This window comes from Mercurialis annua, linkage group LG5, assembly GCF_937616625.2.
Source record: "Mercurialis annua linkage group LG5, ddMerAnnu1.2, whole genome shotgun sequence".
Classification (NCBI taxonomy): Eukaryota; Viridiplantae; Streptophyta; class Magnoliopsida; order Malpighiales; family Euphorbiaceae; genus Mercurialis; species Mercurialis annua.
In genome coordinates, this window is record NC_065574.1 from 12,008,501 (window position 1) to 12,071,509 (window position 63,009).

The 63,009-nt window shown below is 32.3% G+C and overlaps 7 protein-coding genes and 1 long non-coding RNA gene across 12 annotated transcripts; 1 reads left to right on the forward strand and 7 right to left on the reverse strand.

The window, feature by feature from the left end:
- Positions 1–13,031: 13,031 nt before the first annotated feature.
- Positions 13,032–14,501, forward strand: LOC126682800 (probable aquaporin PIP2-8). Its single transcript, XM_050378566.2, has 4 exons — positions 13,032–13,397; positions 13,498–13,793; positions 13,905–14,045; positions 14,189–14,501. The coding sequence occupies exons 1-4, from the start codon at positions 13,112–13,114 to the stop codon at positions 14,306–14,308; spliced, it is 843 nt and encodes a 280-aa protein (XP_050234523.1). The 5' UTR covers positions 13,032–13,111; the 3' UTR covers positions 14,309–14,501.
- A 17,446-nt stretch (positions 14,502–31,947) lies between these two features.
- On the reverse strand, positions 31,948–35,306 carry LOC126683155 (uncharacterized). 2 transcript variants are annotated; one of them, XM_050378989.2, is made up of 6 exons: positions 35,196–35,306; positions 34,912–35,047; positions 34,570–34,784; positions 34,203–34,443; positions 32,631–32,767; positions 31,948–32,541 (listed from the first exon to the last, which is right to left on the reverse strand). In XM_050378989.2, exons 2-6 carry the CDS (start codon positions 35,036–35,038, stop codon positions 32,314–32,316), a joined length of 948 nt encoding a protein of 315 aa, XP_050234946.1. In that variant the 5' UTR covers positions 35,039–35,047; positions 35,196–35,306; the 3' UTR covers positions 31,948–32,313. The 2 variants fall into 2 exon arrangements, with proteins under 2 accessions (XP_050234946.1, XP_050234947.1); XM_050378990.2 differs by lacking the exon at positions 35,196–35,306 and adding an exon at positions 35,154–35,171.
- A 4,106-nt stretch (positions 35,307–39,412) lies between these two features.
- Positions 39,413–40,515, reverse strand: LOC126682953 (serine/threonine/tyrosine-protein kinase HT1-like). The gene has a single exon (XM_050378745.2). The coding sequence runs from the start codon at positions 40,445–40,447 to the stop codon at positions 39,530–39,532; it is 918 nt and encodes a 305-aa protein (XP_050234702.1). The 5' UTR covers positions 40,448–40,515; the 3' UTR covers positions 39,413–39,529.
- Positions 40,516–41,521: 1,006 nt separating this feature from the next.
- LOC130015457 (uncharacterized) lies at positions 41,522–42,374 on the reverse strand. The gene is made up of 2 exons (XM_056105668.1): positions 42,285–42,374; positions 41,522–42,208 (listed from the first exon to the last, which is right to left on the reverse strand). The coding sequence occupies exons 1-2, from the start codon at positions 42,360–42,362 to the stop codon at positions 41,603–41,605; spliced, it is 684 nt and encodes a 227-aa protein (XP_055961643.1). The 5' UTR covers positions 42,363–42,374; the 3' UTR covers positions 41,522–41,602.
- A 61-nt stretch (positions 42,375–42,435) lies between these two features.
- LOC126680157 (uncharacterized) lies at positions 42,436–43,593 on the reverse strand. Its single transcript, XM_050375214.2, has 4 exons — positions 43,583–43,593; positions 43,110–43,505; positions 42,638–43,024; positions 42,436–42,556 (listed from the first exon to the last, which is right to left on the reverse strand). The coding sequence occupies exons 2-4, from the start codon at positions 43,266–43,268 to the stop codon at positions 42,452–42,454; spliced, it is 651 nt and encodes a 216-aa protein (XP_050231171.2). The 5' UTR covers positions 43,269–43,505; positions 43,583–43,593; the 3' UTR covers positions 42,436–42,451.
- Positions 43,594–43,614: 21 nt separating this feature from the next.
- Positions 43,615–45,329, reverse strand: LOC126680158 (uncharacterized). Its single transcript, XR_007641066.2, has 3 exons — positions 45,224–45,329; positions 44,594–44,692; positions 43,615–44,003 (listed from the first exon to the last, which is right to left on the reverse strand). It is a non-coding gene; the product is annotated as an uncharacterized LOC126680158 (long non-coding RNA).
- Positions 45,330–46,267: 938 nt separating this feature from the next.
- LOC126681477 (uncharacterized) lies at positions 46,268–48,338 on the reverse strand. Its single transcript, XM_050377014.1, has 4 exons — positions 47,945–48,338; positions 47,463–47,747; positions 46,870–47,323; positions 46,268–46,766 (listed from the first exon to the last, which is right to left on the reverse strand). Exons 1-4 carry the CDS (start codon positions 48,336–48,338, stop codon positions 46,268–46,270), a joined length of 1,632 nt encoding a protein of 543 aa, XP_050232971.1.
- Positions 48,339–50,031: 1,693 nt separating this feature from the next.
- Positions 50,032–54,321, reverse strand: LOC126682766 (uncharacterized). Of its 4 annotated transcripts, none has more exons than XM_050378522.2 (5): positions 54,193–54,321; positions 53,221–53,371; positions 51,983–52,147; positions 51,175–51,467; positions 50,032–51,085 (listed from the first exon to the last, which is right to left on the reverse strand). In XM_050378522.2, the coding sequence occupies exons 2-5, from the start codon at positions 53,342–53,344 to the stop codon at positions 50,273–50,275; spliced, it is 1,395 nt and encodes a 464-aa protein (XP_050234479.1). In that variant the 5' UTR covers positions 53,345–53,371; positions 54,193–54,321; the 3' UTR covers positions 50,032–50,272. The 4 variants fall into 4 exon arrangements, with proteins under 4 accessions (XP_050234479.1, XP_050234480.1, XP_050234481.1 ...); XM_050378523.2 differs by having other exon boundaries at positions 53,221–53,365; positions 54,193–54,312; XM_050378524.2 differs by lacking the exon at positions 54,193–54,321 and adding an exon at positions 54,075–54,144.
- Positions 54,322–63,009: the final 8,688 nt, after the last annotated feature.

The following is a 63,009-nucleotide window of genomic DNA, read 5'->3' on the forward strand; positions in this document are numbered from 1 at the left end:
TATTTTCTTTTTTTTTTTCGTTTGATTTTCAGTTTGTCTCCTCCGGTTATTTTTATGTTCATCTTTTCCGTTCGCTTTTCCGTTCGCGCTTCCATTCGTCTACTTCCGATGAATTTCTCGTCGTTTTCCGTTCGCGCTAGTCAGTTCGTCTCTTAAGTTCGTGCTATGGATTTCTCGACTCGTTTTTAGATTTGTGTAATTTTTTAGATTTTTTGTAATGATTTAAACATTTTGTAAATAAATTATTGTAGATCTATAATTTTTTGTTTATAAAATTCTTCTATTATTCATATAATTATTTATTTTATCTTTCTTTTAATTATAGATTTGTTTATTGCTACTGATTTTGTAAAGAACAAATTGATTTATGATGCATTTGTAGCAATTATATAATATATTTACGTTTTAGTGTATTTTTGGTGTATTTATAGTATATTTCTGGTGTTTTTGGGGATATCTATATTTTTTGGTGTATTTATGCCGTTTTTAGAATATATATGGTGCATTTACAGTGTTAATGGTGTATTTGCAGTGTTTTCATGTTATAGCTATAAAAACACTATAAAATGCCATAAATACACTATAAATACATTATATATACACTATATATACACTATATACACACTATATATACACTAACCTTACACTATAAAAATACCATAAAACACTCTATATAAATTATTGTTACGCTAAAAAAATAAATAAAAAATTCAAGAAAAAGATCTATAAAAAAAAGAACAAATTATTAAAAACTGAAAAGTAGGGCTGTGCAATCAGTTTGTTCGGTTGGTTCGGTCCGAACCGAAAAACCAAAAACCGCGGAAACCAAAAAAGGTATTTATGAAATTAAAAAAAAATATTTTTCGTAAATAAAAAAAGTCAAAAAAGAAAAATTAAAGCTAGACAGGTAAAAGTGTAAATAAGTTACCGAAACATATAAGGAAATTACCACAACAAAAAATTTGTATTATTAAATATATTTATAAAATAAAATTATTAAATAAAAATTATTATAATAATGAGTTAGAATATAAACTAAAATAAATTATTTATAATATTATGTTAATTTTTTTTAGAGTACTAAATCAAAATAGACCTTTTTTAATAATATTATGAAATAAAATGAAAATATACTACTTCAAATTTTTAATTATTATTTAATCTGAAATTCTGACTAAGATAAATTACTTCTACTTAATTAATATTTTAATTTCTTGATATTTTTTATTTATATTCTCTACAAAAAAAAACTATTCCTAGTAACTACTAACTAAATTATAATATGGTGTTTTATACTTAAATAAAATTTATAATTATAAAATTATTGATTAAATATAACTATAACTACTGTATCATAATTCATTGTATAGTAATTATTATTTGACAACTCAGGTTACGAACCACGTGTGTAACACGTAAACCGAGACTATTTTATTAAAAATTCAAATTTATAATTTTTACATTTAAATAACACATCTCCATTTTTAGATTTAAGTATGATGAAAACTTTATTTAGAATATACCTTAAAGTTTCACGAATGAATTAAATATTTCAACAGATAAAAAGAAATTAAATATTCTAAGTATTCAGTACCGCAGAGCATTATCCATAATCCTGAGTTGCTGACTACTGACAACTATTTTCCAGTACGATGCTTTGCTGTATTACCTTATGATTCTAAATGATTAATTGGCCCACTTCCTTTGTTTTGTCAAATAATTATAATTAGATTGAGTTATTAATCATGTTTAATTTTTGAAAGACAACAATAATCAATGTAGATATATTTTCTATGAAAAAAATAGAGGTTTAATATATAATGCTCCCTATTTACTAGGTTCCGCTCTTTTAAATTACCTCTAGCCCTTTTAGCAAATATATATAATTATTTGACAACGACTAATCAAGTCATTATAAACTAATATATACTTTTACCATCGATTTAATTTGTGTTATTTTTAAATATAATTATTTCACAACGACAAATAATTTCGTTACTAAAAGAAAGAGAAAAGCACATTAAAAAAATGAAATGAAGATGTTGGAATTTCATTATAAAACAAAACCACCTTATACTATGAAATATTTTTTTTGTAGTATATCAATAGAGATAGTAAAATCATTATATTTCAATAAAATTTATATTTTAAATTATAAAAATAAAAATAATATATGTAAAATTTATGTGATATATTAAAAATTATATTATGTTTTGACAACGACTTTTTATGGTTATTAATGTCTTTTCATAATCAATTTTATATTTTTTTATAAAACATATAGTAACGACTAATATTTAAAAAAAATTATTAAAAAGATTATATTACGCCAACACATAAAATTACGTTTATCGTTGTTAAAAACTTTTAACAATCATATTTTAAGTTTTCATAATGACAATTAACGTGACCAAAAATCAATTTTTTGTAGTGATAATCTTTTTTTTTTTGGAAAAAACAAAAATTGGTTACCAATATTTTAATACATTACTATTTGTGGCGGAACCAGTAGTTTTATTTAATGGGCAATTCTTTTGTCGAACAATGTGTTATGTGGTTATTTTTCAGACCAAATGACATTATTATTTGAGTTTTTTTAACTTTTTCATACCAAACGGTCCTCGTTTAAATAATCTGTCACTGTATACTATATGTAAAATAACATATTATCTGCAGTAGAAAAATAAGAAAATGTAGGCTAGTGAGTTAATATGAGGTAGCTGAAATTTGAAGACATGATAACAAAGAAACATAAACCTGATTCACAGCAAATATTTGTTGTATTGTCTGGTAGATGACTGTTGAATTATACTTTGTTTTTAAACCATTCTCTATCACATCTTTCTGGTTGATTAAGGGACCATCTTATAATCCAACCTTGCAAATCAAGGTCTTTATAATATAAATATGTTCTTGATGCTAATTTGATAGGTATGGTTGTTTTTATATAGAGCCCACATGATTGGGATTTCTATTTTCTATAAATTATTTAATCTAATCTAATAGTGTTTATTCTAAATTTTGCGGGATGGAAGAAAGCGACGATCGGAAAAAGAAAAAAAGGAAAAAAAATTTGATAGGAAGAGAAATAGAAAAAAAGAGAAAATTTGTATGAAGAGAAGGATATTTTTTTATATTATATTTTAAACAAGAAAAGAGAATGAAATTTAAAAAATAGGCTGAAAAAGATATAAATATGATTTAAAAGCAGCAGTTAGCTGTGTTGTTTTGTTTTAGTTGTAATGAGTTCTATCTTAATGTAATTCTCTCTTTTGGTTGATTGCTAAAAAAAAGTTTTAAAAATGAAATTTTAAAAAGTAAACTAAAAAAGATGAAAATATATTTTAAAAGCAGCGGTTAGCTGTTTTGTTTTGGTTGTAAGGAGTTTAACCTTAATATATATTTTTTTTGGTTTATTGACACAAAAAATATTATAAAATAAAATATTTTAAAAATAATTTTTAAAGATAGATACAGTCGACCTTTTAATAATTAATATTTTATAAATTAATAATTCTAATAATTAATAGAAAATTGAGAGAACCAACTTCGTTCCACGTTGGATAATTAATAATTCTATTATTTAATAATTAATAAAATTTAAAATATATTCTACATGAATATTAATTACTAGAGAGATTTTTTAAAGAAATATATAACAATTGATGATTTATTTAAGGCAGTACTAACCTTAATTCATAAAGTGGAAGTTAAAATACCATCAAATTATGATTTTCTTATTCTTTTGAGAAATTTTAAAAGAAGTTATTAGATAAAAAAATTAAAGTAAGTAAAATATCTCTAATATAAAAAATAATAAAAAATATTTTATTTTATGAATATAACTTCTTAGTAATTATTTATTAGTTTAATATCAATTGATATTTCTTAAATTGAATATAAAATTATTTCTTTTAAATTGAGTGATTGTAAAGTGTATTAGTTAGTTTTTTTATAATATAATATTAATATTAGGTCTATTAATATAGATGCTTTAACATATTTTTTATAATTATTTTTTATATAAATCAATAAATTAATAATTTTAATAATTAATAAATTTTTGATACACCATGTGTATTAATTATCAGAGGGTCGACTGTATAGTAAATTCTAGGCTTAATCGCCAAAAAACCTCCACCTTTTAGCCCCTTTTTCAGTTGCACCCTGACGTTACAATTTTGTCAGCTGCACCCTAATTCGCACCTTTGGGTTTCAATTCCACCCTCAAAATCAAATTGGACTCTTTTTCACTCGAAAAAAATTCATAAAAACACTTATAAAGTACTCGTTTGAACTCTTTTCCACACACCAAGTTAAAAATGGATGGCCTATTTTAACTTTTTTTAAATGGATAAAAGATCAATTTTATACATAAGAATGTAATTAAAAATCAAAAATGTGAATTAGGATGCAGCTGATAAAATTACAATATCAAGATACATTTAAAAAGAGATTAAAAGGTGAGGTTTTTTTTTTATTGATTAAGCTTAAATTCTACTAATAACTGAGCAGTTTTAAAGGATACAATTACTAGAGGGTTCCTATCTCCAGTTATTCTGTATAATGAAGGGTCACTTTCAGTCTGGCCATAACATTGAGAAAAAAAAGTGACCGTTGGAAATGGCCCTTTTCTCGTTTTTTGTTTTCCAATTCCAAATTCTCTAACGGCTAGAAGCCTCTCCAATCATCTGCCTCATTTCTTCAAAGACAAAAGTTTCATGACACGCGTCTTCTTTTACAGCTCTAAACCTCCATTCAAATAAATTCTCAGCTGTAATAAAAATCTAGACTAATTTTTTGAAAAGTTCTTTACTATTTATCCTTTTTTTTATTACACCATGATGTTTTAAAATTACCGATTTCACCAAAATTTACATTTTTGTTTCCAACTCCATCTTTAAACATCAAAATTCATACATTTTGGTTTCAGTTGTATCTTCAAGCATCAAATTAACATTTTTTTCAATAATTCATATTTTACACAGTTCTCAAGATTATTATTAAAATAAAAAAACTCTCCTTCCCTAAATTTTTTAGAACTTATATTAGAAAAATTCATCCCGCTTTATTGGTACCTCGCCGCCTTTACTCCATAAGATTAATTTAAAATCAATTTAATTAAATTTAGATAAAAAGAATTAATATATCATTAATTTAATTTTTTTTTTGGCAAAAGCACCAAAAAGAGCAAATCTTGCTATAAACCCCAAAAAACAGTTCAGCAACGCTGATACAGGCAACAAAAACAGAGCTGACTACCGCAGCAAAAAAACACTAACTCAGGAAAAGGCCAAAAGCTGAGATCAAAAGAACAGGACTCTAATAAATACAATCAAGGATTTTTCTAGTGCAATCCTCAGCTCTTGTTCTTTTTGAGTTGAATATCAAATCATTCCTTGCCCTCCAAATGAAGTAGATAGTTGCTGTAAAAGCTGTTCTCCTTTTTCTAGCTTCATTAGATCTACCAGTAGCCCTCCTGGAGAAGAAGCTGACCTCTCTATTCCAATGCATAATTCCTCTGTTAATACCCAGGCTATCCAGAACTTTTCTCCATATACCATTAGAAAAACTGCAATCGAAGAATAAATGGTTCCTATTTTCAACATCTGAGTTGCACAGGTTACATGTATCATCATTAATAACATTCCAATTCTTCAGTTTGTCTTTAGTAATCATTCTGCCAATCAGAGCCATCCAAGTTATAAATGAATACCTGGGAATGTTTCCTGAAGCCCAAATAAACTTTCCCCAGCTTACTCTATCACCTTCTGGATCCAGACTCTGCCAGAAACTTTTAATGCTGAATTTCCCATTTTTTTTGCTTTGCTGCTAACTTGATCTTCAAAGTTATTTCTCACTCTGATGTTATCCCTTATATATTCCCAGGCATTATTAGTGATGTCATCTACTGGATCAGGTAAGACCCATCTATCATTCCTCCATAAACTGGACACTTTAACAGATTTCTTTATCTCAGACTCTTTGATGTTAATACCAGGAAATCTCTCAGTAATAGACTTCCCATTCACCCAAGGATCCCCCCAGAAGAAAAACTTGTTGCCATTACCCAGCTTATACTCAAATAAAGAGGCTATCAGGGGTCTTATCTTTAGCAGGTTTCTCCAGCTCCATGAACTGTCTAGGGGTTTAGCTATCCCCCAGAAACTGGACAGCCTTAGCTTGTTAGTGATGACCCAATTAGCCCATAGAGAGGGCTTAAAGGAGACTACACTCCAGATATTTTTTGACACAGCAGCTACATTCCACAAATACACTGACTTAATCCCCAGCCCCCCACTCCTCTTACTGGTGCAAACTGTTTCCCATCTCACAGGACTACCTTTTTTTACATTATTCCCATGCCACAGAAACTTCCTGCATTTTTCTTCCACTCCCTTGATCACAGATTTAGGCAGCATAAACACAGCACACCAGTAAACATGCATGCTAAGGAGAACAGCCTTTATCAGTTGAAGTCTACCCGCATAAGATAGACACTTGGAAGCCCAGGAACTAATTCTGCTAGCAATTCTATCAATCAGCTCCTTACACATATCTTTAGAAAGCTTAGATGACATTAAAGGCAAGCCAAGGTATTTAACAGGCAGAGAGCCCTCTTTGAACCCCAAAATATTCAAAATACTATCCTTAATATTCCCATTACTGCCACTGAAATAAACAAAACTTTTATTCAGATTAGGGAACAAACCTGAGACTTTAGAGAATTCACTAAGAGTGTTTTTCAGAATAGAGACTGAGTGGACATCCCCATTGCTAAACAGGAAAAGGTCGTCTGCAAAAGCAAGGTGACATAGACTATCTTTACTGCAGCTTTTATGGTACTTAAACCCTGATCCCATCTCTGTCTTCATATTCAGGCTTCTAGATAGATAATCCATGCACAAGACAAAAACAAGGGGGGATATTGGATCCCCCTGTCTAAGCCCTCTGGAACTCTTAAAGTATCCACAACTATCTCCATTGATTTGAATGGAGAACATGGCATTTCTGATGCAAATCATGATCCATTTTATAAATCTGTTATCAAAGTTCATGCCCAGCAACACTTCTTCTATAAAATCCCATTCCACTGTGTCATAGGCCTTCTGCAAGTCCACTTTCATAGCACAAGACTCACCTTTCTGTCTATGGTAGTTTCTCACCAGCTCATGGGCCAGAAGGATATTGTCTGCTATGCTTCTCCCAGGGACAAAAGCAGACTGACAGTTTGAAACTACTCTATCCAATATGCTACTCATTCTTTTAGCAATAATTTTGGAGATTACCTTATAAGTGACATTGCAACAAGCAATGGGCCTGTAGTCACTCATAGATTCAGGAATAGCCACTTTAGGAATCAAAGAAATGCTGGTAGAATTAGCCTGTTTTAACATTTTTCCATTAAGGAAGAAGTCTTTCACAGCTTTGACAATGTCTCCTCCAACTACACTCCATGCTTTCTTGAAGAATGCACTGCCAAACCCATCAGGCCCTGGGGCTTTGTCAGAATCAATACTAAATAAAGCACTCTTAATTTCATTCTCAGACACATCTCTAGTAAGCATCTCATTTTCATCATGGCTCACTTTATTTCCATACTCAAAGACAGCAGGGTTGGAATTACCTCTGTTCTTCATTGTATCACCAAAGAAAGTCTTGTAGTGTCTCAGAACTTCCTCTTTAATCTGATCAGGATCCTCAACAACTATTCCATCCACTTTAATTCTCACTATCCTTTTTCTGTTTAATCTTTGTTTAATGCATCTATGGAAGAACTTGGTGTTTTTATCTCCCAAGGCAATCCATTTCATTCTAGATTTCTGTCTAAGAATGCTTTCCTCCCATTTTATCAAATTGCAGAAGTACTTATGAACAACCCTTTCTTCATCAATCAGCTCATTACAATTAGGGCTTGCCTGGAGATCATTCTGTAACTTTTTAAGAAGCTCTCTAGTTTTGGTAACTCTAATGGAGATGCCACTAAAGTCCAATTTACTGAGATTCTTAAGCTCATTTTTGGTATTCTTCAGCTTCTGATACACTTTATACATGTTAGCACCATTAATACTGATGTCCCAACCTCTTTTAACATAATCCATAAACTCCAGGTGATCACACCAAGCATTGTAGAACTTAAAACCACCTCTTTTTCTAACAACATTATTCTGCACCTTGATGACCAGAGGGCTATGATCAGACACACCAGGAGCTTGAACTTCACAGTAAGCATCCCCCATCTCAGCCATCCATATATCATTGACAAAGCACCAGTCAATAGTTCTCCAAATTCTGTCAGTACCACTCTGATTATTAGTCCAAGTGTACTTACATCCCACTTTTTTGATCTCACTCACATTGGCCTCATTAATCCAGTTTTTAAATTGTTCAGCAGCATCCTCATCAATATCAATTCCACCTGCTCTATCATTATTACTCAAAACTGAGTTAAAGTCTCCCAGAATTATCCATTTATCCTGCATACTCCTGCTCAGATCAGCTAGATTACTCCATAACTCCATTCTATCTACAACAATGTATGATCCATAAACAAAGGTACACCAACAATTAAATTCATCCCTCTCCATTCTACAATGAATGAATTGGTTGTGAACCCTAACATCTTTCACATTAACTTTATTACTGTCAAAAATAACCCAAATTCTACCCATACTCGAGCAAGAATAATTGTTGATCAACTCCCAACCATTCAACTTCTTACTCATACTACTCCAAATCAACCCCCATTTATTGAAGTTCACTCTAGTTTCTACAATACCCATAATACTCAGATTATTATTTAAAATAAAAGCAACCATTTCAGATTGCTTGGATGGATTGTTAATCCCCCTAATATTCCACATGCCAATCATCTGTCAATATCTAGCATCCTGGAGTTCAGCCTTGCCTTACTCCCTCCCCTACCAGTTTTTATACTCCAATTCATATCACTCCCTTTCATACTTATATTCCCCCCTGGATCCCCAAGTTTCCCAGATTGAGAAATAGAGTTCTTACCATCCTTAGTCAAAATGGCTTGGCCATGCTTCACAGGGCTGGTTCTATCTGTTGGATTCATCACTTGACTGGTCTTTACTTCTTTCTCATTACTTTTATCCACTTTTGTCCCCACTATCATATCCCCATTATCCTCAGTTGATATCTCATCCTGATTATCATTAGAGTTTTCTACTCCCATTTCACCATTGATTACCTCTTTCACACTTCCATCCTCCATACTCTCCACTGGTTCCACCTTTTCTAAAGCTTTTCTGGTATCTTGATTGACTCTACAGGTACCTTTTGAGTGTCCCATTCTACAACATTTCTCACAAATTAGAGGCCTCCATTCATACACCACTTTTTGGACAAAACACATACCATTCTCATCACATAAAGTTACAGTCTCTGGAAAGGGCCCTGTAGCATCCATTTCAACAAGCACTCTAGCAAAACTCAGCTTAGCTCTATTAGTAGTGCATTGATCACTGAAAAGAGGCTTACCACAAATGCTCCCTATCTTGCTTAGGATTTCAGGAGACCAGAACTCCCAAGGCAGCCCTGGCAATTGCATCCAAACAGGAACTGTTCTGATAGAATTTTGATCCATTGACATCCTCGGTTGCCACTTCTTCAGTAATAGAGGTTTCTGATCAAACGTATATGGTCCAGACCCTAGGACCTTACTGCAATCTTCCTCTGATTGAAATTCAAACAAGAACATCGAAGAGTTAATCCTGATCACATTCAGCAGACCAAATTTTGCCCATCTGTTCCTCACAAACGCGTTAATTCTTTCATATTTGGGGAAAGAGCCATACACACATCCAACTATAGCATTTCTCCACCTGTGTTCTTCTTTCAAGGTTTCCGTCGAGCTAAAACTCACAAATCTATTCCCATCCTTAATCGATGGCGGAATATACTTCAACATGCTTGATTCACTTCTCTGACGGTTATCAAACAGATTAACCCATTTTTTTGGGGGTTTTTCTACCTCCTCTTCCTTATTCGTCTCTACAGCATTAACAATTTCACCATTTCCCTCAATCTTATCAGATTCATTCATCTCCAAAGCAATCACAGATTCACCTTTTCCTTCCATCTTCTCAGATTCACTCATCTTCATCTCTGGGCTTTGTTCAGTAGATCCAATCATTTGTTCACTAGATCCAATCATTGATATTGGAACTTCAAACAATTCTTCAGATCTCTGTTCATGATTATCTTTCAGTTCTTCAGTAGGTTCTTTAGTGGTCGGAGTAGCAGTCATCTTCCCGGTTCGTTTTCTAGCCATACCGGCAAACAGCGAAGCGTAGGGAGACCTAGCTCAGGGCGCTGAGAGAGAAACGATGAGATTTAGTCGTCTATCCAACTAAAAGCCGAATCAGATTTAGTCGTCTTCCATTGACCGGCTCGTCTTCCTCTCATGGTTGACGAGCACGTCATCTCCCATGAGAGGAAGACGATGGTTCAAAATTGTTTGGCCAAGAATTCTATTCCTACATAAAATTTTATCATGTGGTTAGCCATCAAAAGGAGACTTAAAACTAAGAACAAGCTGAAAAATGAGAATCACTTTTAATGATCTCTATAAAATGTGTAGTGGACATATGAATCTATCGACCATTGTTTGTTTGAATGTGATTTTAAAAGAAAGGTGCAGGATAAATTGAGACTTATTTGCAGAATTTCTTACAGCATTACAACATGGAGAAAAATGATTATATAGCATCCTTGCAAACTTCATAAGAGTAAATCTTGCTACAACTACATACTTCCTATAAAATTGCTAGAAATAGAAAAATGTTCTTAAAGAAATCTACAAGTTCTAGCAATGTAATTAAGAAAGTTAGTAATATTTTGATTGATAAGTTCAATGTGTGTAGCTTTAGCAATGCATTAGCTAGTATTATTAGATAATCTACAAATTTTGTAACTTGTTTATGTCCTGTTCTGAGTTGGTTCTTTATACAATTTAAAATGTCTAAATTCAGTATTTTGTATGATTTAAATTTTAGATGTTCTTAGATTATGAAATTCAGGTTTTAAAAGGATATATTAAGGTTTTTTTTTAATAATTGGGAAAAAAATATATGAATGCCATGTCATATATTGAGATGGTACAATATTTTTTTTAAATAATTTATATATTCTTTAATAATACTGAGATGGTACAATTTTGGTTTTGGAGAAATTTTATTCTTGAATCCTTGCATTTCGCCATGTAGAATTATAAATCATCTATTTAACATGTGACACGTGTCAATGATAAATGTGATAACCGATCATTATTTGCTTCCAGTTTTTATATAAAAAATATAGCGGTCTATGTTTTTACATTTGACATTTAAATAATTGGGAAAAAACGAAATATGTTTTTACTTCTCAACCTATATATATATATATATATATAAATAAAATTAAAATGACATGCACAATACTTGAATTAATAAATATTTTTTTGATATTTTATAGATTTCACTTATTCATATAATTAATTTTAGATTTTTAACATTTAAATTTTTTAAGTTACTCCTTAAAACTTTAATTTTTCAACTCAAAGTCTAATTATTTTTAAAAATCAGTTTTAATATTATCCTATAAGACCATCCATTATATATATTTGTTAAATTCCATTACCACTACTTGAAATCAATTTCATATATACAATTCATAATTTTCAGAAGTTTTCACTAAATAAACCCAATATATTTAGTGAAAACTTCTGAAAATTATGCAGATTTATACACATATAATACAAATACAAGTGCAAGTAAAATACAAGGCAACAGTACCACACAAGTAAAAATTGCATAATTAGTCCAAAAGTAGTATTAAATGGACAATAAGGCCCAAAAAAGTAGCCAAAATGAAAGAAAAGTTAGGGAAGCAAAATGACAAAATATAACCGTTGTGGGTGCGGCTTTTTGGGTTGGATGACAGCCTGACGCTTCATCCCTACCTTCTCTCTCTCTTCCATTTTCATGATTATCTTCACATGCGATCCTCTCTGCATTTTGGTCCCACTTCTTTTTCATTCACCAACAACAAAAAACCTTAAATATATTGCATTACATTTTATTCTTTTTTCAATATTACTGAAATTAACTGTCTAAGTATAAATAGCAGTGTATTGATGATAATAATCAGCTATGAATATCTCAAATAATATAAAACGTTAAACGATTGAATTAATATAAAAAAAAATCACAAACTTTACACGTTTTTTCATTTTAATCATATAGTTTAAATTTTCTCACTTTTTCTCAAATTCATGCATGGTGCTGAGGTGGCACTCATTTATTGGCGTAAAATGACCTCCACCTCAATGAATTACACCAATGGAGCCGTGACACCTCAACACCGTATATGAATTTGAGAAAAAGTGGTAGTTCGTGTATGAAAATGAAAAAAATTTAAACTACGTGATTAAAATGAGAAAACGTGTAAAGTTGGTAAATTTTTATGACATTAACCCTAAACAATTTTTTATTAAATTGTGATTTTTTTTAAATATTCCTTCTTTTAAATGATAAGAAAATAGTGAATTGATGACATCCAACTAAACTTTAAATATATTATTCCATTTATTTCATAAATTTATTATTATTAAATTACTTATTTTTATTTTTATTAATTTTATTTTAATATTTAATTATTTTCAATGTTATTAATTGTATACTAAACAAATTTAAAATTAATTCTTTAAAAGTTAACTGTATTTATTTATTTTTCATTAAATTATATAATAATTAAAAAAATATTTTAAAATCAATGAAAGACAAAATTAAATTCACTAATTCAACTCGAAAGTTAAAATAGTTTTAGAGGTTAACCAGAAAATTAGAAATTTTCATATTAGGTCAATTTCAAATTAAATCCCAGAAAACCCTAAAGTATCCGCTGGATCATACTGTATATACACACACTTTTCATCAACAATATTTAATTCCAAAAATGCCCTTAACTTATCCACTCTGCCCATCTCTCTACTCTTAAAAAGGACTGTGTCCTGAACATCACCACTCCATAACACACACAGAACCTCAAAATTTTGCTTTCTTTCGAGAGAAAAAATAAAAAACTCTTTAAGTTTTTTTAGGTTGAAATGGCGAAGGATGTGAGTGAAGAAACACAACCCAGCCATGCAAAAGACTACGTGGATCCACCACCAGCTCCATTTCTTGACATGGGCGAGATCAAGCTCTGGTCTTTTTACCGGGCTCTTATAGCCGAGTTCATAGCTACTCTTCTGTTCCTCTACGTCACTGTCGCCACTGTCATTGGCCACAAGAATCAAACCGACCCGTGTGGTGGAGTTGGCCTCTTGGGTATTGCATGGGCCTTCGGTGGCATGATTTTCATCCTCGTTTACTGCACCGCCGGTATCTCTGGTAAGCTCTCAAATTATTTACCCATTTCTTGTGAAAACACTGCGTACCCATTTGTTTTTAAGCGTTTTTGGTTAACGGGTCGGTGTTATTTTGGTTTCAGGTGGTCATATTAACCCGGCGGTTACTTTTGGGCTGCTTTTGGCGAGGAAGGTATCGCTGATTAGAGCTGTGGCTTACATGGTGGCTCAGTGTTTGGGTGCTATCTGTGGAGTTGGGTTGGTTAAGGCCTTCATGAAGAACCCTTACAACCATCTAGGAGGCGGTGCTAACACGGTGGCTGATGGGTACAGCAATGGCACTGCTTTGGGTGCTGAAATTATTGGAACTTTTGTTCTTGTTTACACTGTTTTTTCTGCTACTGATCCTAAGAGAAGTGCACGTGACTCTCACGTTCCTGTATGTTCACTTGCTCCAACTCTAGTTCTTTTACTTCAGTTTAGTTTTTGTTTAGATTATAATGTAGTTAAACAAGTAAACTAATTAAAATTGTATACTAATAATATCCAGGTTTTGGCCCCACTCCCTATTGGATTTGCTGTGTTCATGGTCCATTTGGCTACAATTCCAATTACTGGTACTGGTATCAACCCAGCTAGAAGCTTTGGTGCTGCTGTTATCTACAACAATGAAAAAGCTTGGGATGACCATGTATGCTCTAAACTTTTCGAGTCTTACATTTCGGCATTTCGTTTCGTTTTTTAAAAACTTGTCGAGTTTTACATTTTGGCATCTCGTTTTCATTTCCGCGAAATATAGTTTGATTTTAATTTTGTTGTGTCAAATATGGGCAGTGGATCTTCTGGGTTGGACCGATGGTTGGAGCAATAGCAGCAGCTGCATATCATCAGTACATTCTGAGAGCAGCAGCCATCAAGGCCTTGGGATCATTCCGCAGCAATCCTACCAACTAAACAGACTTATCGGATTGCATCGACCAGAGCAAGAAAATACAAAAAAAAAAGATTGTTTCCACTCTTTTAATCTCCATTTATTTTGTTTGTTTGTGTGTATGGACCATTTTTAATATTTTTTCCTTGTTAATTTAATTTATTTAGTTTGGCTATGTACGAATTTTTATTGTAGTAGAATTATTGTCTTGTACAATGGTTTGTCAGTAGGTACATGAAAAAAAAATCCTTTTCTTGCAATTGTTATTCAAATTTAAGGGATGTTTGAGCCTACAATTAAATGAAATTTTAAAATTCACCTCATTAAGCTATTTTATTTTATCACATTATTTAAAGGTCTAATGCCTTAAAAAACCCCGACCTTTTAGTCCCTTTTCAATTATACCCTGACGTTGAAAATTTGTCAATTTTACCCTATTTTGCATTTTTGTGTTTCAATTGTACCCTGAAAAATTAAATTAACGTCTTTTTCGTTTGGAAATTTGTTTAAAACATTCTCCATGTCTAGCATATATTACTTGTACATTTTTAAAATTTATTTAAATTTAGTTAAATTAATTAAGAATTTAAGTTAGTGTTAATATGATTATGGGTTTTAGTTAGTTTTTAAAAATAAATGACTTATTTGTACTTTTTTGAATAAAAAAGAATTTAATTTCATGTTTAAACTTAGTTAATTAAATGATTTCATCATTTAAGTTAAAAAAAATAACAAAAATTTAAAAATTGGGGTACAATTGAAAACGGAAAATTCAAAAGTGGATAAAATTGACAAATTTTCAACGTCAGGGTGGAATTGAAAAAAACATTAAAGGTGAGGGTTTTTTGAGTGATTAGGCCTTATTTAAATGTTATATTGGTCCCTTATTTTATAAAGTTTGATTAATTAATATCAAAATTAAGTATTTTAAATAATCGATGTAAAATTAGTTCCTTTATTGAACTAGTCATAATAAATTACTCTTTATGTAAATTTATAAACATAGATTATGAGGATAAATTGAAGATTAGTTTTATTACTGGCAATAATTTTACAAATTCTTCATTAACCTTTTTCATCCGAAAAAAGGGTTAAAAATTTGGCGTTTCAAATATGAAATTCTATCTTTAATATGAAAAACATTACAATAACACTGGTTTTCCATATTCATATTTAATTTTCATCTTAAAAAAGTGTTAAAAATTTAGCGTTTCAAATATGAAATTCTATTTTTAATATGAAAGACCTTGCAATAACACTGTTTTCGACCTTATCCATATTTAAGTGTTTTATTCTCTTGTATCCATGTCCGTGATCACTTGTGTAAGTGTGTTATTAAATTGAAAATTGACAAAAATGCAGTAAAAATTTGTAAAATGTAGGTGAATTTTTGCTAACGAATCACATTTTGCCACGTAAGAAAAAGGAGAGAAAATAGGAAAGAGAACCAAAGATGCTTTCTCTAGGCAAATGGGTTCAACTCAACCAATCCCAAACCCTTTTATTTTTTTTATTTTTGCACCTTTCTGGAAAGTGGAAAGGTCTCATCTGGCAAAGTGACCTGCTTTTGGACTAAGACTCTATCCAGAGTTGCATCTGCCACGTGTCCTCATGCTCTAGGCAGCACATGGGTTGTTGCTGCCTTGTGGGTATTCGTAGGTCCTCTCTTTTTCTTTCTTTTTATCCATCACCAATAATTTCACAACTACAAACAATTACCCTACCAAAACTCAAAACAACAAGAAAAAAAAAGTAAAAAAACAACCCCAATGTAAAAATTAAACTGATTCAATTAGTTGAACTATAAGTCACAAGCTTCTTTTAAAAAATAAAAAAAATGGTTTAACTGATTTGAAAATTATTTTTACTGGGATAACTTTTTTTTCTTTTTTACTGTCAAACTTTCGGAAAAATTTTAAAGGTAAAGAATCAATTAAGTTCAGTGGTCTCGTCTTTTAACAAAGTATCGAGCACAGTGTATTGAGGGTGACTAGGTGAGGGGGAGTGGTCCTCAACGGGTCAAAAATATCGAGCCGACATCAGAGAGCAGGACCCCCCCACTGGCTCGAGCCGTGGTCCTCTGCGCTCGCCTGGTCATTGCATGTGCTGATCAGCTATCAGCCATGCATTATTTTACACGGTCCATATTTACTCTACTCAGATATTTAAAGCTGCCCAACCTAAGCTAAATATAATATTTTCAAATAAAAAGTTTCTTGAAGGTGATCAAAGAAGAAAACAACAGATTAAAGAAACTGACTGTGATGGAAAATATTACTAAAACGTCTCTCAAAATGCTACCAAGTTCGCCACAGAGAAGGCAACAATAGCCAGGGATTCGGCAGTTCAAGGAGCTCAAACAACAAAGGAAACTGTGGTGGGTGCAACCGTTACCGGTAAAGATTATGCGGTTCAGGGGACTAAGGTAGTCACAGACAAGGCTGCACAGCTTAACCCTTTCGGTGCTGCTAAATAATGATGCACAAATTATTTATCAGAATGCTACGTACCTAGTTACGTTATTGATCATGAACTGTGCACTGCATGTGTGTGATTTTCATTAATTTTCTAAAGTGTATAATATTCATGGTGGATTATGTACTTTATGTTTATTTTAGCTTGGTGATCCTAGCTATATATCTATTTAAATTTGTTTCAGTTTGTTAATAAAACTTTTTTTTAGTGATATATATAAGAAGGGTTTTAAGTGATTTCTAGTCAAATTATTAGAAAGTATGAGAATCATTTTTTAATTATTTATGTTACATTAATTTTTATTTTTTGCATACACATAATCAATAAAAAAACCATCACAATTGTTTTAGTACCAAGAATTCTTGTTGAATTGTAATCACTGTGATCTTTTGGATGCATGATTTCTAAAGATGAACTAATTAATGTCAAATGATGATAGCCAGACAAATCGTCCAGTTTAAAATGAATGACCTCATAAAAATATTTTAATTTGCACTCAATTGAACGTTTTTAAAATTTAACGATCAATTAATAATTATAGGAGTTGATTTTGGTATTTTAAAAAGGATTATGAACCACATTATCGTTTTAATACCTATTTGCAAACTTTCTATTAAATTAGAGTCACTTCTTAATCTTCATAGATTTAATTGTAAGGTCTTTAAACATATGTGGGCCAAAGTTATCTATCTATATACTATATATAAAAGCACAGATGGGGGACATACACTTTTACCTAATTACCCTTTTTAATTTATTATTAATAATAGTAATTGATTATTAATTAAAATTGCATTGCAATGAAAATTTTATCGGAACATAATTTGAATTGAACATGGAAATAAAACTCTTGTAATTTTCATTAGCTATAATCTAGCCTATTTTTTGTAGTATTATTTAAAAATAACTAAATCAAGCATAATTGAATGAATATGAAATCCTCTTCAAATCAAATTTTCAATAGATTTTTTATTTAAGTCAAATTCATTACTTCTCAATTCCAATTATTAGAAGGATTGTGCATCATATTCTTTTCCGGAAACTATGGCAACTAAACAAGTTTCAAATTTAATTTGAATATTCTTAATTGTTTTTACAGGGAACATTAATTGTTTATGTATGGCGCATGTTATGTTCATAAGTTGAATTGGAATTTTGGAAAAAAAAAATTATTCCGTTGGATAATTGTTAAAATTTAATTAATAAAAAGCTTTCAATTAATTTCATAGTAAAAGTAGTTAACTATATGTCAATTGTTATGCTTTCTTTCACATATACTTATATTCAACTACTAAAAAATTATGCATGAGATCCAACAACTAATTATATTTGTGATAATATTATATAACACGAAATTAAATATTAACTAATAAGTATAAATTTTTAATTTTATTTGTAAAAGAATATCTTTAATTTTAATCAATTGTATATAAATATGTTTCTATCAAATAGCCAATTCATTCAAAAATTAGTAACTTAAGTTTTTATAAAAATAAATATATTTATTTATTATTATTTTTAATATAACTATCAATTAAAATTCAGTTATTTTTGACGTGTCACATTACAAGCCACGTGCAAAGCACGTGAAGCAAAACTAGTATTAGTAAGAGCATCAGACAATATTTGTAATACCCAAAATATTTAAGCATTTAATTGGACTACGTGTCCAGTCCTGTTTCGCCAAAGTGGCGATATTGGAAATAATTTTCGAGAAACTTAATATTATATTTCAATTCTAAAGTTAGAATTGGAATTGGAAGGAAAAATGTCAAGAAAAACTCGAAATAAGGTACAGGGACTAAAGTGGTAATTTAGCCACTACGACTTAAAATGGAAATTATTTCGCCAAGGTCCGCGAAATGTTTTATAGTATATGTGGTAAAAGTTTTGGGTCAATCGGAGATCTTTTAAAATTTGGACGCGGATGCGTTTGGGCTAAATTGTAACTTTTGAAAAGTTTCAAGGGCCAAAGTGCAAATTAGCCAATTAAGCCTCGGAAATAGCAATTAGAAGATTATTGATGGAAATAATAATTTTGGGTTAGTATTATTTATTTGGATATAAATAATACGTAAGTAATTGAGTTAGAAGGATAATTTAACCATTTGGTTAATTATTAAAGTTTAAAAGAGAAATGGTTTAAGTTAAAAAAATGAAGGATTGAACTGGCAAATTTGCCAAACTACATATACATTTCCTTAATCATAAGGAATCAGAGAAGAAAAGAAATCTCCAGACGGAGAAAAGAAAGAAAAGAGCGATCGTTTCGATCCGTCGCTCGATCTCCGTTTCTCGTCCGTTTCCGACGTTTAATAGCTCGAATTGATCGTATTCCAGAGGCGAATCACGGTAAGCTTGTCGTTTTACCGTTTAAACGGATATATTTTAAGTTATATCTATTCAAAGTTTTAGGCCACGAAACGATTATATCGTTTTAATCGATATTAGAATTGGATTATAGTGTTTTGAGCTTAGATTAAGCGTTTCGGATGTGTTTGGAGCGTTTTTACGCTAGTAGCACGTCGGAATGGCCGAGGACAAATCCTACGCGGGCGCGTAACTATGTTACGCGGGCGCGTAACAAACTTGCGCGGGCGCGCAAGTACTTTGCGCGGGCGCGCAACAAGACTATGCGGGCGCATAGTTTATGTGAAGCGCCTATACGGTATTTTCACCCCGCTATGACCCCGTTTTCCGACTTTAAGAGTGTCGGACATTGAAAAGTGAGTCACGAGCCCCGAAAACGAGAATTTTAGATATCGAACATAATGCGTTCGACTAGAGTTTTGAGATATAAAGAATCTAAGTTTAAGAATCGTAATGGAAATACGATTATATTAACCTAAGTTTATAACTTAGGATTTTAGTATTCAGTTTACGTTTATGAATTAAACGTACGAGTAATGTGAATAGGAAACAGATGTATCGACGAGCTACCAGGCCGACGAGCTGGATTAGTTATGTGATCAAACGACGAATGAAAGTTCATGAGATCTTTATACTATTATATTTTGGAAAGCGGTCACTGTGAGTTGCACTTTACTTTCGTGTATTATATATATATAAAGTTATTTTATATAGATATATATACTGTTTACACGCATCGCATTATATATAATTGATTGAAATGTTTTATGCTTTATTAATTTCTATATACGAGAACTAGTATGCGATCCGAAGAAACTAGCTACCTATTGGGTGTCAATAGGCTGTGTGATCACCAGTATCGAGTCAGTCTAGTATGTTTGCATTTGAGAAATGATTTGACACAGCTGGGAGCTGATGATGATTATAAAATTTACGTGGTTGGGCCACCAGCGAGTTAGACTCGCGATTGATATTTACGATTGGGTTTTTGATACGAGTGAGTACTCGGCTACGGTGTAGTCTAGAGTCCCCGTATCTAGTGGCTGGTCCACCAGCGAGTTAGACTCGCGATTGATATTTACGATTGGGTTGAATGATAATGATTATTGAGAAATGTGTCGCATGCTAGGATATTAGTTTCGTACGGATCAAATACATGTTTATATGTTTTATATTATTGTTTTCTTGAGATGCGATGCTATATTCTTATGATAATACCATTAGTAAAATGCAGACTCACTAAGTATTTCCCCAAATACTGACCCCTCACCATTGTTGTTTTCAGGTGATCGGAGTCGGATCAGATAGACCATCTCCTTTGTGTTGGAAGTCGTTTGACTTGCACAAAGCACGTTGTCCTTTACAGCTGCAGTAGTCCGTAGGTGTCTATATGAGATTTACACTTATTTTCAAACGGTATTTGAAATATGAATTCTGATATAAGAAGCTGTGCATAACAGTAATGTTTAACCGTTTGATTTCGTCAACCAATTACCATATGTGGGATTGGCAGTGACTGTGACTAGAAGCAGGACAGGGCTGGATATGGGATATCGCACTGTAAGACCCTAGCTATGACGAATCGTGTTTTAATGGTTTTTAAAAAGTAATATGAGATTTTGATATTTATTAATAAAATGTTTAAACGAGCTTTCTGAAAACGTTTTATATATAATAATATGTTTTTAATTGCGAAAAATTAATAACGATTTTAGGCTTGCTACGGGTTTCGGAGATACCACTCCCATTCCCTAGCGCCGGTCGCGGCTCAATAATTTGGGTCGTGACAGTATTCTCTTTATATTCTTTACTAATGACATAATTTTTTTATTTAATTGATTAATTGATTAATTTGAATATCAAATTAGGTTGAGTTTTAAAAGAAAAAAATATAAAAAATTTGATTTGTTAATTTCAAAATATAAATATATTTCTTTGACTAAAAAACCGATTTTTTTAGTTATTGATGTAGCGAAAGTCACGACTAAACACAAGGATAATTTAAAAATTGTTGATTATCATTGATTCAATTAAATACCGATATTTGAAAAATAAACCAACACGTCTCAAAATATTAAAACTGATATTTAACAATTCATAAGGTTATTCAAATAATAAAGCGAAAGAAAAACCCTAAACTGGGTGTAAATTGATATAAAATAAAGTTTGTAAAACTACAGAAATCATAAAAATGCCATTTTGAAGCTTAGACGATGGATTCGACCCAAAATCGACGTAGGCCATGAACAAGGCTAAAGTGTATTGATCATTGGTACGTTCCAATAAATTTAGGCTTAGGAAACGTACAAATTGCACACCTCCAACTCTGGCAAAATTATGAAACTGCCACTACGTCACTTTGTGCTCTCTTTTCTCCATGAATTCAAAACTCGTTTCCGCAACCGCATTATTCCCGCTAGGGTATAAAAAATTAAACCTCGAATTTGCAGCAGATTCATCATCAAAAGAACCACCGTGAAAAGGAATTAAATGCTTGAGTTAAACACATAAACCATTCAGATATGGCTAGGCAGTTTAAGATGGTAAGCATTGGGGTTGATTTCCTCGATGATCTCCAGTGGTCCAATTTTCTTGACAAACAACTTGTTGTAGTCACTAATTGAAAACCACTCACAAATCATAACAGCCCAAACATAATATTCAACCTCATACTAAACAAAACGTCGCTTTCTATCAGCTACATGCTTATATTGCGAGTTTGTCTGCTATAAATTGGCATGAACCGCTTGATGAACTTCCTGCAAGCCATTCACAAAATCGCCTTCAACTGCACCTTGACATTTCTCGGTAATGACATCAGACCCAACAGACTCTTGGGGGCGATCGAGTGTACCACCTAAAAAGGACTGAAACCGATACTCTGGTTGACCGCATGGTTATGAGCAAATTCTGCCCAACACGCTTAATGATCCCAACTTTTCACATGTGTGCCGACCAAACACCGCATCAAATTTCCCAACGACCGGTTCACAACTTCAGTTTGACCATCAGTTTGGGCGTAGTAGGCATTACTAAAATTAATCTGTGTGTTCACCATCTTCCACAAACTGCACCAAAAATGATTGAGGAACCGAGTATCTCTATCCGACACGATAAACGTGGGCAGTCCATGAAGACAATACACCTTTTGAAAGAACAGTTGTGCAACTGAAACATCATATTTCGTTTTCTTATAAGGAATAAAGTGGACATTTTAGAAAAATGATCAAAAACAACATAACATAGATACAATCATACCCCGCTCCATAATCCCAACATAAAATTCATGCTAACATCCGCCCCCATGGCTGCGAAAGAACTAGCAGCGGCATGTACAAACCCGTATTAGTTGTTGCTCCTTTTGAAATTTGGCAAACACGACAACTTACACGTACTTTACAACCTCATTCTTAAATGTAGACCGAAAGTAAGATGACTGGACTAGATGCAAGGTCCTGTCACGCCCAACAATATCTCTCTCCATGTAGCTCTGAAATAATATGCATCCGCAAACTGCTCTCCGGTATGCACAGTTGATTCCATTTGAACAAAAATCCGTAATGCAGCTAAAACTCTATTTGCTCTCCTGTTTGTAATTTTACTCGCAACCACAGAAAAATATGGACCAGCCTTAAGAAATTCAGTAAATGAGTCTAAACCGGGTACCTCAACATGCAATAAAACCCAAAATTTATTACGACGACTCAATGCATCTGCCACCCGATTTGTCACCCCGGTCTTATGTTTGACCACAAAAGTAAATCGCTACAGATGACATGGTGACACTTTGTCCTAGAGGTGCAATTGCTTCGACGTCTCGTGGTCAGTGTACAGAACCAACTCCTTGGGTTACAAGTAATATCGCCAATGCTTGACTGCTTGCACCACCGTATAAAATTCCGCATCATTATGTGATGTAATTTAGATGTGTTCCATTCAGTTTCTCACTGAAATATGCCACCGGTCGGCTGTTTTGACTCAAAACAGCCATAATCCTCAACTTCGAATCGTCACTATGCAGCTCAAATGGTTATGAAAAATCTAGCAGCAGTAAAATAAGAGTAGTCGTCAACCGCATCTTAATCTGCTAATGTAATACCCCATAGTTTTCCTGGTTCCGATGAACTTTCCGAGTTTGTTACTTTGGATTTGCATAGTTTTTATATTGGTTTATAAGCTTTTGTATGTGTGTTATGTGCTTAAGTGTTTGGTTGGGTTTATACCTTGATGTTTTTGGTGTTTCGGGCTAAGGAATTCGACCCTCTTTGCATTTTGGAGTGAGGTCCGACCAGACCAAGTGTGGTCCGACCAGACCAAGTGTGGTCCGACCGGAGCATCTTTTTCAAGACAGTGCTATCAGCCCTGGATTCTTGGTCCGGCCGGACCAAGGGGTGGTCCAACCGGACCACAAGTTTTTATGAAGGGGTCCAACCGGACCAAACCATGATCCAGCCGGACCACTCCATCAGCAGCTCGAGTTTTTGCTTTAAAAACCCCCCTTATTTAACCTAAATTCATTCCAAACCTTTTATAAAACCCTAAAACGGCTGAGACCTCCCTCATACTCCATTTCTAACTCATCCCTTGTATTTTTGGATCATTGGTAAGTGTTTTGGCCATATCTTTCATGGTTAAATCTTTAGTTCATGATTTTATGATTGTAGATTCAATAGATTCTTGCCATCTATGTTTGTAGGCTGATTTGGGTCAATTAGTTTCTGGGTTTGATTTGTTTTGGCTAATAAAACGGTATGTGGCTCTGATCTCTTGTTATGATTCGTAGATATTGCTAGGTTAACGTGTGATTCATACTTTGATTATTTTGGCTTGTGTATTCTGATTTGCCTTAATTTACAAATCTGGAGATGATTTCTATTTGTTAGAATTAACTATTGTTGTTATCTATACTTTGGGTGGATTGAGAAAATTGTTCATATGCCTTGGTATGCCAAATTGTTATTATTGTTGATTTGAAATTCTGATTTTAGGCTTAGTTAAAATCTACAATTTTTATTTGAGATTTGATCTTAGGTTGCTAGTTACTGGCTATATAAGGAATTGTTGGAATCTTTGGCTATATTTAAAAATGGTGTTAATGGAGGCTTTTCTTAAAAATAATTCACTGTTTTAAGAACATATCTAAGTGGCTGGAAATTAGAAAATAAAGGGCTGATTTCATAAATTTAAAATGAGTACTTTAGGTGCCTAATTGGTTGATGGCTTATTCGGTAATTTTGTGTTTGTTTTGCCTAAGTTATGTGGCTTATCTTGGGTGATTTGATTAAGTTGATATGGGCCGGAAATATGTTTTATAAAACTGTTTGGACATATAAAAGATGTCAGTGTTATCTTAGGTTGATGGTAAGAAATTGGTAGAATTGATTGTAAGGCATGTAAGGTGTTACCTTGTTTGGGTATGGATTGCTAGGCTATTTCAGTTTTGAGTTGACTTTAAAAGGTGTCATAAATCAATTGTTATTTAATTTAATGTGGCTTATTTAAGTGATGTTTTGGGTGGAACTTGCCAAGTGTTGGCAAGCTATATGGCTGATTGTTAACATCACTCAAAAACATATCATTAATTGGCAAAATACCAGAATCTAATTTAAAACATGGAGTTACACAGAAATAATAAACTGTATTTGCCTTTAAATTCTAATTTTATCACAGAAAAATTCTCTTCTTAGGAATTGGTATTAAAATTTTAGCCACTGTTTCACACAAGATAATCTAAATGCTCACACCTCAACCTGCAAAGTATGATCTCTAAGAAATTGGTAGAATTGATTGTAAGGCATGTAAGGTGTTACTTTGTTTGGGTATGGATTGCTAGGCTATTTCAGTTTTGAGTTGACTTTAAAAGGTGTCATAAATCAATTGTTATTTAATTTAATGTGGCTTATTTAAGTGATGTTTTGGGTGGAACTTGCCAAGTGTTGGCAAGCTATATGGCTGATTGTTAACATCACTCAAAAACATATCATTAATTGGCAAAATACCAGAATCTAATTTAAAACATGGAGTTACACAGAAATAATAAACTGTATTTGCCTTTAAATTCTAATTTTGTCACAGAAAAATTCTCTTCTTAGGAATTGGTATTAAAATTTTAGCCACTGTTTCACACAAGATAATCTAAATGCTCACACCTCAACCTGCAAAGTATGATCTCTAAGAAATTGGTAGAATTGATTGTAAGGCATGTAAGGTGTTACCTTGTTTGGGTATGAATTGCTAGGCTATTTCAGTTTTGAGTTGACTTTAAAAGGTGTCATAAATCAATTGTTATTTAATTTAATGTGGCTTATTTAAATGATGTTTTGGGTGGAACTTGCCAAGTGTTGGCAAGCTATTTGGCTGATTGGAGAAACGTTTCTTATGGTTATATGGCATTGTTAAGCTATGTGTTGAGTTCTTATTTTCAAATGACTTTAGTTTTATTCAAGGACTTTGGCTTTACTTTGGTTTATACATTGGCATACGTTCGGGTCGGGTTAGACTTGTGTCGCCCAACATGTTGTGTTGAGCTACTGCAGTAAGGCTAACACACTACTTTGGGAAACTCTTTGGTTTTAAAGGAATTATTTAAGTTATGAACTCCAGATTTGTTTTAAAGATAAGAACTCATCTAAGTTTAACTTGTTTCTTGATTGATATGGTTTGTTTGGATTCTTTGGCTTGTACTTTGGGTATGTTCGATATGCTAGTTCTATGTGGTGTCTAGTATTCTTAGAGTTCGGAGTTGTATAATTTTTAACTTGTACCTTGTTTTAAGACCCGTCGTCTGCTCGTACTTCGGAGTCTGCACATGATTAGCTTGCTTGCCAAGATTATCACGTGGATACTCAAGCAGTGAGTTTATAGTGTTATTTACCGCTTTATTAAGTACCGCAAATTGTTTTAGAATTACAATTGTTTACGAACTGTTTTTGATGGTTGTGGATCTGGATTGGAACGAGCTATTCGATAGCTTTGTATCGAGACTGTGTGCACCAGTAAGTATTTTGAGATTAGCTGACTAATGTCTGGCCTACTTTGGGAATTGATGAGGATTTGTTCCCATCTACTTTGGATTTCATTTCAATACTGTATTTCATAATTTTATGTATATTAGTATAAAAGGATTTTGGTTTTAAGTGTTTTAATCTTAATAAATGTAAATAGCATTATGAACTCATCTCCCGTTGTTTTCCTAATTTTTCCAGACTTATGATTTGAGAGCATTAGTCGATCTCCGATTTCTTGATTTCTCTCGGAGGTTCTTTTGTTTAATAAAAACTAGTAAACTATTTTAATACTTTTAGACCGCAGTAGAACTAGTTAGTTGTTTATGATTATTTTTTACGAACAAAGGATCAATTCACCCCTCAACTTATGAAATAACAAATAAGTCATTTTGGAGGGTTTTGGGTCAAATTAACCCGCAACTTAGTAAAACCAGATCAATTCAACCCGCAACTTAGCAAAACCGGCTCAAATTCACCATTTTAACAAAAAAAAAAGAGTGGGTCACCTAATATAAAAAAATTATTCCTAATTTAATATTAATTAAACATAATTAAAAAATTTAATTAAACCTACCTATTCTAATTAAACACCTACATCTAATCAACCGGAAAACGCTGTCACCGTCCACCATCAAACATTCTGTCCACCACCAAGACCGCTGCCCAAAAAAAATTCCCCCCACCCCCTAACAGATCTCCCTGAAGAACATCAGATCTGCTGTTCTTTCTGCTCTTCTCGCGAAGAACAGAGATTCGCAATTTGTTCTTTGCGAGAAGAACATAGATCTGTTCTTCGCGAGAAGAACTCGTTTCTTTTCTTCTCACGAAGAACAGAGGCTGTTCTTCGTGATGAACAACCAATCTGTTGTTCTTCACGAAGAACAGTTCATCTGTTCTTTTGAAGAACAGGTCGGTTGATATGTTCTTTTGTCGGGAAAAAAATTCTGGCAGGAAGTGATGGCTGCCGGCGGCCGTGGAAGAAAAAAAAAAGAAATCGGAAAATTTGATGAAATGGACGTGGACGGTGGGAAGGTGAAGAAGGAAAAAAGGGAATTTTGGTCCCCAAGTTTTTATTTGAAAAATAAATTAATTTTTGAAGCTTTAAAGTCGAAAGGATAAAATTGGAATTTTAATATCATTAACTATTAATTCAGAAAATGAAAAACATATTGAGTACTATTTTGAAATTTTTTTCCTTCAAAATCAGCGAGTGTGTTACACTCTCTTAGGGAGGGTGCGATTTGTACGATTTTACTTAGTTGCGGGTCTGTTTGATCCAAAAACGGTAAAAATGACTTATTTGATATTTCGTGCCAAGTTGAGGGGGTGAATTGATCCTTTGTTCTTATTTTTACTTTGGATTGTCAAATTGGTCCAATTGTTTTATTTTATCTTTGGCATGTTATACTTTCGATTTGTTATATATATATATATATATATATATATATATATATATATATATATGTGTGTGTGTGTGTGTGTGTGTGTGTGTGTGTGTGTGTGTGTGTGTGAGAGAGAGAGAGAGAGAGAGAGAGAGAGAGAGAGAGAGAGAGAGAGAGGCATGTTTGAGTCTCGGTTGCCCCTGAGCAGTGTTTTTATGCAAGTTTATATGTTTGATTTTTTTATCCGCAAGGCTTGTTACGAGTTTTGGTGCAACCATACCCATACCCTAGCGGCAATCGCGATCCTTAAAATTGGGTCGTGACAAAGTTGGTATCAGAGTTTTGGTTGCAAACCAAGGCCAAGTTTGTATGTTATGTGTTTACTGCTTTAAGTCATGTTATATATTGTTGTGTCATATCTACTGCGGAATTAGGATTCAAGCCTAATCTTTTGATACGTCATCTTTTGTTTTATAACTTTCCACCTTCACCTATAGGAATGTAGTAGCGTCGGTCTTATGTATTATTGATGCTTTACTTTGTTATTTACCGCTTTATTAAGTACCGCAAATTATTCTAATATTACAATTGTTTACGAACTGTTTTTAATGGTTATGGATCTGGATTAAAACGAGCTACTCGATAGGCTTGTATCGAGACTGTATGCACCAGTAAGTACTTTGGGATTGGCTAACCAATGTCTGCCTACTTTAAGAATTGATGAGAATTTGTTCCCATCTACTTTGGGTTATATACTTTGGGTTTCATTTCAATATTGTATTTCATAATTTTATGGATATTAGTATAAGAGGATTTTGGTTTTAAGGGTTTTAATTTTAATAAATGTAAATAGCATTATGAACTCATCTCAGTATATCTAACCCCGCTATCTTCTCAATTTTTCCAAGCTTATGATTTGAGAGCGTTGGTCAATTTTTGATTTCTTGATTTCCCTCAGAGATTCTTTTGTTTTATAGAAATTAGTCAACTATTTTAATACTCTTAGACCACAGTAGAACTAGTTAGTCGTTTATGATTATTTTTACTTTGGATTGTCAAATTGGTCCATTTGTTTTATTTTATCTTTGGCATGTTATACTTTCAATTATATATATATATATATATATATATATATATATATATATATATATATATATATATATATATATATATATCTGTGCGCGTGTGTGTGGGTGGGCGGGCGTGGGTGGGTATGGGTGTGTGAGGCATGTTGGAGTCTCGGTTGTCCCTGAGTAGTGTTTTCTACAGGTTTATATATTTGATTGTTTATCCGCGAGACTTACGACGGGTTTTGGTACAACCATACCCATACTCTATCGTCGGTCGCGATCCTTTAAATTAGGTCGTGACAGATGCAATACTTCCTCTACCTTTTCTATCCACTCAAACTATAATTATGAAACTGTTGTAAAACTGTTCTATAACTTTTCAAGTCTGGAAATAGATTTTAATAAATGTATAAATATTATATCCCTGACGTATACCCCCTAGATACGGCACCTCGGGGTGCTTCAGCTGATATATATTTTGGAAGATCAACTTCACACACACATCTATAATGTGAGAAGTTCTTCAGGTTTTGCTAGTTGTCATGATCTTGCAGGTATTGCATTAAAGATGATCTAAAATGACAAACACACGGTGTTTCCATTGATTTCTCGCTTGGTTGAGTTAGTTTTGATTCTACCGATAGCTACAACATCTGTTGAAAGAGCTTTTTCTTCTGTATACATTAACAACACAGATTTATGGAACCAGATGGGATACAAATAAATGAATGACATGATAGTATGTTACATTAGAATGCAAAAATTATTTCAATTGACGATAAAAATACTCTACAACATTTTCAAAATATGAAAAATTGACGGTTTCATTTTCAAGCTCTTATTATGTCCTATAATTAATGTATTTAATTTTTTTGATGTTATTTTATATCGCTTATTTGATATGGATTTATTGTGAAGGACTATCGATACCTATATCACCTTATGGATAAATTCTAGGCCAAATGACCAAAAAAAGACCAAATCTTTGCAAAAAATTTCACAAAAGTCAAAACCATTCGATTTTATCCAATTTGTCTTGAAACACGTGATTTTATTTCAATAATGTCCAAATATATGATTTTGCTCATGTGGCGCTTATAGGCGCCACATAAGCAAAATTGCATAGTTGGATATAATTGAAACGAAATCATGCATTTCATGATAAATTGGATAAAATTGAAAGATTTGATATTTTTTGTGAAACTTTTATGATACATTTGGCCTTTTTAGCCATTTGGCCTAGATTCTAAGCATACTTCTACATTTGTAGTTCTTCTCTCTTCTCTTTTTCACCTCTGTCTTTTTTTAGTGTTTGTTTCACGCATTATTTTTTCTTTATAGGATTTAGATTTATTCTAAACATCGATAAAACTAGTGTTTTTAAAAATCGGACCAAGCCTGCTGGTCAAACTGGGAACTAGCCAGTGGTTCGGTCCAAAAAATTAAAAAAAAAACCAAAATTCTTGTTTAACCGGATCAAACCGGAAGAACCAGTAGTTGAACCAGTGAACCGCTTGTTGAACCGGCAACGAGAATTAGCAATGGAAAAATTTGTCGCTATATACCTAAAATCCATCGCAAATTCCATATTTTCTAATCTTTTAAAAAAATTATTGAACCGGTTAAACCGAGAAACGGTGGCCTCACCTTAACAATAAAGTCAAACAAGAAACACTAGTCTCAAAATTATTTAATGTAAGCCCTGGTCTCAATATTATTCAATTTACTGTTAAGTTGAAAAATATACAACTGTTAAGTTTGGGAAATTATAAAAAGCAAAGAATAAATCCAGTAGTCTAGTGACTAGTCTAGTCTTTAACAAAGTTTAGAGCAGTGTATGGAGGGCGAGGGAGTGGTCGTAAATGGGTCAAACTGACACTTTAGAGCTGGAGACTGTCATGAGCTCAGCTGGAGACTGTCATGAGCTACGAACCATGTCCACACATTATTACATGGTCCATATCTGCTCAGCTGAAATCTTTAAGTTGAGCATTCTGAAGACAACTTTCCTGAGCTTCTCAAATAAGAAGACAACAAATTGCAGATAAAATATCTGAGCCATGGAAAAAGATACACAGCCCAAAGAAACTCTTCTTCAAGGAGCTCAAAAGTCGTTCCAAACAGTTTCTGGAAGCGTTGTCGAAGGTTCTCAGAATGCTTCCAAGCTAGTTACGGAGAAGGCAACCTTGGCGAAAGATGCAGTTCTCGGAGGAGCTCAAAACACTTATCAAACAGTTTCGAAAACCGTCGTCGAAGGCTCGCAGAACGCTACGCAGTTCGTTACAGAGAAGGCGACAACGGCGAAAGATGCTGTGCTTGGAGGAGCTCAAACAACTAAGGAAACTGTAGTGGGTGCAAGCGTTACTGCTAGAGATTACGCGGTGGGAACTAAAGATGTTGCTGTAGAGAAAACTAATGCTGCCGCTGCTGCTGCTGCTTCCATCAACCCTTTCGCTGCTGCTAAACCATGATTCGGAATTCTTAGCTTAAGTTTTTAATTTAGTCTTTGTAAAATAAAGGCTATGCTGTGGACATAGACCATCGCATTTCTATTCCTGCTTTTGCTTGCTATGTATTTCCAGTCTTCAATTAATTTCAACTTTAGTATATGTTAAAAAAATTTGTTGAGTCTTACTTTTTTGCAGTTCTTATGTTTCGGTGTTCAATTACTGATTGCATTTGCTTCTAAATTTGAGACTATAGTGCAGAGATTAACTAGAGATTCCATTTTTAAAGAAAGTTGAACAAAAGCCATATCATCGGATAATAAACTCTCTAGGTCACTAAGGTTACCTTGAATTACAAAATAATCACTAAACTTCATTTTGTTACAAAACAGTCACTGAACTATGCCTTTTGTTACAATTGGGTGTCACTCATATAAAACACAATGTTTTTGCTTACGTGACAAACCAAAATTACAAAAAGGGACATAGTTCAGTGACCTTTTTGTAATAAAAAATATAATTCAATGACTTTTTTGTAATTCATGAAAAGTTTAGTGTTCTTTTTGTAACAATATTAGCTTGAAAACGGTGCGTTTTATATAAGTGACACCCCTTTGTAACAAAAGGCGTAGTTTAGTGACCATTTTGTAACAAAATGAAGTTTAGTGATCATTTTGTAATTTGAGGTAATCCTAGTGACCTAGGGAGTTTAATATCCCCATATCATCGTTGCATATACTCTGCGGAACGAAAAAATAAAATAAAAGATTTTAAAAAAATAGCTTTCAAGGATAAACTGAAAAAAATTGGAGGACGATAAGAGACAAGTGGTAGCCGGGGATCAGTTGTTCACCCTGCCTTCTTGAGTCTTGATTCTGTTCCTGCGTAGGTCTATAGCTAAAACAAACCTCTTTCAGAAGATACCAAGCCAATGACAAAAGCTCAGTAGTAAAGTTCAACAAACATTAGTGAAATAATTATGGTTCTACATTTCAAAACTAGTAACTTCATGATAAACTTGGGAAAAGCAAACGGGCATGTAGAAGATATACAATTGAAGATAATTTCGGTAACTCAAAATTCCAACTGCTTTTTGTTAAACTAAACAAACTTCAGTATGGATTCTAAAAACAACTACTCAAATCAACCATAACCCAATCTGCAATAATGTCGTACTACACTGAACCTGCAACAACTACAGATTTGCAGAAACCAGTAGAGCATTAAAATTTCGATCCTCCGGCTATACCCTCTTGATCAAGCAATAAGCACATTCCTTAGTCAGGCAAAGCAGTTCCTCGCTCAAGATTATTCTTAATCTCCAGAGTGTATTTACCAAAAGCTCGTTCGATCTTCTTGTTGAAATGTTCATTACGGTCATTGATTGAGTCAATATCCTTGTCTTCATGAAATTTCCTCCTTCGACTAAATGACTTGCGTTTCTCTTCCCGATCCTTAAGTTCCTGTACCATCCTGTCAATGTTTTCTTCAGAGACCTTTGGTGCCTAAGAAATTGGAAACAAAATACATCATTTCCATTGGACTTAATAATTCTATGTTTACTCGTATGCATAATTTCCAGAAGAGTAACTACCTTTCCATATTGGAGACTCGAGGCTTCTCGGTAGAACTCGGGATCAGCTTCTTTCATTTTGTTATACTCTTCTAGGTCAATCTTAATGTTCTTTGACCTTTTCTTAAAAGCCTTGTATAGTGTCCTCTGATTGAATACTGTTAAAGCATACATATCAGTTTCAGTTCATGATAGACTTCACCTAGATATGCATATAAGAAACCACAAACATTATCTCACATACGGTATCAATAAGAGGCAATCATTTATAGTATAGTGCAAGTAGATGCCTATTATTACAGTAGATATACACCTGAGACAAGCACCAATATCAGTAGAAGAGGAATACTATTAAAGGTGAAAGAGAGCAGAGGGGACAAGGAGTTCTAGGGCGCGAGGCGAGGAGCTTGACTTTTGAAAAAAAGGCGCCGAAAGAAAAAAATGTACAGTAAAATATATATAAAGTACGATGATCATAAACCCAATGTATTTTAAAAGCTGTTTATACATAAATTAAAAACTTGAAGAAGAAAATACGTCTCGAAGAAGAGACCGACAGACTGCTGCTGTTTGATTTCTATTTTGGCTTCAAAACGTGTGCTTTAATAGAGTTTATATTTTAAATGTTGCAAGGTTAAAATGATATTAGGTTACGGTCCTTTTTTAGAGTTTAATTTTAACTAAACATATACAACAACACGAGGCAAATTATTAGGGTTTAATTTAAAAAAGTTAAAAAGGGCCTGCTTTTCACTGAGGCGCGCCTGGCCAGCGCCTCACCTCATGGAAAAGGGGCCTGAGGTGATGTGGCTTGCCTCTGGGCAGGTGAGTCCCCTTGGCCATCGCCAGAGGGGCCTCTCACCCGAGGCACACCTCTAACAACTCCGAATACAAGTATTCGTTAGAGTTGGGTACCTATAAACTGTATTTTCTTGATACAGTTGAGTGTTACACTAGATAAAAATGAGCAGGCAGATTAACCAAAAAAGCACTGTGAATCGAACTCTCCTAAAAGAGTATACAATAGTTCGTGAAAGGTCCTGTATCTGATAGTATCAGCCTGTATATGAGCTAATAAACTTGTATGAGTACAACATGCGATGATGATCCAATACTAATACAACTACTTTCTTATCACACTTGACTATCGATGGGCTATTGTAGTTTCCTTCCTAAAGAACATTAAAGCATGTCCTAATTACTTTCATATCACACTTGACTGTCGGATAGGTTGTTGTAGTTTCCTTCATAAAAAGAACTTTAAAGGATGTCCTAATTCAATTTAATAAATCATCAAACTACTCAACCAAATCTCCTTCACGTATGGGGGTAGGATGCAATCATGCAAGTTCATAAGATTTCTTTCTTAGAAAGTAAAACATTCTTTATCATTCCATACTTTGAATTTTGAATCAGAATACACACATAAGAAACCACTAAGCAAGAATAGACAAACATATGAATGCTACCATAGGAAATACATGCACATCTGAATATAGCAGAAGAATAAAAAATCTGAACAGGCAAAAGTAAAACTAGAAGAGAACATAATGAAAAAAAAAACATAATAGAAAAACAGAGAATTGAACATACCGTCCCAACTATATGGTGCAGGCTCCTTTTCCCATTTCTTATATTTTGCCTCTGCTGCCTCTTGGGTGTCCAGCATATATGCATTTGACATCTCCAAACCATTAGCATCTAAAAGTTTGCCAATCTTCTTCTTCCTCTCGTCAAGCCATTTTTGTTTGGATATACCCCTCGTTTCCTGCGGGGGTTCCATTTTCTTCTTTTCAGCTACCATTGCCGTTTGATTTGCCTTTCTAGCCTCGTTCTGCATTTAGGCACAATCAGACACAGTATTTTCTAAAATGAATACATACCCACAACAAAAAGAGACAAAATAGAGCAAGAACTTAAAACTTAATTAATGTGCATAACTTGAAAATTTTAAACTCACCATCTTTAGCCTCAACTCAAACAATTTCTTCTGCCTGCCAGTAAGTTCTGATAGGTCTTGTACATTCTCCTGGACTGGGGAATCGTCACCGTCGCCGCCATCATCACCATCCGACTGTCGGCCAAGCTCCCGTCTTTCCTCATGCTGCTGCTCCTCAACTTGCTTCTTAGAAGCAAGTGCAGTAGATTGAATGCTCCGGTTTTTATCTTCAACAACTATCATAGCATAATAGAACAGCAATCAGGACAAGAACACAATTTACAAACATCATTACAATAACCAAGCAACAAAAAAAAGAGCATGTACAGCTAAAAGAAGCTAAAGTGATAATAAATAAATTACCCTGGTCGAGTTTTTCGGTTCGAGCTTTAGATTCAGCAATTTTGATGAAGCAGAATTCAACACACTCATGATAAGGATTAGATGCATTTATACAATCGGGATGAACTCTCCTCTCTTCAACTACCATTTTTTACAACTGCAATTGCATCAACAGAAAAAATTAGTCTAAACAAAACAAAACCCTAGTTTTTCAATCTCAATGTTATTTAATGATTCAAAGGAAACCCTAGATTATAACGAACGGGTAATCGTGCAATTGAGAAAAAATTAATGAACTTGCATACATTTGAATTAGAATTTTGGCTTCAAGAGAAAAATTGAAGGAACAAATTTTCAGATTTTTCTGTTTCCAATCTGCAATTTTAAGAAGTCAAGAGTGTTTATTTACAAAATAATTATGGACTTTTTTTTTTGGCAAAGGAGCAATTGTATTAATTTCGGTAAATAGAAGTACATAATGTTTGTGAGAACTAGATAACAAATATTACAATAATAACTCCTAAAAAGGAGGCTTTAAGGACTTTTTAGCCACTTCATGGGCCATCCAAGTACAAATTCGCTTAACATATGCAAAGTAAGCGAACGGTATAAAATTATGACTTCTATTATTGATGAAATATCTTTCTCGACTTATTCCATTGTCTTCACAACTTCGGGTGATATTATTCCTGAAAGACAATAAAAACTCCAATAAGTGAAACTCAAAATTTTCATACAAATCATACCAATAAGTGTTACTATATTATAATTGCATCAGAACTTATCTTGAACATTGCAGTAGAGGCCTTTATCAACGTACTTTAACCTCATACGGAGTACAATATCCTCCCAAGGAGTATGAAACCTCACAAGGAGTACTTTAACCTCACAAGGAGTACTTTAACCTCACAAGGAGTACTTTAACTTCACAAATTGATTTGATAAATTTTATGTATAATTAATGAAATCTAAATAGAGTAAAAAATAATATATAAGTATACATATATTTATGGACAATTTGATAATTTTCAGATTTTTTAAAAACAAAAAAACTGCCACCATTAGAAACTCTCATAAATTAATTACAATCAAATAGACCCATCGTAAAAAAATTCAATTATTAAACAAAAGATAAAATATCCCAAAAACCATGCATAGTAATATTATTTTCATGTAAAAATATTCAGTTAAAGAAGATAACTTGAACTTGAAGATAAAAGAACAGGAAAAATGAAGGAAAAAACGGTTACTAAAATAGCCATATCTAACACATAATTATGCAATTTCATGATTAATAATACAAAAAATCAATCAATAAAAATTCCTCATATAATTGGTAAACACTTAAATCCCAATTTTTGTTATTTATTAGAAGAAATAAAAATGAGTCAATTAAATTGTTATTTAAAAGAAATAATAAAAGAAACTCAGAATCATAAAAAAGCAAATAGGAATAATAAAATTGAAGGTAGAAACTTGAAAAAATGAAGAATGCTATTGATTAATTTGGTTCGTAAATTAAAGTTTATGAATAATTTGGGTCATAAATTAAAATTTTAGAGCATTTTATAAATTATTATCCACAAAAAGCGCAAACACATAAACAATAAAAAATAGGAAAAAGGTACCTTACTGCCTGGATAATTAAACAAATTTTGTCCAAAACATTCATGCAATGCAGGTGAAGAACTAATAAAGAAAACTAAAAAAGAAGGTGTTTAATTGGTTCATTCTTGCATATAAAGTTTACTTCTTGTAAATCGGAAAGTAACTACCACTGACTTTAAAAGACTTTAAATGTGTTGTAAATTACTTTTAAGTAAGAAACAAATTAATTTTATTAAATCTTTCATGAAAATGGTTTTTTCTGAAATTATAGTTCTAATATTTAATTTATTTGTGAAAAGCCAATTTTTCAAGAAATTTTGGCAAGAAAAGTAGCACATAATTATTGTGTAACATGACCGTTTTCTTTCTGTTATTTTTTAGATTTGGAGCAAATTAATGTCAATCGTGATAATTGGTAATGGTTTGATTAATTAGAAAGTGAAATCTTCATATAAACATGAAAGAAATTTCATAGAATTTTACATTTCCTTATTAATTCTAAAATAAGCCAAAAAAAGCAGAAAACTACCTTCAAGAGGCTGATGAAGTTACCAAATAAAATCATAGCCCCATCAATAATTGGTTAAAGAAGTTAAATTCATTATATCTATATTAATCAACCAAATTCATATGTTGAACGAAAAATTACTTGATGTGTTTTAAGCAATCTACCAAACAGTTATCAAAATTCATAGTGACTTTTCATCGACAAAGTACAAAATATAACTAACTTGTTGGAGAGCAGGCGGCGGTGGAAAATCAAGACAACAGACGAAAGAAAAGAAAGAAACGGCAACGGACCACAGAGAAGATGAGGCAGCGGATTTTCGGAAGAAGGGGACGGCACAACCGTCATCCAATGGTGTTGTTACAGTAAACCACGGCACAATCGTCGTCCAATCTCAAGTTTATATGTTACAGGTCAACCGCCATCCATAATAGTTGTTTAAACCGCATGGGGTGGATGAGAAACAAATCTTAGTATGTTATAAATTGAAAAATTAAAAGAGAGAAAGCATACCTTAATTCATAGTAGAAGATAATTGCAAATTCTAAATTGCATGCAACAAACTAAACAACCGGCGGTTACTGACGGTTTAATAAAGACGAAGATGAGCACATCGCCATTTCTTGTTCATTTAATATTCCTCTGATTTCTATCAGATCCTTTTGGCTGTTCATCATATGGTTACTTGGTAACCGTTTCTCAAAGTTCCAAGTGGTAACCGCTTCTATATATTTTCTACGGAAATTGTACTGAAATTGTTGTATGGATGAACGGTAGATAACTTCACTGACTGATTTCAACCGGTTATGGAGAAAGCAGAAAATTGCAGCGGATGGACGGTTATCGACGGTTTTATGTTGTTCTTCCATGAATTGCTAAGCATGAATTTCCCTCTATAATTTCCATTCTCATTGCCAAATTGCTTACAAAATTATTCGTGTGTTTCTTAACCAAGAATCAATTGCATGTAAGAAACAAGCATACGCTTGTTATCAAGTACACATGCTAGTTCATACACGAATGGCAATAATTGAGAACTAATTAATTGTTACTAAATTCCATTTCAAAGACCAAATCTTTCTTCTTTGTTTTTGCAGCCACCGTGGCTACTGCCGCCAAAAAGCAATGGGATTTGAATATGAAGTAAAAGGGTATTATTAGCAGAATGTAATGTCATTGGAGACACTAAAACAAGATTGGAAAGTGATTTTTCATTGCTAAAGTGAAAAAAAAGTGCTGAATTTCAGAGAAAAAAAGGAAAAAAAATGATATCTGTAAATCGGAAAGTAACTACAACGGATTCATGCATATCTGTATGATTTTAAACATCTTATATTTTAAAATATTTTAGTTAAATTTAATAATTTATATCAATTATATCTAAATGGTTTAATTTAAATATTTAATTTAATTATTAATTAATACTCCCTCCATCATATTTTAGAAGTTTCATATTCTATTTTAACATTTTTTATTTTAAAAGTTCGCCTTATAGGATTATAAGACATCTACTTATCGTGTGATACGTGACAATAATAAATATAATAACCAATCATTAAATATTACCTTAATTATACTACATTAATTATAGTTAAAATTTGATTAATTAATATATTATTTAATGATTAGCTATCACAATTATTATTGGCACGTGTCTCACGATAAGTGGATAGTTCACAATCCTAGGTGGCGAACTTGGTTCATACAAGTATTTCTCAATGTACATACTTCTAAATATATCATTAAATAATAACTTTTTGAAAGATAAAATAAAAATATGATTCCGGTAATTAAAAAGAAACTAAATAAAGTATAGTATACATATTATAATTAAATGATAGTTCAGTAAGTTACTCGCTAGTTTAATACCCCCAAAATATTGATATAATTTTCAGAGCTTTGTAATAATCAATTTCGGGTTAAATATTTTTGAAATTACTAAACTGTAATTTTTTTATAAAACGATTTTCAAATTATAAAAAGTCACAAAATAATTATCAAATTATTAAGTTCTTACAAAATAATTATCCATACCATCAAGATGATAACCCTATCATGAAAAAATAATAGCTCGGCAACCGTTTTATAACTTTCTAATTTTATAAAAAAACAAACAAACTTTAATTTGGTCACCATTTTGTTATTTTATAGTTCAGTAATTACCATTTTGTAAAAGAATTATAGTTCTGTGGATGCAAAAATATTTGACCCGAAGTACAAAATTATTGATCAAGTTTACAAAGCTATTTATGTGATTGGAAACATTCTTGATTCTCTCTTTGTAATTAATCTTCAATTCAAATAAGAATAGTCATTAGTAATCATAAACAATGAATTTCCTCTTTGTCTGCAACACAACAAACAATCAATCAAGAAAACATATCAGAAATTACCAGGCCAAAAACAATAACAGAAAATTCTTCATAAAGTATAAAAAAATTACAGATTGTCTATACAATCATACAAGTAAATACTAGTATGCAACAAATTTTTAAAAAAGTCTCTGTCTGCAATTCCTTGTCGTCAAGTATCAAATTCTCTTTCTAATTCTTGTAAAACCTGGACGATCAACCGAAACTCCGGCCTCTTACAAGGTTTCTTAGACCAGCATCGTTCAATCAAATCTCTCAATGCAGGACAGCAATCTTCAGGAATAACAGGTCTCAAATCCTTATTCACTACTGCAAACAAAACCTGAAAACCTTCCAAATCTTCAAACGGAGTTCTTCCGGTTACCAATTGCCATAGAATTAGACCAAAACTGTACACGTCAGCCTTTGTTCCGCCACCTTTCTGTTCTATCACCTCCGGCGCCATCCACCTGTAAGTCCCCGCAATCTCAACCCTAGCCGACGATGATGATTTATTACAATCTGCCTCCAAACAAGATGACCCAAAATCCGCAATCTTCGCGTGCAAATCTTGATCAATTAGCACGTTTTCCGGCTTCAAATCGCGATGAATAACTCCTTGCGAGTGAATATACTCCATTCCGCGCGCTATATCCAGAGCAAACCCTAATAGTTTTCTAAACGAGAGAGACTGGCATCCATTGGACTTGTACTTGTTAAGAAAAACCCTTAAAGAACCTTCGGGTAAGTACTCCGTAACGATGTAATAATCAGACCGATTCTTGCACCCGCCGACGAGTTTTACAACATTAGGGTGGTGAAGACGAGATAAAAAGCCAACTTCTCTGTAATATTGGGTCTGTATTCTTGACGATGAACTTTTATCCGGAGGGGTAATAATTTTAACCGCGACTGGTAAATCTTGATACGAACCATGACATACAGTACTGTCTGTACCACCAGCAAATCTGTGACCTAAAACCAACATAGATAGATCCATTAGCGCTGAATTAACAGGATTAACGCTGTTTTGTTCATGATTTCTTGTGAAGCAAGAAACCGTATTCGTGCAACCCAAGGCATTCCCCATTGCTGGAATTAAAACTAATTACGAAAGAAAAGTAAGCCTAGGAGAAGAATGAAAACCTGAGATGTGTAGATTTGAGTAGAGACTAGAATTGTTAATTGTGATTAAATATATAGGGTTGTGAAGTTTCCAGACTCCCAAGGGAAAGTGTTAATCCTAAATATATGAGGATATATATTTAGTAATTATTGTCAATTTGTGAAACGTTAAATATTAAGACGGCTTTGTTTTTACGTCAATAATAATCAAAAAAATAATTTTGCCTTGTGTTTCTTTCTCAACTGAATCCACAAGCTCAACTCTCTACGAAGGGTTTTTCTCAACCAAATACATACTGACATGTCCTACCTCCATTTTCAATACTCTCAACCTAGATTTACACTTCAAAAATTACAATAAAAATACATATTTTTTTTTACATCTTAGCGTATTTATAAATCTTATTATATTATGATTTTTAAAATTAAAAAATTTAAATTAAAAATTAAAGAAGGTTGACCATTTAACCGGTTAACCATTTAAAATGATTTGAATTTTTAATTATGCAGTGTTTAACTATATAATCATAAGATACAAACTTTTTAAAATAAATTTTATAGAATCAAATATTAATTGTAGTCTAATACAAAGCTTGGGTTTTTTCCCAAATAATTCCTACTTAAAAAACTATTTCCCATTTAGTGTCTCTTGCTTGAATTCGCAAGTCATACTTGCGGATTGACCCATGAATCCGCAAGTCAGACTTGCGAATTCAAGCAATAAACCCTTAATCACCCGATTAAGGGTGATTAACCCTTAATCGAGTGATTAAGGGCTGACACCAATCATTGGGAGACAATTTTATCTCCCAATGATTGGTGATTGGAATTAATGATTGGGCATTTAGTGCCCAATCATTAATCCCAATATATCAATTAAAAGAAATTAATTTATATAATATTCTATTTTAACAAATACCTACTAATTTAAAATTGATAAAAATATTAAACATTAAAAATTAAATACGCTTAGTACTAAAACTATTAAAAATATTAAAAATTAAAAATTAAAAATATTAAAAATTAAAAATATTAAAAATATTAAAAATTAAAAATATTAAAAATTAAAAATTAAAAATATTAAACAATATTATTTTAAAATTGTTTACAAGTACTAAAACTAGTCACGATATCGAGCCGGTTTCCGCATGCGGGTTCTCATGTCATAACCCTGCTGAGTGCGTCGGTGACGTGAGGTATCAGTCACAGGGTTATAGTCGCCACTGTCACCCTCGTCACTAGTATCAGAATCGTCGTTGTCTTCTGAATCGTCACTGTCTTCGGCTGTAGGCTGGTGTGGCTGTTCAATAACCGGAGCTGGAGTAGTGTCTCGCAGATCCTGCGAGGTGATGTCCGGATACAGTGTAAAACTAGGAGGCATAAAATGCTGAAACCGATCACTGGAAAACGGATCAGCAGACAGATCTGCACCAGAGCACCACGGCTCCGTAGTCGAGAAATACATCTGCGAAGGATCTTGAGCCTGAGGCGACCCAGAAGGTGGTAACTGATGTGACGATGACGCCTGTCCTGCAGTAGGTGCGGCGGGATAGTAGAACAACTGTTCAATGAAATCTGACTCTGTCGACGTACGCCATGGGACATCTGAATGCGTCGGCGGTGCAGGCCATGACTGATCTGACTCTGGCTGAGCCGGCGTACCTAGTGGAGTATATCCCATCTCTCCCAGATATGAATGGAAAGACGGAATCGGCGGCTGGCGAACCTGAATAATGAATTGATTAGATTTATAAACTGAAATAGAAGATTATAAATTACAAATATAATAAAATAGGTCGAACCTGTGAATCAGATGGCGCAAAAGGATCTCGAGTGTTGGCAAATGTCGTATGTCTAAAAGATGAGTCACTATACGGCATCGTCGCCGGGGGGACCTGAACAACGTAACTTATTAAATTGTAAACTAAAAATGTAAATTATAAATTAACTACAATAATAATAAAGTAACTCAAACCTGTGACTCAGATGGCCCTGGTCGATCCTGTGTGGTCGTAAAGGTCGTATCTCCAAAAAATGAGTCAACATACGGCATCGACGCAGGCGGGACCTGAAACTATAACATCGGGTAGCACTAAGCGTAAGAGCATAAAATACGAGTTAATCAAGTGAAATAGTATATTAAATTGTCTCAAACCTGTGGATATGATGCTTGGGGTGTCGGCCCGGAGGTTGACCCGTAATGTTGTCTTTCCCAGTAGTCCGGCTGCGGTATGTCTGAGGTACCCGCCACCTCCGTGTGAAAAAATAATGGCTCTGGGATAGGGTACACATGCTCTGGACGGGGCTGTGGAGGCATTCTGCGTGGCTGTCGACGCCGCCCTCTAATAGAGCTTAAATCGACCTGACAGGGAGGGAGCGGAGGCAGCTGGTATGGTTGGTCCGCTGGCTCAGGAGGGGGAAGTGTGACGTCCCTGCGATCCTCCATGGTAGCAAGCTGAGAACTTCGTGCAGCAAACCTAATCCTGCGAGCGGCACTCGAACTGGCCTCCCCCGTAACATGGGTTCTCTCCTGCAAATCGCGCTGTGACAATATACAATAAACCGTCACTAGTATTATTAATGAAAATTAATTAAATGTAAATAGTTTTAATTTACAAAATACGTACACTAGTGCCAGCCTCTGCACCCTGAAGTGTAATCCATCTCCGGCATCGACGCCTATACCAGTCCATGTACTGGGAATGGTAATGGGGTGGGTGCTGAAGCTGCCGGCCCTGAACTACAAACGCGTTTCTATTGTTCCAAAGTTGCACCCAGTAGTCCATCTCATATGCGAAGCTCGAGGAACCCCGGTAGCGGACGTTGTGAAGCTCCTCAGTCTGCAAGGGGGGCAACGGAATAGGCTGAACTAGGCCGAACTGCTGAAGCACCCTGTCTGGCTGGTGCCACTCCACAATGTTGTAGTAAATGAGTGGGACTCGCGCACGCCAGAGATGTGCCCCATCGAGGTACTCTCGAGGGATCGAGCTGAGAATATCGTCAGAATATGGCTGCCAGTGGATCTGGACAATAAAATCGAACACACTGTCAAAATGTGGTTAATTATGTAAAATTAAACTGAAATAACTACAAAACTTACATCCTCGTATCGCAGGCCCACTCATTTAACTCCAAATTATCCAGCGAAATTTCAGTTCCACCCAAAATCCGGTACTCAACGTAGAACTCCATAATTCGTAGATTCGGACATCTCATAGATTCGGTTAGTATTCCAAATAAATGGTTATTGTCCTGCACTAAAAAGAGTGCGTACGAATCTACTTCACCCCTTACAAATTTAGGCAGTCTGAATAAAATTTGTGTAATCTCCACTTCTGAGTTAGTAGAGTTCGGTCCGCTACAAACTGCCCTTTTACAAATGTTAACCAATTCATCGAAATTCATTCGTTCACTGAGTGGCATCTCCACTCGACAACCACCGTGATATTCTACTCCACGGGGGGAGTTTACAATTTGCCCATCGAACCATATCAGAAAGGATACATTGAGTGTCGACATTACTACACATTTTTTTACAAAAAATTAATTATCTATATTTAATATTTGTCCATAAATTAAGATAACAAATTCAAATACAAAGCATCTTTTAATTACATTTTACTAGCACTAAATAATTATAACAATTATTTCTAATATTTAATTAACAATATAAAAATGAGTTCACTTTTAACTATTATAATTTTTAAATATTTTTAAAAGTTAAATAAAATAGAAAAATTCTTCTAAACATTACTAATCCCTAACATTTTACTAAAATGTAATTAATTTTTATTATTATCTATTATACTATTTCTTTAAATCATGCCATTTTTTAAAATTATACTTGATTCTAGTATTTTATTTAATAATGATAATACTTACTTACCATTTTACATTATAAATACTATATAATAAATCAATAAATTCACAAATAGGATTTTCTAATTTTTTTAAACATTAAACTAACATACTAAAATTTTGTTTATTATTTGACTAATTTTTAATTTTAATATTCACAGTTATAATAAATACTCTAAAAATATCAATTGAAATTAATTATTAACATCTAATTAACAATTTATATTTAAATTAAAATAAAATATTTACTAACCTCTTGTAGTCCACAAGCAATAATACACTATCCGTTATTAACGCCTAGCTCCGATACGCTGTCCGTCGTTAACGCCTAGCTCCGATACGTTGTTAATTCCTAGCTCCGATATTTGTAAATTATAGAATTGTAAATTCAAATCAAAAAATTAAAAAGGTTTTTTTAAAAAAAATAAATAACATACATTGTGGCATCCGGGTGTGTTGAAAATGCACACCCGGAGTTCTTTATATACAAATATTTTTCTAAAAATTACAAATCCCTAACATTTTACTAAAATGTATTTAATTTTTATTATTATCTATTATACTAATTTCTTTAAATCATACCATTTTTTTAAATTATACTTGATTCTAGAATTTTATTTAATAATGATAATACTTACCATTTTACATTACAAATTTTATATAATAAATCAATAATTTTCACAATTAGTATTTTCTAATTTTTTAAACATTAAACTAACATACTAAAAAATTTAATTTTTTATTATTTGACTAATTTCTAAATTAAATATTCACAGTTATAATAAATACTCTAAAAATATCAACCCAAAATTAATTATTAACATCTAATTAACAATTTATATTTAAATTAAAATAAATTAAAATAAATAAAATATTTACTAACCTCTTGTAGTCCACAAGCAATAATACACTATCCGTTGTTAACGCCTAGCTCCGATACGCTGTCCGTCGTTAACGCCTAGCTCCGATATTTATAAATTATAGAATTGTAAATTTAAATTGAAAAATTGAAAGGATTTTTGAAAAAAAAAATTAGCAGCTAATGGGTTTTTTTTTTTAAAAGAAGTGTGGCATCCGGGTGTGCTGAAAATGCACACCCGGGTGCTAAATATATCTAAATGTATCCGCAAGTCAAACTTGCGGATACATTTAGTCTGATTCCCATGTGGGAATCAGACATGTCTGATTCCCGCATGGGAATCAGAACTGATTCCCGCATGGGAATCAGACAGGTCTGATTCCCATGCGGGAATCATTACTGATTCCCTGTGGGAATCAGTTTGACCCGTCAGGGTCAAACTGATTCCCACAGGGAATCAGTTAATGACCTCCTTAATTACGATTAAGGAGGTTTTTGCTTGAATCCGCAAGTATGACTTGCGGATTCAAGCGGGAGGCACTAAATGGGAAATAGTTTTTTACGTAGGAATTATTTGGGAAAAAACCCTACAAAGCTTCACTTATGTTTTTTTAACAAATAAGAATATGAAATAGAAAAAATATTTTGTTTTAAGCATTTTAATATGTAAAGTTATGAACTACTTATAATCTGGTTAATTGGTTAACCACGGTTTTTACTTCATGTTTTAAACCTAAACTATTAACATAAGATTTACATGCAAATATCAAATCTAAATCTACGCTCTTAGACCGATTAGTGATATTTTCAGTTTGGTTTTTCAGTTTGATTTTTTTTTTAATTTTTACAAACATGTGTTTTATTTTGAGATATTAAATTTTAGTCTTTACATGTTTGTTAAAATATGAATTTTTGTTAGTGTTTTAGCGTACAATAAATAATATGGCATTTGCCAATTTATTTTAAAGACTTTTTGTTTGTATTTGTACGGTACAATAAATAAGATGGTGTTTGCCAATTTATTAGATTAATTATAGAACAATTACAACAATCCATAACAGTCAGAAGCTACAGCCAGCAATCTGAAATTGCTCCATCTAATCTAGAATGGCTTTTACTTAGAACAGAAAAACTAATTCTCTTAGATACAATATTAACATCCGGCCTACTACCTGAGAAGATAGTATTATTCCTTTCTAGCCAAATATGATAAACTGTAGAACAGAAGGCTAGTCTTCTTATCTTGGTGCTGGTATTTTTGCCTCCATATTTCCTTGTGAACCAGCTAATTTCTCTGTTCCAGACCAGAGGAGGTCTGTTTATAGCACAAGCAAATAACACCTTCTTCCAAACTTCACTGGAAAAAATACAGCTAAAGAACAGATGATTAATAGTTTCCACACAACAATTGCATAGGCTACAGTTAGGATTATCAACTGTACCCCATCTGAACAACTTATCTCTGGTTTTTAGCCCCCTCTGAATAACCATCCAGGTTATAAAACTATGCCTTGGTACAATATGAGCCTTCCAAATAAGCTTTGCCCAAGATACTGAAGAACCAGTACTGAAGTAAGACCAGGCAACTTTAATGGTAAACTCTGTTGTCAATTTTGTAGAGAACTCTATCATTCCCTTCCGAATTAAATGAGAAATTATTTCTTAGAAACTCCCAGGCTTGAAGAGTCTGCTCATCCATAGCATCTGGAAAATACCAAGTACCATTCCTGTAGACATCTGCAACTTTAGCAGTTTTTGGAATGTCTGCATCTGTAATATTAATAACAGGATACAAATCAATAATAGAATTACCATTAACCCAGGGATCATACCAGAAAAGAGTATCTTCTCCATTGCCAATCTTGCATTCAAAGATCTCTTTAGCCATTTCCCTGAGTTTAACTAGATTCCTCCAACTCCAAGAAGCCTTATATGGTTTGGTTATCCCCCAGTAGCTAAGTCTTTTCAGAATAACCCAGTGAGACCACAATGAACACTTGTCTGTAAGCAAGAACCATATCTGCTTCATAATTGCAGCTTTATTCCATAACTCAACTTTTTTAACTCCCAAACCTCCACCCTTCTTATAAGTACAAATTGTATCCCATGATTCCCCCATACTTCCTATCAGTAGCATTGCCCTTCCACAAAAAAGATCTACAGATTCTTTCTATCTCTTGAGTTACTGCTTTAGGCTGTATAAAAATTTGGCACCAGTATGAATGAAGGCTCATAAGAACAAAGAGAATAAGCTGCAGTCTACCTGCAAAAGACAAGAACTTAAAATTCCAAGATGAAATACGACTTGTAACTCTCTGAATCAGAACTTGACTATCAGTCTTAGTGAGTCTTCTTGAAATAAGAGGCATTCCCAAGTACTTAACAGGTAGTTTCCCTTCAGCAAAATCCATAATGTTCAGAAAATTAACCCTGTTATGAGCAGATACATTTGAGAAGAAAATTGAACTTTTCTCATTGTTAACTTTCAATCCAGAAACTGACTGAAGATGAAGTAAAGCTTCCTTCATATAGCTGACTGAAGTGTTATCTCCATGGCATAATAAAAATAAATCATCATCAAACATAGATGATTAAGCTTCAAGAAATTGCACCCTTTATGAAATTTAAATGAAATCCTGCTCCCAATGCACTTCAAATATCTGGATATATAGTCCATAACTATGACAAAAAGTATAGGGGAGAGTGGGTCCCCTTGTCTAAGCACCCTGCCTCCTTTAAAATAACCAAACAATGAGCCATTTATTGCCACAGAGTAAGTAGGTGTTCTAACACTCCGCATTACCCAATGTATAAACCTCCTAGGAAAATTCAGGTTTAACAGCATTTCTTCTAAGAAATCCCACTCTATTGAATCATATGCCTTCCTCAAATCCACTTTCATTGCACAACTAGAAGGGCCACTATCATTATGATAATCATAAACTAACTCATGCGCCAGCAACACATTGTCAGTGATTCTTCTCCCTGGAATAAAAGCACACTGACTCTTATCTATAATAGAACCAACACAGGAGCTAAGCCTAGTTGAGATGATTTTAGTAATGCACTTAAGTATGACATTACAACATGCTATAGGTCGATAATCATTCAAACTATTAGCACTTACTAGGGTGTACATGGTTTGATTTAACTGGTTTATTATTGAGAAAATTACCCTTGGTACTCTTTTTTTTTATTGATCTTTGCAAAGCTACTCCTATAAAGTTTAAGTTTCAAGCGTACATAGTTTTTTAAAGTTTGTTTGCAAAGTTACGTTGTTTCATGTACCTTGGCCTTAATCACTGTTTCTCTATTTCATTACCAAAATTGATTTATTTTATTATTATTTTTGTCATATTATATATATAATTACGGCTTCTCTATTTCTTTACCAAATTTGATTTCTATTTTATCATTATTTTTATCATATTATATATATTTAAATTTTAACTTATTAATATATTTTAATTTTTTATTTAATCTTTTATGTTTCATTACTCAAATGAGGAATCCCTCCTTTATAAATATTTTTATTTGTTCGTTCTCAAGCAACATATAAAATATACGAATAATTATACAATACAACGGTTGCGCCACGTCATCCGTGTAACAAACCAATGAGGTGTTAGTCATGTGCAAATATTTAATAATAATAAAAAAAGAAATAAATAAAAATTCCCTATCGCAAATGCTTATTGGCTTGTTGTAAAAATAACGTGGCACATCGGTTGCGTGGAATAAACACTCAAAATATACACTTCTTATTGTTTTCATTTTTCACTTTAAATACACTTTAAACATCTCCATATTAATTTGTTGACCTAACTCTGCTTTATAACCCCCCACTACAGATTTGAGTTTAAAACATTCACTCTTAGGCCAAATGTTGTAAATAGGCCAAACCTTTTAAAAAAGTTTCATAAAAATCCTGACATTTTAATTTTATTGATTTTGGCCAAAAACTGATTATTTGATTTCACAAAAGTCCTAACCTTTCAATTTTGTCGATTTTGGCTAAAAATAAATTATTTGGTTTCACCCAAAAGTCCTGACCTTTCAATATTTGACATGCCACATAGGCGTCACATAGGCAAATTGAAATCAAATTGAGAGTTGGCCATAATTGAAACCAAATAATTTGTTTTTGGCCAAAATCGATAAAATTGAAAGGTCAGGACTTTTGTGGAACTTTTATGAAAGGTTTGACCTTTTTACGATATTTGGCCTTACTTTTAACCGTAGAGAGAGAATGTTGTCATCAACAAAAAAATAGAAAAGAGGTCATATGGCTATCTCTACAAGCTCAGGCCCCATGAATTAGTGAAACCGGATCCCCTTGCATGAGATCCTTACTAGTTTTATAAATCTTTTAGCTTCCCTATTAATGAGAAAATACAGAGATATCATAGATAAACAACTCATAATGAGATTCTTATAGTGATAAGGAAATGTATTTTGGTCATACTCTTTTTCATAAACTTTACTCATATTCAGATCTAGTGCGCAACATTCTTTTTGTATTTTATCATATGCTTTATAGAGTAAAATTTTGAAAAACAATAATAGTATTATCCGTAATAAGTCTACCTAAAATAAAAACATTATGAGAAATGCGGAAAACGAAGGTAAAACAGACTTCGGATTATTAGCTGGTATCTTAAAAATATTTTTATATACTATGTTGCACAAACTAATTGGTGTGAGGTATTTCATGGATGGTTTTGTGTGATTCAATTTGGTCTATATAGAACTTGAATTCAAGAAATCTACCATTGGAAAAAGACCTTATGTCAAATAGAGTTATAAAATAGAACATACATTACCCAAGAAAATAAGGGAAATGTTGGTTTTGATATATATTGCATAAAGCAAAATAATAAAAAAAAAAGGACTCCCTATAAATCAACTTCATGTTTTGTAGAACTAATTAGCAATTTAGCATACAACTTAATTATTGAGGTACTAAAAATAACAAACTTCAAAGCCTAGTATTACCCACATTACACTGTATCATACAATTACCTTTTGCAAGTATACTACTATATTAGAATAGACAGAAGTCATCCATTTGCATCACAAGATCTGATCTCCCAGCGGTTTCGAATTAAATTTATCAGCCTGAGACCTTAATGACAATATGGTTTCACTTAATTCAGACGATTCGAGCTCAAGCTCCCTCAAGTGAGCCTCCGTCTCCTCGATTCTTGCTTTAGTGTCCGCTACTTCTTTTTCTTTCTCAAATAATTCCTGCGTCATGGATTGTAGTTCGCTCCTTGTTGATTCGATTATATTATCACAGTTTGTTTTCGCTTCCTCGGCGGCCTGTTGCTTATTATTCAGCTCCACAGCCTGCGTCAGTCCATTCAGTATGTTTCGCAACCAGCTAACATCAATTTGTGCCGACTCTACGTCCTTAAGAACAGCCAAAAATTCTTTAACTTTTGATTTTGTTAATTGACTAAGAGAAGTAGACTGCAACTCCTGAACCACAGAGCACAAGCATTCCAAGTAATATGTGCGTAAAGACGCTGATTCCAATCGACAGTTTGCTGCTATATCGCCATAGTTGTCGATAATTAACTGTAAAATAGAGGCACTATTTGCTCGCACATGATATTTCCCCACTGACACACAGGAATCAGAAATAACAGATAAAATATCTTCGTCGTCACTCTCTTCAGTAGCACGCGATAAGCCTGAGAAAGTGAAGTTCAGGGACTCAATACCTCGAGCATTAGACATTCCATCATTTTTCGCAGTAGGAGAAGAGGCTGCCCGTGGTGAGGCAGGAACTTTTACACGGTCCCCCTGTCCGGGTGGTGGTGCAATGGCATAACAGGTTAAAGTACCCAGTGAAAGGCTTTTGGGACTTTTAGGAGCTTCAGGCTGTTAAAGAAAGAATAAGTCTCCCATGTCAATTTGACATCGAATTATAAAATTTTGTATGCGGATATATGTAAGAATAAGAAAATAACCTTTAAGATCCCAGATGCAGGTACGATTTCAGATGACGGAACTTGTCCCTTATCGAAAGAATGACTCTGAGAAAAACTTTCGTCCGAATGTTGCTGAGATGAAGAAGAAGAAGACTGACTATTGTCTGATTCAGCTTTCTTTTTGGCTGGAAAAGGTGACCGAGGTGATGGAGAGTCGGAAGGGTACACTACTTTCGCAGGGGACATATTGTTGGCCTCTCGAGGGGTTCTCGGCTGAGATTCAGATCCCTTCTTTTTTCTTCCAAAGCTTAGAGAAGCCTCAATGAAGGACCCTGCAATAAAAATAGGCAATAATGATGAACCAGTTCCAGAGTATTAAAGAGTAAAAGCTGTGTAGAAGATTTTCATCCTTTCACTTAAAAGTTCAATCAAAGTCCTGCCTAGCTGCAAAGAATAAAGCATTGTACAGATTATTAATTAATAGCGGAAAACGCATGTTTTACGAGTAAGTTCTCTGATCAAGAGATTCCTAACTTCCTAAATCTACCTTAAATTAATAAATTAGGCCTAAGCTACAACAAGAAATTACAACTTTCTCGAAAATTCGGGTATCCATAATAATTACCAAGGTTTTGTTCCCAAAATCCTATTCTTTTAGGAATCATCAATAAGACTATAAAGAGCTTGATTCATTTGCCATTTCAAAGTACTCTCATTTTGTTAAAAATATTTTATACTTTTAGTCGTCCTTCGCTATATTACCACCTGACACCCAAGAGAATATTACATCTTAGGTCCAAAGCCATTCCAAATCAAATGAATGTTAACATTTGAAAAGGGGGAAAACCTGATTTTTTATTAACCCCCTGTGGATAGGCTTCAGCATTTTTATAGGAGCAAAAATTGTCACATTGATGGTAAGGATTAGAAGCTTTAGGACAAGTCGGGTCTCCTTTTCTTCCTCCATTCATCGTTTTGCTAAGCCCAGCGTCATTTTTACCATTGTGATAATCTAAGCAAAGAAGAAGGAACAAATTATACCCGTGTATAAAAAATATTCGTCTTACTAGAGACTCCGTAAGCACTTTCTTAGTTCAATAAATATCATTACAGCATAGTATTTTGTTGACAGTACTTTGTTTATAAGTACCAACTGTCAAGAATTCAAGTGAGTGAGATAACAACCATAGACAGGACGACTAAGAATCTAGAGCAAGATGTGTTTTTCTAATCATATGTGCTAATTAGTTTGACACCTAATGGTATATCCATATAGCATAAGAGAGTAGAGATAATGTTCAACGAAATGAGAGGGCTTAATAAGTCCGAAAGACTCCTCTTTTCCAATACGCTTACCCTCCCTCTCAAATACTCTGCTTAGCGTGGCCGCAAAGTAGAAAATTTCTTAAGAGTAGAGAGACAACAATGACACCAATAGCAAGCTAAAGCTCCAATATATCCTGTTTTTGTCCCCTATAATTCAACCTCAAGAAGGGGAAACCGGGAAAGGTGACAAAAGAATCACTAGAATAATTACTTAAATCTAAAACAGTTAGGATATTAACTTGAAAGAACGCATTATACCATGGATTATACTTTTGTACACTCTCTTGGTAAAACTGCTATTGGATAAATAGTGAAGAAGGTGTTTGACAATGCTCATATTATTGTGTGAGCTCAAAAATGCTAAAACTGGAATTTAGGCAAAAGTTGAAGACAATATAAGCGACTTCATTAGCACGCGGTTATGGAGTTAAGTTAAACTGTACTGCACCTATTGAAACGTAAATGGCTTCACATCCGCCTAATACAAGCTATAGTATCTTATAAATTAAGAAGGCAATTGGCCCATGGGGTTAACCAAATCTTAGTCTTTACATTAATTATCATCGACGCAGCTGTTATGTTAGGCACTTAACTATAGCCAAGATCATTGTCGAATTGAGATGCAAATACTATTACTGAAAAACGGATTGAAAGTATCTGGATCTCTCTAATATTCTAGCAGATCTCATGTAAAATATTATGTTTAAGAAGAATAAGTTGGTAAAAATAACACAGCAAAATCCTAATAGTGAATTCTACCTGACTTTTTCTTGTCCTTCCGTCCGTGGCCATGTGCTATTTTTTCCAGGCAAGCTACACCGCATTCGTGGTAGGGATTAGCCGCATTAGCACAATCTGGATGCACTCTTCCATTATCAGTCATTTTTACTGTCAACTTCTAGCACTGCAACTAAAAACAGAGAACACAACTAATCAAGATCCCTTCAGATTTACTTACCAAATATAAAAAAGTTAAAATGAACAGTAAAAAAACATATTGGTTTTCCTTCTCCTTCCTTTCTACATAATTTAATAAAAAGTCCATTTGAAGCTATATTTGGAAAATGTGCAGAGAAATCTAATTTCTCAAAAAACAATTATTCAAACTTCTAAAAAATACATAGAAACATCAATCTTATAATATAATCAAACTTAAAAAAACTCAAAACATATATGATTAAAAATGATTTTTTGTATGAGAATTGACAAAGAACCAAGAAATTATCACCGAAGAAGAAGCACACAACAATACACTTATGACCAAATCATACAAAAATTACACTCATGACCAAATAAACTGCTTAATTTCTCTTAAAACAACAAATTAAGCAGACCAAGTTTAGTTTTTTTGTCAAAGAATTTAATATTATAAACCAAGAAGCAATCAAAGTTCCACTTCTGGCAAAAAAGTTTTTGTCTTCAAATGAAATTCATACCACCAATTGAGTTGACCATGTTTTCAAAACCATTAAAACTCTCAACTTTTCAGCTAAAACAACAGAAAAATTCTAAATTCCATTAAAATTTCAATTACACAAAAAAGAAAAGAAAACATTTTCCAATCAACCAAACAGAAAAACAAGAGTAAGAATCAAGAAACCAAGAACATGTACATAATAAACTGCAAAACAGCCTTGTTCATAACTTCATATACAAGAAAGAACAAGCAAAACAAAACTTACATAAATTAAAACTTTTAAAGAAATTATGAATGAAAGAAAAATCAAATACCCAGGAAGAGAGAGGCTGGTCCAGCTTCAGAAATGTGGTTGGCTTTGGCTTTTCTCTGGACGAACTGTTTGACTAATATTTCTTTCTTTTTATTTTTCTCTTTCTTTGGCTTAAATAATACTTTTTGGGTTCATCAAAGTCACCACCTTTGACAAACTCTTATGAAAAGAGGCCCCTAGCCTGTTTTTCTTTTTTCCAAGTTTGACTAATAGACGCAATTGGGTAATTTACATTTTGGTACCCGATTTATCGATGTTTTGCAATCTGGCAACCGAACTTTATTTTAATTCATTTTAATGTTAGATATATAAAATATTATCAAAATATCTTTGGAATCTTATTGAATCAATAAATGTATGCGTTAATTTTTAATTGAAAATTTATTGAATTTTTTTTTTGATGGAAATAAAATCTGGTAGTTAGGTTTTATTTTTCAAACCGCCCTTGAAGTATTGGCCTAACTGATATTCAAAGTCGATAGCTCAGGAATGCACCAGAGTGCCTTAGCTATTTGGGTTAAATTTTACTGGAAAATTATAAGCATATAGTATAATTTTATTGAGAAATGTTTATGTAGTGTTTATTATGATATAAAAAATAGTTATAATAATTCATTTAAAAAATTACAAAAAAATTGGCTATTATAATAAATACTTTAATATATGAAAATGTAATTTTTAAAATTTTACATGACGAAAGAATTTTGTTTAAATTTATAAATTTATAAAAGTAAATAATTTTTTTTCTAAAATTGATTAATTAACTCAAATTATTTTAGCTGATTGCCTATAAATAATAGTGTCAAACTAATTTATATGAAATTTTAAATTATAAGTTTAATTATATTGGATGAACTTTATTACAAAAAAAATTATTAGTGCCAAATATTCAAATTTTTTTAATTTTTATAAAAACTAATATTTAAAATTTGCGAATCTATTTCAATTTAGCAGTTTTGTTGTAATTCTGTTTTATCCAAATCAATTCAATCTTACCAATCTTTTTGTAATTTTCTGTGGGGTATGGAAAACCAGGAGTTTGGATTGTGAATCGAAAAATTAAATTCTTTTTAAGCGGAATAAAAATTAAAAAAGATTTTAAGGGGTAGAGGATTTGACACAAAAAATTTAGAGTGGTTCAGATCACAAATCGATCCTGCTCCACACTCAATTAACGATTGCGATTTAGAATCCACTAAATGAGATTCACATAGAATTTTCTAAGTTGATTCGTTTATAACTAAATATCAATTATGAGGTTTTCCAATATTTAATCTCTAACTTAAAAGGGTTGAGTTTTTTCAAAATTAAACTCTAACTTACAATGATTAGTAGTTTACAAGTTTACTCCAAAATACAACAAATAAAAATATTTAAATGAGAGGTTTGTTGTTTCAAGACATTAAAAATCATTAACCAAATGTGTTTATATATATACCCAAAACAAACTATAAGTAAAGTACAAATAAACAAAACAGTTTCTGCTGTTAGCATGAAAGTTGCGTTCGCTATGCGCTCGCGAGCCTTCCTAAGATGACAAAACTTCAACGGTTCTTGCCACATGTCGTCACTTCCTTGGGGCATACAAAAATGTATCAGTTGGATCTTCATCGGTTCTAAATGTCACGCTCGTAACAAACCTTTCGCGTCCATGGACCTTCAACCTAAAGCTAGGGTTTCATCAGTGTTGATGCCGCGCCCGTGAACTAGGTCGCGCCTGTGACAGAAGATGGTCGCGGGTGCGGAAATCCTCTAGATAGCTTGGAGTCCCGGAAACTTGATTCTTGCTAAAAAGCTCTGAATTGACTTCCGAGCATTCTTGTGTTCCTACATTTATAAATAAGATTAGAACACTTGTAGTTAATTGTCAAAATCACAATAAAAGAGTATGAAAGGAAAAAGGTCCAACACTTTCATCTTAGTACAATATTTATTTGTCTTATTTGGCTTTTTTATTTTTATTATTAGTTTTAAATTTGCTTCTTTTTATTTCAACCATCTGAGTTAGAAAAATTAAAATTAAATTATGACGTTTTTAATTTTCTTATTAGGAGTTAAATTGTGGAATTCTGAAAAATGAATTTTTCTAATTAAAAAATAATATATAAATTTAACTGAAAATAGAAATAATTAAAGTAACTACAAATTTAAATAGAATTGCAATAAAATTATCAAATTGGTACGGATTTATAAATTTATAAAGTTTTGATTATAGTAATAAAATGTCTTAAAATATTTGATTTTGTTTTGTGGGTATTATTAAGCTTAAAATAAAAGTACATGTAAATTTAGGCCAACTGTAAATCTATTTAAATGAATTAATTACATTGAAGGGGAGGGGAGAATTAATAGAGAGCCACGTGCTTTTTCTAGAAACAACAGATTCATAGTACTGATTAAGAGTTTTAAAGAGAACAAGGGTGACGCGCCACCTAAATTTATATCACGGGATCATATAATTCAATTTATATCTTTTTGAACAACTAACTCCAAAATTCTTTATTTTCGGGTCAAATAATTCCATAATTGTATTTTCAAAACGCGTAAAATACAAATCGGAAGTGAGAAATGTAAAAAAGTAATTAGATACTTCCCTAATTGTTGCGATATTATTATTCTAAATCTGTTTTTTAAAATAAAAATATAAATTATAGAATTATTTGATCTAAAAATAAAAAGTTTTGAAATTAGTTGTTCAAAAAAGTATAGAGCTAAATGACCCCGTGTCGCAAGTTTAAGAAGCACTTTGACCTTTTATTCGTTTTAATAACCAAATACTGCCTCGCTCATTGCTCTTCAATTTTCTGTTATCGAACTGATTAAAATACTTGATGGGATTACTTGTAATCTATAAATCTAATCATTTCTGGTTGTGCATGGGTTGTTCACTTGCTTCTCATTTAATACTTAAAAATACGTATACCATGATATAATCATGCTTCTAGAAACAATAACGAAACATATGATTTTACAAATTAAAAATTGTGATGGTCAACTATTTACAAATCCGAATCTAATCTTGACAAACAATTACTATGAAGATTTTGTTGACATCTGATTCATAAACATATTTCTATATGTTTGCATATCATCAATATTTTTAGTTTTAGTTTTACTCATACCATTGCAATTGCAAACGTTTCATTTTTTAAGCCAAATTTATATTATGCCCACAAACTTTAGTTCACTTGTATACTTGGACTTAGATGATAACTATTTTAACGCTTAAATTTGATATTTTTATTACGTACGTTCATGCACCTCCACCATTGGTGAAACTCATAGCTTAATACAAGGTTGATTAACTCAATAAACTTGAAAAATAAGTATAAAACTGAGAAAAACAATAGTTTTAATTATAAATTACATCTCACATTAGTTTCTATAATGATTCAACTATATTTTTCTGCTAAATATATAATTTTTTTTATTTTAAATTATTTTAAAATTTAAAGTTCGCTAATAATATAAAGTTGAAAAATAAAAAATTGAAATCTATAACTATTTAAATTAACTTATTTGTTGAAATATATTTTAACATATTAAAATTGGTGAAATATTTATAAATTAAAATTTTTTATATATAAAATAATCATTTCATTAATTTTTTTACATAAATTTTGAATTATTTTGATTGTTGAAATATGTGATCAAAATTTTCTTTTGAAATGCGAGTTATTTTATAAAAATTTAAACTCTTTAAATTGTACAATTTTAAAAAATTATTAGTTAAAAAATAAATTTAGTTAGTTTTCGAATAAAAGTTTCAAATTAATTTATCAAAAAAACATCTAGCTAATTGGGTATTGTTATTTTTTAATTTGTTAAACTTTTGAGGGTCTAATTGAGCCTTTTGCTAGCAAATATGAGAAAGTCAGTCTCACTTGAGAGTTTGTACATACTGCTGAGTAGGAGGAAAACCATTTAAATATAAAATAATTATTAGTTTTGGGTATTAAAACTGCCATTTAAATTTGAGTATGTATGTGTTAAAAGGTTTAAAATTTAGGAGCATAAAGATATATTTGGCCTTTTTAAAAGTCTCAATTTGAAGGCGTTGGTGGTGGTGGCTTAATTCTAATCAACATGCCAGTTCCAAATCCCTAATGTTCTTGGGAAAAGTTTCCTAATGGTTTAAATTTCTTAGCCTTCTTTACAGCTTTAATCGTGATCATGTTCTAAATAGTTATTAACTATAGATATTCTTTAAAAAATTATATTTATATCAATCGTCACTCGAATCACATAAATATTTTACAGAAAGTAAAGTTTTATATCCAAAAGATACATACATATACAGTTTAAGTCTATAATCTTATTTGAGTATGGAGAATGTTGTACTGATATGCGTATAGTCTGGAGAAAAAAAATAGCATTAGATAGTATGAATAGAGAGATTTACATATTTACCTAAAAAATAAAAATATTTATATTTTTTATTTTAATACGAAAAAGTTATAAAAAATACCTCACGTTTTTTTTATATTTATTTTTTTATTCTCGGTAGTAAAATAATTATGATTTTATTCTGTTTATCATAAAAGTATCAGTGATATCATCTCGGTATCATAATTTTTCTGTAAAATTATTTTGCGTACGTTATCATACAACTATTATCATTAACTTCGTCACATTATTATCATAACCTATTTAATTAAAAATTATCATAACATTGTCATAATAGTATCATAAAATATCATCATAACGTACTTTATTATAACTATATCATAACCTTTTATCATATAAGCTTACCATACTATTATCATAACCTTATCATAAACCTTACCATACTATTAGCATAACCTTATGATCATAAAGCTTATTATACTATTAGCATAACCGTATAATATTATGATACTGATATGATAACATTGTATGATACATATATGTTAACGTTAATGATACTAATATGATAATCAATCATTTTTTTGACAAAAAAATGTTTTTCTCTGCAGTAGTTATGATACCGATATGATAATGTCATAGTAATAGCGATATAATAATCAGACGCTGTTTTCTACAGAAAATCATTTTTTTCATCATAAAATTGTTTTTTATCCAAATTTTTAGATCTGAAACTGAAAAAAATTAAAGAGAAATTTTTATAGATCTGAGAATTAGAATAAATCGTAATGATCACCACGATCTAAGAAAAAATTGCTAAAATCAACGACGGATCGACGACGGCATGATGGCAGATCAACGATGGTGTGATGGCGGAACGACAGAGGATTGATGAGAAAACACGGTGGAGTGATAAAGAAGAAAAGAAAGAAATGAAGAGAAAGAAAAAAATAGGAGAGAGAGAGAGAGAGAGAGAGAGAGAGAGAGAGAGAGAGAGAGAGAGAGAGAGAGAGAGAGAGAGAGAGAGAGAGAGAGAGAGAGAGAGAGAGAGAGAGCTTTTATATGGTAAAGTTTGATAATTTGTTCCTCATTATCATGAGAAAACAAACCCAAATTATTATATATTTGACATGATTTTGATAAAAGTTTGATAATTTGTCTAGACCATAATTTTTTTTACCTTTGGTTCCATAAAATTCTCAGCTCTGATGACTACATTTCTGCTTCATATCAAACCATCAGAAAAAGAATTAATCTCATCACCTTCTTTACTGTTAGAAACGACGCCTGTAACAATTATCTTTTTTGATTTTTTCCTCACAGTTATGTTAGTCAAGTCAAGAGTAGGAATCGACTATAATGGGTTAGAAGGTCGAATGAATGACTTATTTTAATTCTCTGAATATGTTTCTGAATCAGATTATGAAATAGATTTTGAACTATAATCTGGATGATGAAGGGAGTTTGAAATCAAGATGGGAACTGATGATTCACAAACCTAGTAATAACTTCTTTTCCTTTAATACAGACAAGAAAGTTACAATAAATATGAGGACTTGAAGTCGACGTTTATATAAGAACCGAACCCAAATCTAAATGTTCTTTATATAGAACCATAGGATGAACTGTGATTGATTTCCCAAAACTACTTCCTACCACCATAAAGAAGTCTCGATTCCATGCAACCAACGGAACCCCTGCCATATCAATCCAAGTATAACATTCATTGGATATGAAAAAGTCATCCATGGGAGTAAAGAATCAAAGAATGCAGACATACTCGCAAAATCCTTTATGAAACGAATAAGATATTGTTCATCGTGAAAGAAAATCAGCACTCGAAAACCTCCAAGAAAGGAAATAGACTCAAATACAACTTCAATATCTTTTAGAAAAGTATTGACATGGGGCAAATTCTGGATATTGGGAACCGAAACTATCAACGCAAGCTTACGGTTTATCAGAGGAGCTGAGATCCGGGAACTATACTGCAGCATCGATGGTGCGGTGACTTGGGGATAAGAACGATAATCCCTAATTGATTCCCTAAATGTTCGAATCACCATTTTACGGATCAGTGGAGCTCGGGTAGCAGTCGGAGCATGTTTAGGGTTCAGGAACCTAGAGAGGAAAGCCCTAACTTTGCATGGACTACGATAAATAGAGTTCAATTTATGTAAAGCCAATATAATATTCTGAGATGTGTCAATCCTCAAGAATCCAAACCTCAAATTCAATCGATTAGTTTTCCTTGCTAAAGTAACACGGCCATGAATACCAAGCTTGCCAAAGTTATTTTATATGTCGTCATAAAATTAATTATGCGGATAATTCTCAAAGTATATGACAGCACGCTGATCTGCAGGAATGGACTGTTGTTGATTGGCGAAAGCCGGCGGTGGTAGGGTGGATGGAGGGGGAAGGTTGTTGGTGGTTTATTTGTTTGTTTAATTAGTCTCATATTGCTTAGGCAAAAGGGGGGGAAGTCTTCTTTCAACTATAAAAAAAACTCACTCTCCCTTCGTAAAGCATCCTATTCCAAACAAACTAACTTAATTAAATCTTAAAGGCTTTAGTTTGTTTTCTCTTTCTAATTTGTAATGTTTATAAATATTAATGGAGTATTTTAGTAGTGCCCGATGTCGTAAGCTATTTTGGCCGAACCTCGTAAAATTTTTGTATTCTTTTTTATTATTTTTTATAATAGTTAACATTTAAACTAGCTGGAGTGATACATTTGCAATTTTAGTTACATATTCTAGTTAAAATTCTGTCTAAGGATTTGATACTTAAGTGGTCCGCTTTTGACTTTTTAATTTTTAATAAATTTTTTTAATATAATTATTTGACGATACTTAATTCGCTAGTATAATTATTCAAATTTCGCAATAATAGAGACCAGAAGACCTAGGTCCTTATAGGTAAATATCCTTTTTTAAATCCCAACAACTTGGTGATTGTCTTTTTAATTCCATCAATAGAAAAGTTCACTTTTGCTATGGTTTAGACTGATATCTAAACAACTAGACAAACCAATGATAATATTAAAAATAAAAGAAAAAAGGGCCATTTATATTTCAAAAATTTAATTATATAATCAAATAAATTTTAAACGTTTGGAAAAATTTAAATATTTTTCAATATTTTTAAAAATGAATAATCAAACTCCCGATTATATTAATCCGATCCCATTGTTTTATTTATATATCAAAATTGAAAGTCTAATTGTTTATTTTTAAAACGTTAAGGACATATTTAAAATTTTTCGGATGTTAAGAGCTTACTTGATTATAAAATCAAATCTTAAAAGCACAGAAGTATTCAATATGTTGAATGCTAATAAGCCGCTAAGTGTCAGTGTTACATGCCATCTTTATTACCACCATTTTCCCTTAATAAAACCAAGTGAATGAGTATCATGATCTATTGCAAAAGATAAACAAATCATTTAAAATATTATTAAAAAACAAAATAAGAATTAGCAACTGACATAAATGATAAACTGTAAAATAATATTGGCGAATTTAGAATTATTTTTGGATTGTATGAACAATCAAAATAAATTATAGACATGAAAATTAAATCATTTAATTATATGAAATTTATATTCTTGATCTTTAATAGTCAATTGCCTATCAATTAATTTAGTTATCTTTTATTTTAGTTTTAACTTTTTTGCATATAAATATTTAATTTATTTACGTTTCAATTACTAATAAATACATTTTTTGGAAATAATATTTTACTTATTATAATATTATTTATTTGAAATTTTACTACTTAAAGATTTTTATTACATCAGTTTTATATGCTTTTTTTTCTATAATGAGAAAGAAAGATTTAAACTCTGAATCTCCACTGAGCTAAAGACTTAAGTAGCAATTTTCCGCATCAACTTATAAGCAATGGACAATTAACACATAAATTAATTTTATTGACAAATCAATACACGGACTTTGTGAATATGGGCAATTAGCCCATTTTGACAAATTAGCTTACAAGTTAAGGGAGAAATTGTCAATTTAAAAAATAATTAACTTACAAAAATTGAGGGGGCAAATTACCAAAATGGGGCAAATTGCTCATAATCACCAAGTTCGTGTATTAATTTGCTCACAAAATTAATTTATGCGTTAAATGGCCATTATTTACAAGTTGAGGAGGCATATTACCATTTAAGTCCTGAACTAAATCTGAAAACACCAAAATTTACGTGCCAATATAAGTTAATTATTCATTTCAAAATCACCTAATTTCTAACATTTTGTATAGGCCTAATTGCTTAAAAAAAACCCACCTTTATTCTGACCTAGAAAAAAATTCATTTGTACCTTTTTTTATCTTTCATTTTCGTCTCTACCCTAAAGAGCTAATTTGACCTCTTTTCATTTGGAAAAATATTCAAAATGATCTTTTCCATTTAGCTTATATTCTAATTAAACATTAATATTATTAATCATTTATAATGATTTCA

Coding starts and splice junctions, on each gene's coding strand:
- LOC126682953 (XM_050378745.2), bottom strand. CDS start 40,447: ATGGGGAATGCCTTGGGTTGCACGAATACGGTTTCTTGCTTCACAAGA.
- LOC126681477 (XM_050377014.1), bottom strand. CDS start 48,338: ATGTACACCCTAGTAAGTGCTAATAGTTTGAATGATTATCGACCTATA. Junction 47,748..47,944: donor AATAAATGGCTCATTGTTTG/GTTATTTTAAAG, acceptor TATGCCATGGAG/ATAACACTTCAGTCAGCTAT. Junction 47,324..47,462: donor TAAGTTCTTGTCTTTTGCAG/GTAGACTGCAGC, acceptor TGCTACTGATAG/GAAGTATGGGGGAATCATGG.
- LOC126683155 (XM_050378989.2), bottom strand. CDS start 35,038: ATGGTAGTTGAAGAGAGGAGAGTTCATCCCGATTGTATAAATGCATCT. Junction 34,444..34,569: donor TTGAGTTGAGGCTAAAGATG/GTGAGTTTAAAA, acceptor GCCTAAATGCAG/AACGAGGCTAGAAAGGCAAA. Junction 32,542..32,630: donor CGAGTCTCCAATATGGAAAG/GTAGTTACTCTT, acceptor CCAATTTCTTAG/GCACCAAAGGTCTCTGAAGA.
- LOC130015457 (XM_056105668.1), bottom strand. CDS start 42,362: ATGCCGTATAGTGACTCATCTTTTAGACATACGACATTTGCCAACACT. Junction 42,209..42,284: donor TTGCGCCATCTGATTCACAG/GTTCGACCTATT, acceptor TTCATTATTCAG/GTTCGCCAGCCGCCGATTCC.
- LOC126682800 (XM_050378566.2), top strand. CDS start 13,112: ATGGCGAAGGATGTGAGTGAAGAAACACAACCCAGCCATGCAAAAGAC. Junction 13,398..13,497: donor CTGCACCGCCGGTATCTCTG/GTAAGCTCTCAA, acceptor TTTTGGTTTCAG/GTGGTCATATTAACCCGGCG. Junction 13,794..13,904: donor CACGTGACTCTCACGTTCCT/GTATGTTCACTT, acceptor AATAATATCCAG/GTTTTGGCCCCACTCCCTAT.
- LOC126682766 (XM_050378522.2), bottom strand. CDS start 53,344: ATGACTGATAATGGAAGAGTGCATCCAGATTGTGCTAATGCGGCTAAT. Junction 51,468..51,982: donor GGGGGTTAATAAAAAATCAG/GTTTTCCCCCTT, acceptor TTTTTATTGCAG/GGTCCTTCATTGAGGCTTCT. Junction 51,086..51,174: donor CTGCATCTGGGATCTTAAAG/GTTATTTTCTTA, acceptor TTTCTTTAACAG/CCTGAAGCTCCTAAAAGTCC.
- LOC126680157 (XM_050375214.2), bottom strand. CDS start 43,268: ATGGACTACTGGGTGCAACTTTGGAACAATAGAAACGCGTTTGTAGTT. Junction 43,025..43,109: donor GTGCAGAGGCTGGCACTAGT/GTACGTATTTTG, acceptor ATATTGTCACAG/CGCGATTTGCAGGAGAGAAC. Junction 42,557..42,637: donor CCCAAGCATCATATCCACAG/GTTTGAGACAAT, acceptor CCGATGTTATAG/TTTCAGGTCCCGCCTGCGTC.